Genomic DNA, 72,053 nt, shown 5'->3' with positions numbered 1-72,053 from the left:
TGATTGCTCCTGAGAGAGATGAGTTATCGTTTGTTTTCACTAACCCACATCTGTAGTATATTCAATGCTTACCCATCCTTACTCTGTGGTTTTCTATGGCTTCATGAAATGCTTTAGCCAGACAGGTCAAGGTTTAAAGGTGTTTTTTTTTTTTCTTTTTTTTTGCAATGAAAGTTAATTGTTCATTGAAAGTTAATTGATTTTTCTAGGAATGAGCCTCTAAACATGGCCACAGCTCAGTGATAATGACCAATGAAACATGCCTTTCTGGACCTATGCGAACATGAAACAGATAAAGAGAAGTGAGCATGTGGCATTCATCAGAGGAAGAAGGCAATGTCAATTTTGTGGCTTGCCGAACATGGTTACTTGGAAAATTACTAACTAAACCTTTTTTTAGCCTTTTCACATTTAGTTAAGATTTCATGAAGAGGTGTAAGAGACAAGCTTTTCCAGACCCAGCCATGAGTACTCTGATTTACTCAGAAGAACCACGAACTTTGAACATCTCAATAATCCAGCATTTCTCAAACTTTTCTGTGCATGTGTATCACTGAGGTATCTTATTAAAGCACATACTCTAATTATTTGGTCTTGGGGGGCACTGAGATTCTGCATTTCTGAGAACCTCCAAGGTGATGCCAATGTGTTCTTGATGCTGGCACCCTATTTTAAGTAGCAAAGGTCTTGTTAGAATCAACCCAACCAGTGGAAGGCAAATGATCACAATTCTTGACTGTGAGTTTCAGACAATGATTGTTTATGTTCAGATGGGATTTTATTACCTTTGGCTTGTATAGTGGAGGGGTGTGTGTTTGTATTTTCTCTTAAAAAACAAAGCTGAAAAGCCAACAGGCACATGGACAGAAAAGAGAAGGGTGTTAGCATAAAATATGATTGCAAACAGGTGGAGATCAATAATCTGCAGCTATTTTGTTTCCTTCCTTTCTTCCCTCCTTCCTTTTTCTTCCTTCCTATCTTTCCTTCTTCCCTCCCTTCCTCGCTCTCACTTTTCTTTCTTTCTCTTTCTTTCTTTCTTTCAACAAGGTTTCACTCTCACCTAGACTGGAGTGCAGTGGCACAATCATCACTCACTATAGCCTTGAACTCCTGAGCTCAAGTGATCCTCTCACCTCAGCCTCCCAAGTGTCTGCCTGCAGGCTTCATGAAATGCTTTATTCAGACAGGTCAGGGTTTAAAGGTGCACCACTACAGGTGTGTACACTATACCCAGCTAATTTTTTATTTTTATTTTTTAAGAGACACAGGTCTCACTTTGTGCCCAGGCTGATCTCAAACTCCGGGCCTCAAGCAATCCTCCCACCTCGGCCTCCCAAAGTGCTGGGATTACAGGCATGAGCCATGGCCCCTAGCCCTATTTCTAATGTATGAATAATGTGTTCTCAAGTTATCTTAAGAACTAAAGTATTTTTTTTTGAAATAAATAAAAAGTAGCTATTCTGACATTAAAATGAATTACTTTTACTTGAATTAATGGTAGGAAAATTTAGGATGACAAATAAGGAACAATCAGAAAAGACAGAGCTATTTCTCTTGAAGATGGGATGCACTCATTCTACAATTTATTGAGCCCTTTGCAATGGGTCCAGGTGCTGTGCTGGGTACTGGAGATACAGAAGCTGTCCCCTCTGTCAAAGTCTCACATTCATTTGGGGGGACGGTGACTCAAAACAATTCTTAAAGTGAATTAAAACTGTGATCTCTGAAGGAGAAATGGAACATTTTGAGAACATCTGAACTGGAGTGTTTGACTCAATTGGGATGTGAAGGAAGGCCTCCCCACGAAAGTGATGTTTGAGGTGAGATCTGAGGGATGCTGGAATCAAGCAGGTGAAGGGGTGTTAGGAGGCACAGAAGGTTAGAAGGAGCTTGGCCGATGTGTGAAGTCACCCATATATCCTATACATAGTCTCTCCTGATCTGAGGCCTGACACGGCCAGTCTTGGCATAATTAATGCTGATGCTGGAGACTACTCAGGCTGGTCTCACCCACAGAGACAGGAACATGCCACATGGTCCTTGTGGGCCTCCGTGCACTGGGAGCTGTTAAACCTACCCTTACTTCCACTCCCCTGAACCTTGTCCTTAAGCTGTAGCCTACGAGACATACTTGCTTTTCAAATTCACTTTTTCTTATAAATAACATTTTATATAGATTGTATTGTGATGATAAAATAATACTCTTGAACACATTCTCTTATGTTAAAAAAAATGAGCTCCCTAGTTTTGGCAGACTTCCAACCAGGTTTGGGAAGCTCTACTCCATGTGGGATGGGCAGGAGTTTGGAGAGTGTGGAATCGGTTAAATCTCTGTGGCCCCTGACAGACTTTGCCCAGGAACACATGTGGTGTTCAGAATAGTGCTGTGTGATGAGCAGCGATCACTGAGGCTCAGAGAAATGAGCTTGCCCAATGTCTTGGTGACTGGCGAATAGGGATAAACCTATCAATCACTGGGTCCTCATTTTTTCAGGTACTTAACATCTCATCATCTCAAGTGTCCTGCTTGGCTTTGCTGTCTGAGAAGCTCCCCCAAGACTGTGCCTTCCGGATTCCCCTTACACCCAGCCTGTGGATTCAGAGGGAGCTTTTTCATGTTTAATGTGTTACTGAAACATCGGCATTCTGTCTAGGTCCCGCTGATCACTGCATGGAAAGCCAATCACTGACCCAACAATTACTGCCAAAGAAGAAGGCTTTAATTGGGTGCTGCAGCTGAGATGGGAGGGCAGTCTCAAGTCATCTCCCTGGGAGAGGAGTCTCAAATCCATCTCCCTGACCAGCTAAAATCAGGGGTTGATACAGCAGGGAAAAAATGTAACTGTGTGAGAAAAACAGGAACTCAGGAAGGATCAGGAAGCAATCACGATGAATGAGGGGCCTGGAGTTTCGTTGTCTGGATGCAATGATCTGGAGAGTTTTTTAGTTGATACTTCTTTTTTTTTTTTGAGAGGCCCAGTGGTCCTTTCCTGGAGGAAGAAACTCTGATAAAACAAATGTAAGTTTCAAGCTGTAATGTCAGAAAGGTCAATTTCTATGTTTATCCAAACAAAAAACACCCAAAACTGTCAACGGGACTATTGGGTTGGTTTCAAAGGCAGATATGACAGCCCCCAGGACTCAGTCTCTTTATTTATTATAAATAATATAAACCTTATTATAGGGGACAGTGGGGAAGGGGAATACTCATGAAGAAGCCAGGTAGTGTTCTTCTCTTCCTTTCTTTTTATCTTTTCTCTTCATCCTTATTCATTGGGTATATTTTCCTGCCCCAGCACAAGTCCCTTAGACGTGGAAATGCCTGAAGCGAGCAGTCTGACCACCAGGGGCAGCATGAGACTATCTCTTTGTCTGAAAACAAACAGGTCCTAGTCAGCGGCCCCTCCTCTCCAAACAGGCTGAGGCTGCACGTTGGAGTCACCTGATGAGCTTTTAGAAAATTGCAGGTGAGTGGGCTCACTTCAATTGCCATCTTCTGTTCTCGGGAGTGGGACATGGACATTGCCATTATTTAAAAGTTCCTCAGGTGAGTCTGGTGCATAGCATTGAAAACCACTCGGAGAAGACTGAATCTGTGAAAACTGTAAAGGCTTTTAGGAATCACCCAGCCCAGCTCAGCTGCTACCATTTGGCAGCTTCAGGAACTGAGGCCCAGAGATAGAAACGGTAGGTTTCGGGGTACTCGGAAGACAGCACCAGAACCCAGGACCCTGACATTCGGCCCAGTTTTTCCTCCGTGGCACGTGGTCGTCCGTGTTTCGACTGGGCCTTGGCATCAGAGGACACCAGGGACCACTCCTCCCCTCGGCTCCGAGCAGAGCGGTGTGATTCCTGGCTCAAGGCGCTCCTCACTGACAGGAGAATTCAGAACTGGCCTGCAGGAATCAACTGGAGAACCTCCCAACCACGTGTGCACGGGGTGCAATGCCTGCGTGTTTCAGGAGACTGGAGGACGGGGAGAGAGAGGTAGCGAGGACAGCCACAGTCCAGTCAAGGAGGGCTTCCTGAAGATGAAGCAGGAGGAGGAAATTTCAGTAGCCCATGAACAGTGGGGCCACATTTCAAACCAGAGGATCCAGATAAGGAATGGGCGTTCCTGGGGCCACGGGTATGAGTGGGTGAAGGTGAGAGCCAGAGAGCAGAGGGAGTTAACACTGTGGAGATGAAGAGTTAACACCTGCGTACGGACCTTGACCACCAGACGGAGGAAACAAGGCCCTTTACGGAATGTTCTAGATCTCAGCCTGGACGCATGAAAAAACACGGGAGGTGTCTGAGAATGGGAGGGGTGCCTGGGAGCTGGGCCTTAGAAAGACGCCCCTTGAAGGTCTGGTGTGGTGGCTCATGCCTGTAATCCCAGCACTTTTGGAGACTGAGGTGGGCAGATCACGAGGTCAGGAGTTCGAGACCAGCCTGACCAACATGGCGAAACCCCATCTCTACTAAAAATACAAAAATTAGCCGAGTGTGGTGGCACATGTCTGTAGTCCTAGCTACTCGGGAGGCTGAGGCAGGAGAATCGCTTGAACCTGGGAGGTGGAGGTTGCAGTGAGCCAAGATCATGCCACTGCACTACAGCCTGGGTGACAGAGTGAGACTCTGTCTCAAAAACGAAAAAGAGAAAAAAAGAAGAAAGACGCCCTTGGGGGTAGCCAGACTGGAGGCCCAGAGGGAGGCAGCTCTGGGGGCTGCTTTAGGATCATGCTTTCCAGATCCTCCCAACACAGAAAAGATATGGCTTTTGGAAGGTGTCCGGAGGTATTTGTGGAGTAGAATGGATGCTGAAGTAGAAGGCAGCCCTTAACAGTGGACTGTGGAGGAGGACAGAGCCATAGGAAAGACTGGGAATAGAAGTTTGGTGAGCTGCAGGGACTCCATAATTTTATATACTAGCAATGAATAACTGAAAATGAATTTTTTTTTTTTTTGAGACAGAGTCTTGTTCTATCACCCAGGCTGGAATGCAATGGCATGATCTTAGCTCACTGCAACCTCTGTGTTCTGGGTTCAAGTGATTCTCCTGCCTCAGCCTCCCAAGTAGCTGCGATTACAGGAGCCCACCATCATGCCTGGCTAATTGTTGTATTTTTGTAGAGACAGGGTTTCATTATGTTGGCCAGGCTGGTCTTGAACTTCTGACCTCAGGTGATCCAGCTGCTTTGGCCTCTCAAAGTGCTAGGATTACAGGTGTGAGCCACTGAACCTGGCCTGAAAATGAAATTTTTAAATGCCATCTATAACAGCACCAAAAACTATGATATATATTCAGGGAAATTTTAATAAAATATGTGCAAACATGTACACCAAAAACTACAAGATAATGTTGAAGGAAAATGGAGATATATACCAGATTTATGGATCAGAAGATTCAGTATCATTAAATGGCATTTCTTCCCAAATTGAGTTATGTGTGCAAACCCAGCAGGCTTATTCTTTTTTAGAAGTTGGCAAGCCGAAATTTGTATCAAAATATGACCTTTGTGCCATAGAATAACCTAAACAATTTTGGAAAAGAACAAAAAGCTGAAGGATATAATTTAATTTTAAGACAATATAAATATATAGCAATTATGTACATTACTGTAGATATAAGTAGAGAAATATAAACCAATGCAACAATAGAGAATCTAGAATTAGACTCATTTATGTATGTCAATTTATTTTTTTCAATTAAAGTGCCAAAGTAATTCAACAGGGAAAATGGTGTTTTCAACAGATGGTATGGCAAAATGGGGTATCAATTTGGGGGGAAATTGAATCTCAACTCTTATTTCACATCATACATGAAAGTTGACTTAAAATGGGTCATAGAATTAAATTTAAGAGCTACGGTTATCAAACTTCTAGAATAAAATATAGGAGAAAATATTGTAGCCTTTGGATAGGCAAATGCTTCTTGTGTAAGAATAAGAAGCATGAACCATATAAAAAAAAAGTTGAGAAGTTAGACTTCATTTAAATTAGAAATTTCTCTTCTCCCAATACTCCATTAAGAAAATGAAATGGCAAGTTATAGCCTGGGAGAAAATATTTGCAATACATACATCTGCATAGAACTTGTACCCAGAATTTATGAAGTTCTCATCCAATTCAGTAAGGAGACAAACTATGCAATATAAAAATGGGCATGGTACAAATTCTGAAATGATCCCCAGTGACCCATGCCCTTGTATAATTATCTCACCTTGAATATGGGAGTTCAGTATTATGGATCTCATTCCTGTGATTAGGTTACATTATATTATGTGAAGGTATATTATATGAAGGTATTTTGGCAGATGTAATTAAGGTTCCTCATCAGTTGACTTTGAGCTAATGATACAGGAACTAGAAATTTAGGCAGATAGATAGGGTAAAGGAGTCCTCAGCAAGGCTTCCCTTTTAACCAAAAGCAGCCCCCAAATAATTTCTAACAAAGAGCCTGAAAATCGAGCTGCAGACATAGATAAGCAAACTGGAAGCTTGCATGGGTGAACACTGGCAGCTATGCCAATAGGAGAGGCTACCTGGAAGCCAGGTATGTTCAACATGGAGGCTCCATCTTCCCTTTTCTTTGTCACCACATGTAAAGAACCAGACAACATGGCACCAGCCAGGTAGAGAACCCATCTGAATAAGAAAAGATTAGGATGGGGTGGCCAGCTTCTTCTTGAGCTATGCAAATGGCTAGTCTAACCAATCTTTCATGCCCTATGTAAATCAGACACCATATTCTGAAACTCATCTATAAAACCCACTGCATTCCACTGTGGAATTGGCATCCCATTTTCCCTGGGATGCCTCTCTGCACAGAGAGTTCTTCTCTTTCATCTATTAAACTTCTGCTCTTAAACTCACTCTGGTGTGTCCACATTCTAGTTTTTCATAGCTGTGAGGCAACAAATCTGTATTTGTCCCAGACAATGATGCAGCTTCACTAATCAAAAGGGAGATTGTCCTGGGTAGGCCTGACCTAATTAGGCAAGCCTTTAAATATGAGGCTCTTGAAGCAGAAGAGAAACTCTACTGTTGGCCTGGAAACAAGCCACTATGAGTTCTATAGCTGCAGAGAAATGAATTCTGCCAACAACCACATGTGCTTGGAAGAAGACCTGAGTCTCAGATCACACTGTAGCCCAGGCTGACACCTTGACTGCAGCCTTGTGAGACTTGGAGCAGAAGACCTAGCTGAGCCATGCCTTGCCCATGGAAACTGAGAGACAATAAATAGATTTTAGCTTTTGGTTTAGGCTAACAAATGTGATATACAGAAAACTATAATAATAAAATGAGCAAAAGATATGCAGATACTTCACAAAACAAGATATCTAGATAGATAATGTAAGGCCGGTTGACTTGCTGGGGGCTCGGACACACCCCCTCCCTCGCGGGGAGCTCGGACACACCCTCTTCCCTCTCTGGGAGCTCGGACACACCTCCCTCCCTCGCGGGGAGCTCGGACACATGCCCTTCCCTCTCCGGGAGCTCGGACACATTCCCTTCCCTCTCTGGGAGCTCGGACACACCCCCTTCCCTCTCCGAGAGCTTGGACACACACACCCCCTCCAGGAGCCTGGAAAAAAAGCCCCGCCAGGACCTACCTGATACTATTTTGTCCTATCTGGGCCCCACTCCCTGCCTGCCATTTTGTCTTCCTGCCTACTATTTTGTCCTATCTGGGCCCCACTCCCTGCCATTTTGTTCCATCCGGGCCCCACTCCCCTCCATTTTGTCCCACTCACCTTGGGCACAACCAACCAAACGCCTCCACTCCCTATAAAACCCCACATCTAAGAGGAGTCCATGCGACTTCTCCGGCCCCTCCTGTCCAGACCGCAGAACCTCACCCGGGAGCCTGAATAAATTCCTTCGCATTGGATTATTTTCATGCTGGCCTCAGTTTCTTCATTTTAAACGCGGCAGGAACCCAAGAACAAACCTTTTAAGTGGTGCCGAAACCCGGGGGGAGTTGTAAGACCCCTCCTGGGGGAAACTGACTCCTCCACTCAACGCTGGACCGGGGAGCAGCGCTTTCACTGCAAGGTAAGACTTCTGTTGCCCACTACCCCTCTTGCTGCTTGCCTCGTCGTGTGGACTCCCTGCTCGCAATTGTGGCCACATCAGGGACTCTTTCTCATTGTTTGCTGTGGGCCCGTGGCCCCGGCCTCATCACAAGGACTTAAGCGTAGAGGAGATGTCCCTACACTCTTGTCTTCTCCCCGTGAGGGGTTTCTTAGGGTCAGGATTTTGAGGGAGACGTCCCCACTTTCCTGAACCCTCTCATTGTCGGTGCTCAGTAAGCGTGGCCTGGGATGCCTAGCTGCTCTTCTGACCACCCCCACAGCAGCGATTGAGGTGTGGGTATTCAGAAGCCCCATTACCCCTGGCTTATACCAAATTCGTTATTTTAAACTAGTCCCTTTGGCATAAAAGGCTCTCGTTTATTTAAGGAACTGTATTTTTGGCTTCTTTCTTTTTCCGTCTCTCTCTCTCTTAACTTTCTCTTCCACCTAAGGTGACGGCCGTACCATGCCCTTAAGATGGCAGCCCCTTCACACTCCTATCTTTCTCTTCCACCTCAGACGGCGGCTGTACCACACCCTTAAGGTGGCACCCGCTTTCTACTTTTAACTCTACTTTCTCCCGCTTTCTACTTTTAAGTCTACTTTCTCCCGCTTTCTACTTTTAACTCTACCATCTCCCGCTTTCTACTTTAACTCTATTTTTCTCTTCTTCCTAATTCTGGTGTGAGTGAGTGAGTGAGTTTATGTGTAGTCCCACGGCCTAACAGCTACGGGGCTTGTGTGGACCTCCACCCGCGGTTCCACGGGTACGTCATAAGGCATAACGGTGATTCACCTCAGAGTTGTCTTACCGGACTTCCATCCAGAGGTGACCAGGCCCGGGGATTATACGGGTACACCTTAGCCAAGATGCCCCCGAAACATCCCTTTGGGGATGTGGCTGGGAAGGCATCAGACTGGTCTCCCATCTGGGGGCACCCACCCTTTGTCTGTCAGTCTTCCCTGTAATACTGTCTTTATTGTGCCTTCCAATTCTCACATAGCTTCAGCTTTGCCTCTCTCCATTCTCTCCCTTTTAATACTCATTGCTGCCTGAAAATTCCTACAACCACCTTCTTCAGCAAAGAGTACTTCTGTTTGTGGTGAGTGTAATACCTACTCCTATCCCTTCCCTTACTTGCTTCTGATTGCCCCCATAAAAGTCAATTATGGGGAACCAGAATTCCCACATAGACCCCAAGTTGCCATTACGATGCCTAGTCCAGAATCTACCCAAACTAGGGCTTTCCATAAAGAAGAAAAAGCTGGTCTCCCTTTCCACTGTAACCTGGCCACAGTATCCTCTAGACAATCAGTCCAAGTGGCCTCCGGAGGGCACACTTGACTTTAATATCTTAACAGACTTAGATAATTATTGCAAGAAGAACAGTAAATGGCCAAAGATTCCATATGGGCTGGCTTTCTGGTATCTTCGTTCCTGTCCCACTCTCTGTTCCTCTTGTACCGCTGCTCAAGTACTCCTAGCCAAAGAAACTTTCTCTCTGCCCTTAGCCCCTCTACCCTCCTCCTCTTCCTTCTCTGACCCCAACGTGCCTAAGGAGCTCTCCTTTCCACTGGCCTGACCCAATCCTCCACTGCCTTATAACAGACCTCAATCCCCTTCAGCTCCTCTACCTCCTACTCCTCCACCTCCTGACGACAACCTAGCCTCTCCCGTTAGTGCACACACGCGGCTCACACAGTGCTCCTAGCGACGAAGCCTCCCTCCTTTGCCCCCTCCGTGAGGTGGCTGGAGCAGAGGGTATTGTCCGAGTGCATGTTCCCTTCTCCCTCTCTGATCTGTCAGCCATTGAGAAATGCCTAGGATCTTTCTCCACCAATCTTACTGCTTACACCAAAGAATTCTGTTACCTTACTCAGGCATATGATTTAACCTGGCATGACACGTTTGTAATCCTATCCTCCACCCTTACCCCAGACGAGCATGACCGGATTTTTACAGGGGCCCGGGAACACACTAATCAGGTACATCTGACTAACAACCAGATGCCAGTAGGTGCGGCAGCGGTCCCCGAGGCCGACCCTAACTGGGATTATCAAGACGGTCGGGATGGCCGCTGCCGCGGAGACCAAATGCTACAGTGCGTCCTGGCGAGCATGCAAAGTGCAGCCCAAAATGTAGTCAATTACGATAGGATAAGGGAAATAACTCATGGACCCGATGAAAACCCAGCCACCTTCCTTGACCGCTTGACTAATGCTATGATCCTCCATACCTGGCTGGATCCAGCCTCCTTAGCAGGAGCTACAGTCCTAGCCACCCACTTTATCTCCCAGTCAGTGGCTGATATAAGGAGGAAGCTTTAAAAAGCTGAGGAAGGCCCCCCAGACTCCCATATGAGACCTGGTAAACATGGCATTTAAGGTCTTTAATGGCCGAGAGGATAAGGCTGAGGCCACCCGACAGGCCCACTTATGGCAGAAGGTAGGCCTCCAAACCCGAGCTCTTATGGCAGCCCTGAGGCCAGCAACCTACCGAACACCCAGTGGAAGAGGTCCATCGAAACCCTTCCAAGATGCTCTAAGAGTTCCGTCCGGACCATGTTTTAAATGTGGTCAAGAGGGACATTGGGCCCGGCAGTGCCTGCCACCCGGGCCCTGTTTCAAATGTGATCAAGAGGGACATTAGGCCCGGCAGTGCCCCTGTCCTCGTCCACCTCCTGGACCTTGCCCAAGCTGCAAACAGACTGGACACTGGAAGGTTGATTGTCCATCCCAGACCAAAGGCCCACTCCCCGCACCTCTATGTGAGGAGCAGGCCGGTCTGCAGAAAGCAATCCCTCCCCTTGAATTTCTTGGCCTTCTGGATGACTGACGCAGCCCGGACTCGAGGACCCCCATCACCCTTGCCGAGCCCAGGGTAACACTGCAGGTAGCGGGTAAGTCCATTTCTTTTTTTAGTGGACACGGGGGCTGCCTACTCTGTATTGCCTTCCTACTCATGGCCTAGTACACCTTCCGAGGTCACGGTCATGGGAATTGAGGGAAGGCCTTCCTGTCCTAACCAAACTCCTCCCCTAGCCTGTGTCCTCGAGGGACACCCCTTCTCTCACTCCTTTTTAATCATACCCTCATGCTCAGTTCCCTTGCTAGGACGAGATATTCTCCAGGCTGTGGGGGCCACTCTCCAACTTACTAATCTCACATACACAAAGTCAAACCCCTCACATACACACCTCCTACTGTCTCTTCTAACTGAGACTAAGCCCTGTCTTAACCCTTGGTCTCAACCCCCTATCCCTCCTGATGTAGTCAATCCCTTAGTGTGGGATGCTTCCAAGCCTATAGTGGCAAGACATCACACACCAGTTAAAATATTTCTCAAGAATCCTACTCACTTCCCCTCACGTCTGCAGTTTCCCATTTCAAAGACCCACCGTCAGGGCCTGAAGCCTATTATCACTCGACTCCTAGCCCAGGGACTCCTTATTCCCACCAGTTCTCCTTGTAACACTCCTATATTGCCAGTCCAAAAGCCATCCGGTGACTATCGCTTGATTCAGGACCTACGCCTTATCAACAAGGCAGTAGTACCCCTCCACCCAGTAGTCCCCAACCCATACACCTTGTTATCCAACATTCCCTCCAATACCTCTCATTTTACAGTTTTGGACCTCAAGGATGCCTTCTTTACAATCCCTCTACACCTTGAATCTTATTTTCTCTTTGCCTTCACCTGGACTGATCCGGACACCAATTTGGCACAACAGCTTACCTGGACAGTCTTGCCCCAAGGATTCAGAGACAGCCCTCATATTTTTGGGCAGGCCTTAGCAGCTGATCTCAGCTCCTGCCCTCTCCAACCCAGTCTCCTCCTGCAATATGTAGACGACCTTTTACTCTGTAGTCCCTCCCTCTCCCTGTCCCGACAGCATACTGCCACTCTCCTTAACTTTTTGGGATCTAAAGGATACCGAGTATCCCCATCCAAGGCGCAGTTGTCAGTCACCTCAATAGTTTACTTAGGCATTCGCCTCACCCCTACAACAAAGAGCCTGACAACAGACTGAAGAAAAACACTCATTTCACTACAGCCTCCAGAGACAGCAGACCAAATTCTTTCCTTTCTAGGGTTTGTGGGATTCTTCTGCCATTGGATACCTAATTTTGCCACTCTAGCTAAACCTCTGTATATAGCAGCTAAAGACACACCTACTGGACCCCTCTCTTACCCTGGAGTAGTAAAACAGGCTTTCAAAGCACTACAAACTGCCTTGTCCATGGCACCTCCACTCCAATTACCCAATCTCAACCACCCCTTCCATTTGTTCACTGACGAAAAACAGGGAATTGCGGTTGGAGTCTTAACCCAGCCCCTAGGCCCTGTGTATCATCCGGTAGCCTATTTATCAAAGCAACTTGACCCCACGGTCAGGGGATGGCAGCCTTGCCTGCGGGCCTTGGGGGTGGCAACAGAACTCACTAAGGGATCCCTAAAACTTACCTTAGGCCAGCTCATCTCGGTGTTTTCTCCCCATCGGCTCACTGACCTTCTCTCCCATAAGTCTCTCGCACACCTAGGACCTTCTCGGTTACAAGAGTTTCACTTACTTTTTATTGAAAAATCCTTCAGTCAGTCTTCATCCCTCTACTCCACTCAACCCTGCTACTTTACTTCCCCTTCCATCCCACTCCCCTTCCCCAGTTCATTCCTGTCCTGAATTAGTAGACATTTGCTAAGCCACGAGAGGGTCTATCTAGCCTTCCACTCTCTAGCCCCGACTTTACCTTGTATGTAGATGGGGGTTCAGTAATAACGGCCGAGGGACAGTGAAAAGCGGCCTATGCTGTAGTCACAGATTCAGCCACCCTTGAGGCACGCCAACTCCCTGATGGGATGACATCCCAAAAGGCAGAGCTCATCGCCTTAACTCTAGCTCTTGCACTAGCAAAAGGGAAACGAGCAAATATCTATACAGACTCCAAGTATGCTTTCCTTATTACCCATTGTCACTCTGCCCTCTGGAAAGAGCGAGGATTCCTTACCATAAAGGGGACCCCCATAGTCAATGCCACCCAAATCTCTAACCTCTTACAAGCTCTGATGCTGCCCAAAGAGGTTGTGGTCATCCACTGCAGAGGGCACTGGGCCCAGCAGGATGCCGTTTCTCAGGGCAATGCAAGGGCAGATGCATTAGCAAAGGCTCTAACTACTACCAGGCCAGCTCCCACTCCAATTCTGTTCCTTACCACAGCTACGTCGCCAATGTACTCACCATCAGAAAGACAGGACCTTATGTTAAGTGGAGGAACCGAGTCTGACCAGGGCTGGATCTTCCTAAATAATAAGATCACCCTCCCACGGGAACAGGCTCCTACAATTATTGCCGAAATACACCAATCCTTACATATAGGGCCCAAGGCATTGTACCGCTTTATACAACCCCTTTTATTCACCACACCTACAACAGACAGTCGAGCAGATACACAAAACATGTGTCACTTGCTCTAAGGTCTCATCTTAGGGAAGCCTAAAGCCGCAGTTTCCCACCCACCAAATGCGCGGTAACCTGCTGGCCCAGGATTGGCAGATTGATTTTACTCACATGCCCTCTCACAAGAAGCTTCGCTACCTCCTAACTTTTGTAGATACCTTTTCAGGTTGGGTTGAAGCCTTCCCTACCTCTCGGGAAACAGCAGACATGGTAGTCTCTATTCTTATTCAAGAGATCAGCCCCCACTTCGGCCTACCTGTCACCATCCAGACAACGGTCCAGCATTCACAGCCCAGGTAGTCCAGCTGGTCGTCAAGTCTCAACATCTCCTGGAAACTACACATCCCCTACCACCCTCAGTCATCGGGTAAGGTCGAACGGGCCCACGGCATCCTCAAGGACCATTTGGCTAAACTGACTATCGAGGTAAAACTCTCTTGGCCCACTCTCCTACCTCTTGCTCTAGCTCGGATCTGAGCCACCCCACGGGAACCAATGGGCCTTAGCCCCTTTGAGATGCTGTACGGTCAGCCCTTCTTGGTTTCCCATAATTTCCCGGTGCAACCACCTCCCCTAGCCACCTACCTTCCCTATCTATCTCTCCTCTGCCACTTACTCAGGGAGCATGCAGATCATGCTCTCCCCATTGTTTCAGGGCCTGGAGACTTGCACCCGGCAGCACCCCTTCAGCCAGGTGACAGTGTTCTCCTTCGGGAGCTTCAGCCAGGATCTCTGCAGCCTAGGTGGTCAGGACCCCACATCGTTATCCTAACCACCTCCACGGCTGCCAAGCTCCTAGGTTACACCCCGTGGTATCATGTGTCCCGCCTTAAGGCGGCACCTCGAGATGACCAATGGAAATCCAAACTCCTGGGTCCCACTCACCTCCGCCTCACTCACAGCCCCTGCCTGTCAATTCCTAATCCTTCAAATCCTCCTCCTAACAATCCTTCTAATATCTCCCCTTAAGGCCAGTCCCTACTATGCCCGGCGGTTCTATTTGCAGGAATCCTGGAAACAAGGCCCCACTACTAAGACCAAATATATTGCTCAAGTAGATTGCCAGCCCATAGATTGCAAATCCCCCATAAAATTTGAGTTCCCAAAATCCAAGGCCAATACTATTAAGAACTGTCAGAATAACTTTGGCCTCTGCTTTCTGTATGACCAAGCCAAGAATATTTGTCATAAGTGGAGCGCTATCTTTGGTGGATGCCCGTACACCTCTTGTGTCATCCATAAAACCCCAAAAAGTGAAGTACTTTCCATTGACAACCAAGGCAAGGTGTCCCTTACTATTCGTGACCCCTGGCACAATTGATGGGAAAAGGGAATTGCAGGTAAAATACATACCAGGTTTACAAATAGCCACCCCAGTGGTACATGGTAAATATATCGAACCTATACCCGCATCATGCCAGTGGAAGTAGACCGACTCAGCTCATTAGGCAACACCATTTTACAAAATGAGGCTGCTTTAACTAACCAACTTGGATCCTCGAGCAATAACCCCCAACCTTTCTCTTGGTTAACACTAGTACAGCAAGGCGTTAATATGTTAAGTTTAACTGAAGCCATAAACTTTACTATTTTTTTGTGTGTGCCTCCCTCAATGAATCCCCCTTAGCTGCAGTTCCCCTCCAGACCGAGTTCAACCTGTCACGATCACCTACGGGACCCGACACCACCCTAACAGGGATCCCGCTGTTCAAAGCACACTCCCAGGATCTCTTTCTCTGCTACAGAACAACTGACAGCCCCAGCTGCAACACAACTGTAAAAGTAAGATCCACCCACTATGCACCTCCGGGAGGATACTTTTGGTGTAATGGGACCCTAACCAAAGTTATAAATGCCTCCCTTCCCTTCCCTTGCGTACCTGTTACCCTGGTCCCACAGTTGAAGGCATACAGACAGGCCGAGTTCCTATCTCTCTTTATGCCTCCTTCCTCTGTTCGCTGAAACAAACGAGCTGTTTTCCTCCCAGTAGTAGTCAGCCTCTCTTTAGCATCATCTCTAGTAGCCGCTGGAATAGGAAGCGGAGCAATGGGCTACAGTGTCACTTCAGCCGCTCAACTGGAAGACAAGCTCCGTGTAGCCATTGAAGCGTCAGCAACTTCTCTAGCCTCCCTCCAGTGACAAATCACGTCACTAGCTCAGGTAACTCTCCAAAACTGACGGGCTCTTGACCTGCTAACAGCGGAAAAAGGAGGTACCTGTAAGAGAGATCCAAGATGGCCAATGACTAGCAGCTTGGGCACGTACCTCCCAGTGAAAGCGCAAAGAACGAGAGGATGTCACACTTTCAGACGAATATTTGTTGCTCACGGACCAGGAGATTCCCAGTGGAGGAGCCCCACGGGTCGCCAGGGCGACTCTTGTGGCCGGCGTGGCGGTTTTGCTGGTGCCTCAGCGCGCCAATTCTAGGTGCAGAGTCCGGAGATTTCCGGGCAGAAAAGCACCATCAATCTTAACACCGCTGTTTTGGCCGGCGCAGTGGATTGCTCAGATTTTGGTGCTGGGAATCAACAAGTTGGACATCAGAGACCTAGTTAGAAAGTCAGCAATTACAAAGATGACAGACGGATAAATATATAATGAAGGGAAGAAACCAGCATAAAAAAGTAGAGAACACTCAAAATCAGAATGCCTCTCCCTCTACAGGGGATTGCAATTCCCCATCAGTAACGGAACAAGGCTTAATAGATTACACGTGTGTTCCAATAACAGAAGCAGGCTTCAAAACGTGGGTGATAAGAAACTTCTGTGAATTAAAAGAACTTGTTTTAACCCAATGCAAAGAAACTAAGAACCTTGAAAAAAGGTTTGACGAAATGTTAACAAGAATGGACAAGATAGAGAAGAATATAAGTGAATTGATAGAGCTGAAAAACACAACACGAGAACTTCACGAAGCATGCACAAGTTTAAAGAGTCAAATTGATCAAGCAGAAGAAAGGATATCAGAAGTTGAGGACCAGCTCAGTGAAATGAAACGAGAAGACAAGAATGGAGAAAAAAGGATGAAAAGGAACGAGCAAAGTCTCCAGGAAATATGGGACTATGTGAAAAGACCTAATCTACGTTTGATAGGTGTACCTGAATGTGATGAAGAGAATGAATCCAAGTTGGAAAATACTCTTCAGGATATGATTCAGGAAAACTTTCCCAACCTGGCAAGGAAGGGTAATATTCAACTCCAGGTAATACAGAGAACACCACAGAGATATTCTACAAGAAGACCAACCCCAAGACACATAATCGCCAGATTTATTAGGGTTGAAATGAAGGAGAAAATACTAAGGGCAGCCAGAGAGAAAGATCAGGTTACCCATAAAGGGAAATCTATCAGACTTACAGCAGATCTCTCAGCAGAAACCCTACAAGCCAGAAAAGAGTGGGGATCAATATTTAACATCCTTAAAGAAAAGAACTTTCAACCCAGAATTTCCTATCCAGCCAAACTAAGCTTTATGAGCGAAGGAAAAATTAAATCTTTTGCGAACAAACAAGTACTTAGAGAGTTCATCACCACCAGGCCTGCTTTACAAGAGCTTCTGAAAGAAGCACTATACATATAAAGGAACAACCAATATCAGCCTTTCCAAAAACATATCAAAAAGCAAGAACATTAACATAATGAAAAATTTACATCAACTAATGGGCAAAACAGCCAGCTAGCATCAAACGCCAGTATTAAACTTATATATATTTTAATTGGATAAAAAGCCAAAACCCATCGGTATGCTGCATCCAGACCCATCTTACATGCAACAATACACAAAGACTCAGAGAGAAGGAGGAAGATTTACCAACCAAACAGAGAGTAAAAATAAACTAATAAACAAAAAGCAGGAGATGCAATTCTTGCCTCTGATAAAGTAGACTTTAAAGCAACAAAGATCAAAAGAGGCAAAGAAGGATATTACATAATGGTAAAAGGATCAATGTAACAAGAAGAGCTGATTCTATAGATCAACGAGATAGAAACTTAACAAGGACATCCAGGACTTGAACTCAGACCTGGAACAAGTAAACTTAATAAACATTTATAGAACTCTCCACTTCAAATACACAAAACATACATTACCATCTCACACCTATTAGAAAAGTGACTACATAATTGGAAGTAAATCACTCCTGAGTAATCGCATAGCATTTCATAGGTTTAAATGAAATATTGGTTGGCTGTATGTTTGTTATCTTCTTCCCTTATTCCTTCCTGATTACATCATTAAGTATAATTATCATTATAAAAGAGGTTTTTAATAACCATTACTAAATTGCGTTTTAGCCTGGGCAAGAAAGCAATACTCCCATTCTCTCTCCCTTCACTCTTTCTTTTCCCTTTTCCTCCTCCCCATTCTCTCTCTCTCTTTCTCTTCCTTTTTCCACCTCCCCATTTTCTCTCTCTTTCTCTTTTTTCTTCCTCCTTAAAAAAAATAAATAAATAAAAATCCGTGGAAAAAAAAAAAAAAAAAAAAAAGGAGGTACCTGTATGTTTCTCTAGGAACAATGCTGCTACTACATCAGTGAATCAGGCCTAGTAGAGGAGAACATCAACACTCTCCACTGCCTCCAGGAGGACCTCTGTAAAAAGCAAAAAACAGGAGCCTTGTCCCTAAGCTGGTGGCATCCTATGCTTACCTGGCTAACCCCCATCATCACTCCTATCATTGTAATCTGTTTGCTTTTACTAATGGCCCCTTTTCTTCTCAGGTTCCTACAAGCTCCTATGCGAGAAATTGGATGAGTGGCTGTTAACCAAATGCTGCTTCATCCCTTCGTCCGTGTCTCGGTCGAGGCACCAGCCAACTGACCTGTCCCCTTTACTTTGCCCCATTCAGCAGGAAGTAGTCAGAAAGAGTGGTGCCCTCTATCTATCATCAAAAGGTCGGAATGTAAGGCTGGTTGCCTCGCCAGGGGCTCGGACACACCCCCTCCCTCGCGGGGAGCTCGGACACACCCCCTTCCCTCTCCGGGAGCTCGGACACACCCCCCCCGGGAGCCTGGAATAAAAGCCCCGCCAGGACCTACCTGATACTATTTTGTCCTATCTGGGCCCCACTCCCTGCCTGCCATTTTTTCTTCCTGCCTACTATTTTGTCCTATCTGGGCCTCGCTCCCTGCCATTTTGTTCCATCCGGGCCCCACTCCCCTCCATTTTGTCCCACTCACCTTGGGCACAACCAATCAAACGCCTCCACTCCCTATAAAACCCCACGTCTAAGAGGAGTCCACGCGACTTCTCCGGCCCCTCCTGTCCGGACCGCAGAACCTCACCCGGGAGCCTGAATAAATTCCTTCGCATTTCATTATTTTCGTGCTGGCCTGTTTCTTCATTTTAAACACGGCAGGAACCCAAGAACAAACCTTACAGATAAGAAGTTCAATATCATTCATCAGAGAATGCAAATTGAAACCAAAATGAACATACTCCATATACAAACACAAAATAGAATGGCTGAAGTTAGGGGGAAAAATCCTGACAATACCAAGTGTGGTGGCACCTGGAATTCTCATAGACTGGTATTGAAATGTAAAGTGGTACCACCACTTTGAAAAACAGTTTGGATGTTTCTCATAAAATTAAACCTATCATATGGCTCAGTTATTCCACTTGTAGATATTTAGCCAAGAGAAATGGTAACATACATCCACACAAAGACTCACAGATGAAATGTTCACTGCACTTTTCATAATAGCCAAAAAGTAGAAACCACACAATTGTACACCAATAGGCAAATGAATACACAAACTGTGCTGTATCCATACAAGGGAATACTACTCAGCCATGGGAAACCTTTTGAGGGTAATGGGAATTTACATAATATGATGGCTGTGGCGTTGACTACACAGGTGTATACATTTGTCAAACTCATCCAACTTCAGATTTTAAGTGGGTGCATTTTATACCCAAATTATACCTCTGTCAAGCTGATTTTTTTAAATTGCATTTTAGGTTTTGGGGTACATGTGAAGAACATGCAAAATTGTTGCATAGGTACACACATGGCAGTGTGATGTGCTGCCTTCCTCCCCATCACCTATATCTGGCATTTCTCCCCATGCTATCTCTCCCCAACGAGCTGATTTTTTAAAAGTTCACCATCCCAGCATGATTTGCTCAAAAATGATCCCACAGAGAGGGAAAAACTAATGATGCAGGTGGATAGAGGTCAATTGCAGGAGGGATGGCCTTGAGTAGGAAGTAGGCTATGGTCCAGTGCTTAAGAGGAAGAGTCGGCTATTAATAAAATCTGGGGTAGTTTACATGATTTCCCAGTTAAATAGGGAGCAATGTAACAGCTGAGAGTAAGAAGAGGCAGGGCTGTTGGAAGTATAAGAGATAAAAAGGTGTAAAAGTCATTTCAGAGAGTGGAGAGGAAAAATGGTCCCCAGATCTGCCACCCATATCTTCCTACTCCCTGACACTTCCCATTCACCTTGGAACTCTATCTCATATTCCCTTTCCTCATCACTGTTTTATTTGAGCAGCGTGAAGAGGCAGCAGTGTCTGCTTAGAACCTTACACTTGTTACCATCATTAGACACACCAGGCCACATGACCTGAGACTCTGCAGGGTGGGGCTCCACTTTGTCCCTGCACAGTGCTCCTGGTTCCCTGAGAAGCTTCTGCTTCACTTCTCAGGTCTGCCACTCGCAAAGCTCTGGGGCTCTGAGAAAGCAATGGGCTCCCAGAAAGCAGCCTAATATTTGGGGGTCCTGGCAAGCAGGCAGGGGCTTGGGAAATTCATGAGAGATTTGCATAAGTGGAGTGATGAGGATCACGGGGGGCCTGGAAGTGCAAGGGCCCCTCATGACCAGGTCTAAGAGGAGGAAATTGGCCTGAGGCCTGCAGAGAGAAGTCTTGGTGCTCAGATTCGGCTCTTGCTCTGCTCCTCTGGTTCTTCAACAGTGGCTCTGCAGAGAAGTCAGCTCTGATGCCAGCACTGCTTCCTAGCTCTTAGAAGTGCTCAGAGCATAGTCCTCCTATGCCCTAAATCTCTGCCTTTACCTGCCCCTGTCCCCCACTCCAATCCAGCAGCTCCTGCACTAGAATCTTCCTGTGGCTCAGCCTGTGGACTTGGATTTTCCCAGGGCTACCAAGCGTATGTGTAGCCAGGGCATCCAACAGGCTGACTCAAGCAGAATACCCAGCCTGGTATCCCTGTCAGAAGAATGCTAGCTCCAGCCTCATCCATTGGGATCAACTCCTCCACCAAGGGGACTTTATGGACATCTGTCACTTCTTCAACTTTGATTCCTGTTGTTCCTCACCCTTAAGAGATTCTTACTTGGGTCTTGCCAGGACAGATATATACCAACTGCCATTCCCTGGTGTCTGCATGGACACTCAACCTGACAGAGACAACTCTGAGATTTGTGGTTTTCACACAGTATTCGCCACTAAGGAAAGTCACCTCAACTTAGAGCCTAAGAAAGAAATGTCTGCTTGTTTCTAGTAGCCGTTTAGATAGTTATGGAGCTAGAATGTTACTAAAAATCTAATGCTTTTATTTTTTATTTTTTTAAAATTGGCCAATCCTGGGCCTGAGAGTCTGGCCATAGGAGACCCCATCAGCCTGTTATGCCTCCAGGTAGAAAGAAAGTAATCAAAGGATTTGTGCAAGTCTGCATTCCTAGGCAAGTTTGTATAACTGATTGCCAAACTGGGGAGGAAGGCTGTGGAAGAGGCCATGAAGGCCCGCTCGCTAGCCCCAGGCTGTTGGCCAGAGATGCACTCCCGCTCCTGCCGGTGACCCAGCAGTTGACGGTTAACTGGTATGGCAACATTATATGGCTCTACCAATGAAGAAGTGAAGGCACAGCTTTCTCTTCACCCCGAGGTATTAGATGAATTTGTATCTGAAAGTGTTAGTGCAGAGAGTAGACAAATGGCTAAAAAGGAAGAACAACAAATCAGAAGACCTGCCAATGCCCCAGGCCGTCGAGCCCCAGGCCATTGTGCAGCGGGCCCCAGCCCCCAGTCGAATGCAGATGCTGCAGGGGAACCCACTGCTGCTGTTCCATGGCCTGCAGCAGCTGCTGGCCAGGGACACTGTGCAGGTGGAGCTCATTCCGGAGAAGAAGGGCCTCTTCCTGATGCATGTGGTGTATGAGGTTTCCAGCCAGCGCTTCAAGTCCTCCATGTACAGATGGTATAGCAACTTCGTGGTCTTCCAGGAGATGCTCCTGCACAAGTTCCCCTACCAGATGGTGCCTGCCCTGCCACCCAAGAGGATGCTGGGAGCTGACAGGGAGTTCATCAAGGCCAGGAGGAGAGCTCTGAAGTGCTTTGTCAACCTGGTGGCACGGCACCCCATATTCTCCGAGGATGTGGTTCTCAAGCTCTTCCTGTCCTTCAGTGGCTTAGATGTGCAGAACAAGTTAAAGGAATCAGCACAGTGTTTTGGGGACGAATTTATGAACTGTAAGCTGGCTACCAGGGCCAAGGACTTCCTCCCAGCTGACATCCAAGCTCAGTTTGCCATCAGCCGGGAGCTGATCTGGAACATCTACAACAGCTTTCACAAGCTTTGGGACAGGGCTAAGCGGATCGCGTTGAGGGCCATCAACAAGGTGGCAGATCTTCTCATATTCGGGAGGGAGCTAAGTGCCATAGGGTCTGACATGACCCTGTCGCCCTCCTGGGCCACTCTGAACACCAGCACGCAGGGGTCCCTGAAGCAGGCTCTGAAAGGCCTGTCTGTGGAATTCACGCTGCTCGCCGACAAGGCTGCACAACAGGGTAAGCAGGAGGAGAATGACGTGGTAGAGAAGCTGAACCTCTTCTTGGATCTGCTGCAGTCGTATAAGGACCTGTGTGAGTGGCACGAGAAGGGTATGCTGAACAAGCACCAGCAGGCCTTGCACAAACATAGCCTTATGAAGAGGCAGATGATGAGCGCCACCATGCAGAACCACGAGACGGAGTCCGTGGAGCAGCCGGAGTCCCGCGTTGTGGGAGAATGTGATTCAGACCATGGGGCTGCGGAACTACTTCTCCCTGTACTGCCTGCACCAGGAGACACAGCTCATCCACGTCTACCTACCCCTCACCTCCCACATCCTCTGTGCCTTTGTGAACTCCCAGATTCAAGGGCACAAGGAGATGAGCAAGGTGTGGAATGACCTGAGACCCAAGCTCAGCTGCCTCTTTGTGGGACCACACAGTGCCCTGACCCCACCGCGTAACCTGCCGGAGGACGGCCTGTGTCCTCACTAGCATGAGGCTAAGGTGGTGCTCCCTGCAGCCACACTAAAATCTCTTTCCAAGAGAAGATCCAAGATGGCCGGTTAGGAGCAGCTCAGGATTACAGCTCCCAGTGAAAGCGCAGAGGGTGAGTGGATGCCGCATTTCCGGACGGATTTTTACTGCCCACAGACCAGGAGATTCCCAGGCGGAGGAGTCCCATGGGTCACCAGTGTGGCTGTTTTGGCCGGCGCGGCTGTTTTGCCTGCATCCCGGCACAGCAGTTCCTAGTGCAGAGTAAACAGGACTGTATCCCCATTTAGCCAGCAAGGGGAGCTGAAACAGGGAGCCAGGCCAGGAGATTACTGGGCAAAAAAGCGCCACGAATCTCAGAGCTGCACGGGAAATCATACAGATCCCAGTGCCTATTCAACAGGCAACCAGGACACCTGGGAGAGAGCTGACCATTCAACTAAAAAACAAAAGGCTCTGAGGCAGAGAGCCAGGTGATCAGGCCCGGCTGGTCCCACCCCCACAAAAACAAAAACAGAAACAAAAAAACGGCAATTGGAAACGCTCTGGGTTGAGAGTTTCACAGCAAGCACAGCTGAACCCGGGACGGTCCAGCTCTGTGGGGGAGGGGCGTCCACCATTACCGAGGCACTCCACCAATACGGAGTCAGTCTGCCATTGCTAAAGCAGCCTGCCGTTGCCGAGGCAACCCGCCATTACAGAGAGAGTCCGTCATTACAGAGGCGGGCCACCATTGCCGAGGCAGTTCTAACTATACCCATATAAATAGGACTGCAGGGAAGTTCACACGGCAGCTGGGCAGAGCCCACAGCAGCTCAGCAAAGCCTCTGCAGGCTGAGAGTGACCAGGCTGCCTCCTTGTGGGCAGGGCAGCCCTGAAGAAAAAAAAAAAAAAAAAGGCAGCAGCACAGTGGAAACTCATAAAGCCCTAACTCCCTGGGACAGAACACCTGGGAAAAAAAAGGGGGTTATGAGTTCTGCTGCTGCAGACTTAAACTTACCTGCCCAGCAGCTCTGAATGAACAACGGAGCTCACAGATCAGCACTTAAACTACTATAAAGGACGGACGGTTTCCTCAAGCAGCTCCCTGACCCCCATATATCCAAAGAGTCACCTCATAAAGGAGAGCTCAGACTGACATTTGGCAGGCATCCTTCTGGGACAAAGCAGAAGAAGAAACTGGTAGCAACCTTTACTGTTCAGCAGCTGCTGCAAGTGATCCCCAGGCAAGCAGGGCCTGGAGTGGACCTTAGCAGTCCTACAGCAGAGAGGCCAGACAGTTAAAAGGAAAACTAAGAAACAGAAATAACTTCATCATCAACAAACAGGACGTCCACTCAGAGACCCAATCAGAAAGTCAACAACTACAAAGCCAACAGGTGGATAAATCCATAAAGATGGGAAGAAACCAGTGCAAAAAGGATGAAAAGACCCGAAACCAGAACACCTCTCCTCCTACAAGGGATCACAACTCCTCACCAGCAAGGGAACAAGACTGGATGGAGAATGAGTGTGATGAAATGACAGAATCAGCCTTCAGAAAGTGGGTAATAAAAAACTTTCGTGAGCTAAAAGAACATGTTCTAACCCAATGCAAAGAAACTAAGAACCTTGAAAAAAGATTTGACGAAATGCTAACAAGAATGGACAACTTAGAGAGGAATATAAGTGAATCGATGGAGCTGGAAAACACAACACGAGAACTTCGCGAAGCATGCACAAGTTTCAACAGCCGAATTGACCAAGCAGAAGAAAGGATATCAGAGGTCGAAGATCAACTCAATGAAATAAAACGAGAAGGCAAGATTAGAGAAAACAGGGTAAAAAGGAATGAACAAAGTCAACAAGAAATATGGGACTATGTGAAAAGACCTAATCTACGTTTGATAGGTGTACCTGAATGTGACAAAGAGAATGAATCCAAGCTGGAAAATACTCTTCAGGATATTATTCGGGAAAACTTCCCCAACCTAGCAAGGCAGGCCAATATTCAAGTCCAGGAAATACAGAGAACACCACAAAGATATTCCTCAAGAAGAGCAACCCCAAGGCACATAATCATCAGATTGACCAGGGTTGAAATGAAGGAGAAAATGCTAAGGGCAGCCAGAGAGAAAGGTCGGGTTACCCACAAAGGGAAGCCCATCAGACTCACAGCAGATCTCTCAGCAGAAACCCTACAAGCCAGAAGAGAGTGGGGGCCAATATTCAACATCCTTAAAGAAAAGAGCTTTCAACCCAGAATTTCATATCCGGCCAAACTAAGCTTCGTAAGTGAAGGAAAAATAAAATCCTTTGTGAACAAGCAAGTACTCAGAGATTTCATCACCACCAGACCTGCTTTACAAGAGCTCCTGAAAGAGGCACTACACATAGAAAAGAACAACCAGTACCAGCCACTCCAAAAACATACCAAATGGTAAAGAGCATCAACACAAAGAAAAATCTGCATCAACTAATGGGCAAAACAGCCGGCTAGCATCAAAATGGCAGTATCAAATTCACACATAACAATATTAACACTAAATGTAAATGGACTAAATGCCCCAATCAAAAGACACAGACTGGCAAGTTGGATAAAAAGCCAAAACCCGTCAGTGTGCTGTATCCAGGAAACCCATCTCACATGCAAGGATACATAAAGGCTCAAAATAAAGGGATGGAGGAAGATTTACCAAGCAAATGGAGAAAAAAAAAAGCAGGAGTTGCAATACTCATCTCTGATAAAATCGACTTTAAAGCAACAAAGATCAAAAGAGACAAAGAAGGACATTACATAATGGTAAAAGGATCAATGCAACAAGAAGAGCTAACGGTCCTAAATATATATGCACCTAATACAGGAGCACCCAGATACATAATGCAAGTTCTTAATGACTTACAAAGAGACTTAGACTCCCACACAATAATAGTGGGAGACTTTAACAGACCATTGTCAATATTAGACAGATCGACGAGACAGAAAATTAACAAGGATATCCAGGACTTGAACTCAGACCTGGACCAAGCAAACTCAATAGACATTTACAGAACTCTCCACCCCAAATCCACAGAATATACATTCTTCTCAGCACCACATCACACCTACTCTAAAATTGACCACATAATTGGAAGTAAATCACTCCTCAGCAAACGCAAAAGTACGGAAACCATAACAAACAGTCTCTCAGACCACAGTGCAATCAAGTTAGAACTCAGAATCCAGAAACCAACCCAGAACCGCACAGCTTCATGGATACTGAACAACTTTCTCTTGAATGTTGACTGGATAAACAATGAAATGAAGGCAGAAATAAAGATGTTCTTCAAAACCAACGAGAACGAAGACACCACATACCAGAATCGCTGGGACACATTTAAAGCAGTCTCTAGAGGAAAATACATAGCAATAAGTGCCCACATGAGAAGCAAGGAGAGATCTAAAATTGACACCCTTTTGTCAAAATTGAAAGAGCTAGAGGAGCAAGATCAAAAAAAACTCAAAACCTAGCAGAAGACAAGAAATAACTAAGGTAAGAGCAGAACTGAAGGAGATAGAGACACGAAAAATCCTTCAAAAAATCAATAAATCCAGGAGCTGGTTTTTTTGAAAAGATCAACAAAATAGACAGACCACTAGCCAGATTAATAAAAAAGAAAAGAGAATAACCAAATACATGCAATAAAAAATGATAAAGGGGATATCACCACAGATTCCACAGAAATTCAAACCATCATCAGAGATTATTACAAACAACTCTATGCACATAAACTAGAAAACCTGGAAGAAATGGACACATTCCTGGACAGTTGCCTCCTCCCAAGCCTAAACCAGGAAGAAGTCGAAACCCTGAATAGACCAATAACAAGGTCTGAAGTCGAGGCAGCAATTAAGAGCCTACCACCCAAAAAATGCCCAGGTCCAGATGGGTTCACAGCCTAATTCCACCAGACATACAAAGAGGAACTGGTACCATTCCTTCTGAAACTATTCCAAATAATCCAAAAAGAGGGAATTCTTCCCAAATCATTTTATGAGACCAACATCATCCTGATACCAAAACCCGGCAGAGACTCAACAAGAAAAGAAAACTACAGACCAATATCCATGATGAACATAGATGTAAAAATCTTCAATAAAATACTGGCAAGCTGATTACAACACCACATCAAAAAGCTTATCCACCATGATCTAGTAGGATTCATCCCGGGGATGCAAGGCTGGTTCAACATACGCAAGTCTATAAATGTAATTCACCACATAAACAGAACCAAAGACAAAAACCACATGATTATCTCAATTGATGCAGAGAAGGCCTTCAACAAAATTCAACAGCCCTTTATGCTAAAAACCCTCAATAAACTAGGTATTGATAGAACGTATCTCAAAATAATAAAAGCTATTTACGACAAACCCACAGCCAATATCATACTGAATGGGCAAAAACTGGAAGCATTCCCTTTGAAATCTGGCACTAGACAAGGATGCCCTCTCTCACCACTCCTATTCAATATAGTACTGGAAGTTCTAGCCAGAGCAATCAGGCAACAAAAAGAAATAAAGGGGTATTCAATTAGGAAAGGAGGAAGTCAAATTGTCTCTATTTGCAGACGATGTGACTGTATATTTAGAAGACCCCATCATCTCAGCCCAAAATCTCCTGAAACTGATAAGCAACTTCAGCAAAGTCTCAGGATACAAAATCAATGTGCAAAAATCACAAGCATTCCTATACACCAATAACAGACTTAAAGAGAGCCAAATCAAGAACGAACTGCCATTCACAATTGCTACAAAGAGAATAAAATACCTAGGAATACAACTAACAAGGAACGTAAAGGACTTCTTCAAGGAGAACTACAAATCACTGCTCAACGAAATAAGAGAAGACACAAACAGATGGAGAAACATTCCATGTTCATGGTTAAGAAGAATCAATATCGTGAAAATGGCCATACTGCCCAAAGTAATTTACAGATTCAACGCTATCCCCATCAAGCTACCAATGACCTTCTTCACAGAACTGGAAAAAACCACCTTAAACTTCATATGGAACCAAAAGAGAGCCCACATAGCCAAGTCAATTCTAAGCAAAAAGAACAAAGCGGGAGGCATCACACTACCGGACATCAAACTATACTACAAGGCTACAGTAATCAAAACAGCATGGTACTGGTACCAAAACAGAGATATAGACCAATGGAACAGAACAGAGGCCTCGGAGGCAACACAACATATCTACAACCATCCGATCTTTGACAAACCTGACAAAAACAAACAATAGGGAAAGGATTCCCTGTTTAATAAAGTGGTGTTGGAAAACTGGCTAGCCATATGCAGAAAACAGAAACTGGACCCCTTCCTGACACCTTACACTAAAATTAACTCCAGATGGATTAAAGACTTAAACATAAGACCTAACACCATAAAAACCCTAGAAGAAAACCTAGGCAAAACTATTCAGGACATAGGCGTAGGCAAGGACTTCATGACCAAAACACCAAAAGCATTGGCAACAAAAGCCAAAATAGACAAATGGGACCTAATCAAACTCCAGAGCTTCTGCAAGGCAAAAGAAACAGTCATTAGAGTGAATCGGCAACCAACAGAATGGGAAAAAATTTTTGCAGCTTACCCATCTGACAAAGGGCTGATATCCAGAATTTACAAAGAACTAAAACAGATTTACAAGAAAAAAACAAACAAGCCCATTCAAAAGTGGGCGAGGGATATGAACAGATACTTTACAAAAGAAGACATACATGAGGCCAACAAACATATGAAAAAATGCTCATCATCACTGGTCATTAGAGAAATGCCAATCAAACCTACATTGAGATACCATCTCACGCCAGTTAGAATGGCGATCATTAAAAAATCTGGAGACAACAGATGCTGGAGAGGATGTGGAGAAATAGGAACACTTTTACACTGTTGGTGGGAGTTTAAATTAGTTCAACCATTGTGGAACACAGTGTGATGATTCCTCAAGGACCTAGAAATAGAAATTCCATTTGACCCAGCAATCCCATTACTGGGTATATATCCAAAGGATTATAAATCGTTCTACTATAAGGACACATGCACACGAATGTTCATTGCAGCACAGTTTACAATAGCAAAGACCTGGAACCAACCCAAATGCCCATCGATGATAGACTGGACAGGGAAAATGTGGCACATATACACCATGGAATATTATGCAGCCATCAAAAACAATGAGTTCGCATCCTTTGTAGGGACATGGATGAACCTGGAAACCATTATTCTCAGCAAACTGACACAAGAACACAAAATCAAACACTGCATGTTCTCACTCATAGGCGGGTGTTGAACAATGAGAACACACGGACACAGGGAGGGGAGCACTATACACTGGGGTCTGTTGGAGGGAAATGGGAGAGGGATGGCGGGGGGTGGGGAGTTGGGGAGAGATAGCATGGGGAGAAATGCCACATATAGGTGAAGGGGAGGAAGGCAGCAAATCACACTGCCACATATGCACCTATGCAACAATCTTGCATGTTCTTCACATGTACCCCAAAACCTAAAATGCAATTTAAGAAAACCTCTTTCCAAAAAAAAAAAAAAAAACTAATACTTTTAAATAACATTTTTCTAATATTTTTAAGCTCCCTAAATAATTACTGTGGTTCACAAAGAAACCTGCAAACCACAGGATCATGATCACAAGGTAGGGAGAGACTGGAGCCCCGCTGACCTCTCTGCTCTGTGGCCTTGGATGGGGTGGCAGGAGCGGTGAGGTTTAAAGGAGTTACCTTGCTCAACCGACTCTTCCACTCAAATGCCATCTCTGCTTGGTGCTCATTGTATAGAGGTGGTGCATGGAACCAGGTGGAACACACAGCAGCTCTGCTGGACTGGTACATCCCAGGAGAAATGGGACCTACAGTGAATCTCCCCAAGTTTCACCCAAAGTCCCCTCACCCCCTCAGGTGAGAAGCAGCCAGGTGACACGTTTCTAGCCTTATGTTAGTGGTGTATCTTCTTCCTCATGCAGATAGGACAGGGAAGAGCCACATAGAGCACAGTCGTTATGGGTCCCCTAACGCTGCTCACCCAGAATAACATGGTGCTAATACACCCTTCTTCAGAATACCATCACTCCCAAAGAGCACATTAAATATGTGAATTAGTATCAGGGGAATCATTCATTGCCAAACCCCAGGGAATGTGCATATTTAGCCGATCCCTGGGAACTGGGCGGGGGGGTAGTCAGTACTGATATCCAGACCTCAGGTGCCTTCTTTGATGGTCAGAGATGGGGCTTTCCCACCATAACCTTGCAGCACGCTGGGGTCCTGGATCCTTCCAGCAGTATAAGGTGGAGGAGGAGAAGGTATGAAATAGTAATTTGCAGTAGTGGGAGAGTGAATGGGCCAGACAGCACCAAGGCCTCACTGGACTGACTTGAGGTTCAAGGCCATGAATTTGGCCATCGCAGTGGGTTGTTTTTTTTTCTAGCCAGTCAGCCATGCTTCTGAAGGTGGGAGTAGTAGCAAAGAGTTGATCTTGATCTTGGCTGGGCTTGCCATTTGTTGAGTAAGCCCAAAGAAGGGAGATTTGGGTGTATGGGAGAGATTGATGATAACAAAGAGCCATGGAACTGAAACAGCATGCCATATGAAAAGACGTGAGGATAAACTCAGGCTCGATTCCACCGCCTGTGAGTTGTGTGATGTTAGAAAAATTCCCTAAGTTCTCCAACTCTCTCTTTTCTCATTTTGCAAAGTGGGCATCAAAGCACCCTTCCCATGGGGTAATTATAAGCATAAAGGATGAAGTTTGGAGGGCACATGCTTCCAGTCCGTAAAGTGCCCTGGAAAAGGTGGGTGCGACTTGGGGGTTTGAGTGTGGCATTATAGGCAGTTTGTGTGCACACGAATGTTGACCGGAGCATCCCCAGGCAGCACTGAGCTGAGGTCTGAGCTCCTGCGGTCACTCCACTTTCCCTGGCTCCTCCCCTCCTGCAAAGCCACCTGGAGCCACCCTCTCCCTGGGAGGCCCTCACGGGTATCTCAGATGTTTTCACAAGATATCTGCTCTTGCACAGCTTGGCTGCTGCTGCAACGGACTCCCCTGGTAGTTTTCTGCTCTTCTAGTCGAAAGGCCAGCGATCAGCGCCTGGCCTTGTGGCCTCCCAGGATGAAGCGGGGATGAAGTTTCTCCCAGGCGCCTCCTCAGACTCCCATCAACAGGTTCAAAAATGTCTAGCCAAACCCCTCAGGCTCTGCGCAGAGACGTCTGCAGGGCTGCCCGCTGTCCTCCAGGCCCACCCCTCTCTCCGTGCCTTTGAATTGCAGGGTGGGCGTCATGATTTTGCCTGTGGCCAACCAAGCCTCAGCTTCCTGTCAACTCCTCCCTTATACCTAAGGTGCAGAGTTCTGTGGAAAAAAAACATCAAAAATGACCCTTTTCTGCCCCTGTGCAGTGACAGGCTCCAAGCCCACCCCCGTACCACCTGGTGCTCTCTCCAAGGTCCTTGGCTGGCTCTTCTCACCTGTACAGCAGCTATTTATTGCCTCAGACCTCCAGCCCTACCCCTTTCCCCCTTCCCCTGCCCAAGGTGGATCCTTGTACGCCAACTCCGGACTTCTCAGAGATGTGTGTCCACTAACTATCCCTTCCCTCATTCGGGTTGCACCTCTCTATGTGGGTTCCTTCCCACAGTGTCTCAACAAACTCAAGACACTTCCATCAGTGTCTCAATAAGCTCAAGTCTTGTCCACCTTAAAAATCAAAATCAAACCTTGGCCTTCTCATTTTACCCAGCAGAGCAGTCTTCCTGTTCCTGGGGAGATGAGACAGACTCACCCACACAGCACCTGGAGTTGGGCCTCTGATTTTGTGCCGATGCCTCCTAAGTCACTGACTCCTTCCCACATCTCTTCCAAACCACCATCCCACAGTCTGGCTGCCTGCTGGATGTGATCATCCAGATGTCTCACGGGCACATCAAAATCTGGTTTCAAAACCAGGTTTCGGCAAGGCGTGGTAGCTCATGCCTGTAATCCCAGCACTTTGGAAGGCTAAGGCAGGCAGATCACGAGGTCAGGAGATGGACACCATCCTGGCCAATGTGGTGAAATCCTGTCCCCACTAAAAATACAAAAAATTAGCTGGGTGTGGTGGCGCATGCCTGTAGTCCCAGCTACTTGGGAGGCTGAGGCAGGAGAATCATTTGAACCCAGGAGGTGGAGGTTGTGGTGAGCCAAGATCTCACCACTGCACTCCAGCCTGGCCACAGTGAGACTCAAGTCTCAAAAAAACAAAAACATAGATTTCTCCCCTTCCCTCACACTAAAGTCCCCCACCACCTCTCCCCAGTGTGACCCTCTCGCTGGTGTACGCCATCATCCTCACCATTGCCAAGACCCCCAGCTCTTCTCTGGACTATTTCATGAGCTGCCATCCCACTCTTATTGCTGCTGAGGTCCCCTCTCACCTGATCTGATGGTCGCAGCGTCCTCATGCCATCCATCCTCTGCCAGGTGCATGCTCAGTCCCATCCCGCAGGGCAGAGGAAACAGACAGCTCTCCAAATCCCATCAGGCCTCTCCCTGCTCAGAAGACATCAATGGCCCTTCAGCCACATGAAGATAAAGTGCAGGTTGCCACCTGTCCACACCTGCAGTCTGTGCTTCAGGGGCTGTGAACGCCATTCAGCTTCTGGAAGGTACTGTGCCCCGCTTGCAGAACCGCTTGCTCTGCCTAACACTCTGACCTCCGCTCCTCCCCTGCCCCTTCCTGTGTCCCTGAGCTTAGACCTCACTTTTGCACTAGGACTCCTCCTCAGGGCTTCCACGCCCCATTCACATCACCAGTTACAGCATCATTCCCATGTTAACCACCAGTTCACCTGCCAGTCTCCCCTACAGCCTTCGAGCTGCATCAGCGAAGACAGCATCTCTGTTTTGTGTAATTTTGACTCTCTGGTCAGTGCCAACAATTTGTGGAGTACCTGGGTGGAAGAGTGTGTGGATAGTCAGAGCTCAGGCTAGTCTGATCCCCAGCAGGGACCCAATTTGCTTTCTCTAAGATACCCCTAGTCCTTGAACAAATGTTCTGGTTTCCAATCAAGTGTGGCCTCCCAGCTCACCAGACACCTGTGCCAAGGTGGGGTTCAGCTTTTCTTCCCACAGAGTGGAAGAAACTGCCTTTGATACAGTAATAAACTTCCTCCCTTTGTGGTCATTCTCTTCCTTTTGTCCAAAACGAAGTTCCTTCAGACACGGCCCAATTTCAGCACCTCTCATTCCCCCAAGCACCTTTTTCCATCAATTATACCCTCAGCCTCTTTTCCTTCTCCATTTCTGCCCTGCTTGAAAACACATCCTGCATCCCCCTCTGAAAAAAACTCCTAGGTGACCCTTTCATGCCCCCAAGTTATTGCCTCATTCCTTCATTTTTTTAAAGTAGAGATGAGGACCGGGTGTAGTGGCTCACGCCTGTAATCCAAGCACTTTGGAGGCCAAGGCAGGCAGATCACCTGAGGTCGGGAGTTCAAGACCTGCCTGACCAACATGGTGAAACCCCGTCTTTAAAAAAAAAAACAAAAAACGTAGAGATGAGGTCTCATTATGTTGCTTAGGCTGGTTCCCAACTCCTGAGCTCAAGCGATCCTCACTCCTCAGCCTCCCAAAGCGCTGGGATTATAGGCGTGAACCAACATGCCCAGCCCCTCCATTCATTCTTGACCAGAGGTCTCAAGATGAGTGGCCTACATCTGCCACATCCGTTGCTTTGCTGCCCACTTGATCTGTACACCTGGCTGCAGCCCCACACTGCCAGGGACTGCCTGTTCCTTCCCCTCACGCTGCAGGGTGGCTCCTAAAGGGGAGCATGGGTGCATGGGTCATAGGACGGTACAGTTGTAGATTCAAATTCCAACTGCACATATGTCTGGCTGAGCCACCTGGTGCCAGTCACTTTCTGTTTATGAGCCTTGGTTTCCTCATCTATTAACTTGGGCAGATAGTAGTTCCTCGCACAGAGTTGCATAGAATTAATGAAATAATGTACTCATGTGCACACTATGTGTTCCCCATAGTCAACCTAGCCATCCTGACACCATTCTGCTCCTTTTTTTTTTTGTTTGTTTTTTGAGATGGAATCTCACTCTGTCACCCAGGCTGGAGTGCAGTGGCGCAATCTTGGCTCCCAGCAACCTCTGCCTCCTGGGTTCAAGTGATTCACCTGCCTCAGCCTCCCGAGTAGCTGGGACTACAGGTACATGCCACCACACCTGGCTAATTTTTTGTTTTTAGTAGAGATGGGGTTTCACCATGTGGGCCAGGCTGGTCTCGAACTCCTGACCTTAGGTGATCCGCCTGCCTCAGCCTCCCAAAGTGCTGGGATTACAGGAGTGAGTCACTGCACCCAGCCCATTCTGCTTCTTAAAGCCCTCTCCCTACCGGAACTTCAGAAATGCTGCACTACCTCAATGCAGCTTACAGCCTCTCTTTTGTCCCTCTTAATAGCACCGAGGCCAGCTAACATCCATAGAACCCTTACTGTGAACCAAGCAGTGTCCCCTCATTTTACTTTTTCAATTTATGTAGCTTTTGCTATAGATATTATAATAGTACCCACTTAACAGATGGAGGTATTAAGGCACAGGGAAGGTAATAATGACCCGGGAACACACAAGCAACAAGGGGCAGAACAAATCCCAGCAGTCTGGCTCAAGCCCCCATGCTGTCTCCAGTCCTGTGAGTGATCCAGGCAGGGTCTTTGGCTTCTCTTTCCTCCTCAAGCAACTCTCTCTTTCCCTTATCATTTATTCACACCACTTGGTGTGTTTATTTATAAATCTCAGTGCCCGACTCACTTCGCCTTTCTGAGTTTGCCCTAAACTCCCCAGACTTGCTGGCCACTTCCTCCTGATGCCCGCCTTCATCTCAGGACCAGAGAACCCAAACTTACCTCAAGTTTCTTCCTCTGTCTTTGAACAACATGATTCTGCAGCTCTGTCAGTGAATTTCACTCAGCACTATAAGGCAGTTTCTTGTGAGCTTGCCTGTGTCCTGTATCAGATCACAAACCACCAGAACACAAAACTGTCCTTGTGTGCCAATCTCTGCCTCGGGCATCGTAAAGGCAGATGAAACTCTCTGCCATATTCCCTTCCCATTTCTCTGTTTCTGCTCAGTGAGCTATTAATATGTATACTTTCTTCCTGCCTCTGAAATTCTTCCCTTGCCTCACACTGCCTGACCTCCATCTCTCACATCCCACTGCTCTGGTCAGGGCTGACTTCCAACTGTCTCTCAGATTCCTCACAGTCCCCTCATTCCAACTGCCAACTGTCATCCTGGCAACTGTCATCCTGGCTCCAGCCCTTCACTGCTTCACTATCATGATGGCCGCCCTACCTTACCCTTATTTTTTAATTTTTGTGGATACAATATGGGTGTCACCCCATGTATGTATTTACGGGATCATAAGATGTTTTGATTCAGGCATACAGTGCATAATAATTATATCAAGGAGAATGGGGCATCCATCCCCACAAGCATTTATCCTTTGTGTTACAAACAGTCTAATTATGCTCTTTCAGTTATTTTTAAATGTACAATTGAATTATTATTGGCTCTAGTCACCCTGTTGTGCTATCGAATACAAGGTCTTATTCATTCTTTTAAACTATTTTTTTGTACCCATTAACCATCCCTACCTACCCTTTGCATCCTCACTATCCTTCCTAGCCTTTGGTAATTATCCTTCTGCTTTCTATTTCCATGAGTTCAATTGTTTTTTATTTTTAGATCTTCACAAATAAGTAAGAACATGTGATGTGTGGTTTTCTGTGCCTGGCTTATTTCACTTAACATAATGATCTCCAATTCCATCCATGTTGTTGCAAATGACTGGATCTCATTCTTTTTTATGGCAAAATAGTACTCCATTGTATCTGGGTACCATATTTTCTTTATCCATTCATCTGTTGATGGACACTTAGGTTCCTTCCAAATCTTGGCTGCTGTGAACAGTGTGACAACAAATATGAGAGTGCAGATATCTCTTCAATATACTGATTTTCTTTCTTTGGGGTACATACCCAGCAGTGCGACTGCTGAATCATATGGTATCTCTACTTTTAGTTTTTTGAGGAACCTCCAAACTGTTCTCCATAGTGGTTGTACTAATTTACATTCCCACCAACAGTATACAAGGGTTCCCTTTTTTCCACATCCTCGCCAGCACTTGTTATAGTCTGTCTTTTGCATAAAAGCCATTTTAACTGGGGTGAGATAATATCTCATTGTAGTCTTGATTTGCATTTCTCTGGTGATCAGTGATGTTGAGCACCTTTTCATATGCCTGTTTACCATTTGTTTGTCTTTTTTTGAGAAATGTTTGTTCACATCTTTTGCCCATTTTTGATCAGCTTTTTTTTTTTTCTGAGACAGAGTCTCACTCTGTCACCCAGGCTGGAGTGCAATGGTGTGATCTTGGCTCACTGCAACTTCTGCCTCCTGGTTTCAAGCTATTCTCCTGCCTCAGCTTCCTGAGTAGCTGGGATTACAGGCGCGTGCCACCACACCCAGGTAATTTTTGTGTTTTTAGTATAGACGGAGTTTCACCATGTTGGTCAGGCTGGTCTCGAACTTCTGACCTCGTGATCCACCCGCCTTGGCCTCCCAAAGTGCTGGGATTACAGGCATGAGCCACCATGCCCAGCCTATTATATTTTTTTCTACAGAGTTGTTTGAGCTTCTTATATATTCTGGTTATTAATCCCTTGTCAGATGGGTAGTTTGCAAATATTCTCTCCCAATGTGTGGGTTGTCTCTTCACTTTGCTGATTATTTCCTTTGCTGTGCAGGAGCTTTTTAACTTGATGTGATCCCATTTGTCTGTTTTTGCTTTGGTTGCCTGTGCTTGTGGGGTATTGCTCAAGAAATTTTTGCCCAGACCAATGTCCTAGAGATTTTCTCCAATGTTTTCTTGTAGTAGTTTCATAGTTTCAGGTCTTAGTAGCTTAAGTCTGTAATTCATTTTGATTTGATTTTGTATGTGGCAGGAGATATGGGTCTAGTTTCATTCTTCTGCCTATGGATATCCAGCTTTCCCAGCATCATTTATTGAAAAGAGTGTCTTTTCCCCATGTATGTTCTCAGCACCTTCGTCAAAAATGAGTTCACCATATGTGTGTGGATTTGTTTCGGGGTTCTCTATTTTATTGGTCTTTGCATCTGTTTTTATGTCAGTACCATGTTGCTTTGGTTACTATAGCTCTGCAGTATAATATGAAGTTAGGTAATGTGATTTCTCACTCACCCACTCACTCACCCACCCATCCACTCACTCACTCACTCACCCACCCACCCACTCTCACACACCTACTCACCCACTCATCCACCTGCTCACTCACACACCCACTCACCTCCTCACTCACTCACCCACTCACTCACTCACCCACCCACCTCCTCACTCACTCACCCACTCACTCACTTACCCACTCATTCACTCACTCACACACTCACTCAGCCACTTACCCATTCACCCACTTACCTCCTCATTCACTCACACACTCACGTACTCACTCTCACTAGCCCACCCATTCACACATTCACTCACTCTCTTACTCACCCTCTCAGTCACCCACTCATTCACCCACTCATCACACACCTACTCACCCACTCACACACTCTCACTCATCCACTCACACACACCTCCTCACCCACTCATCACACACCTACTCACCCACTCACTCACTCGTCCACTCACACACTCACTCACCTCCTCACCCACTCATCACACACCTACTCACCCACTCACACCCTCACTCACTCATCCACCCACTCACCCACTTACCTACCCACTCACTCACTCACTCACTCACTCACCCACTTACCCATTCACCCACTTACCTACTCATTCACTCACTCACACACTCACCTACTCATCCCCTCACTCGCCCACCCATTCACACATTCACTCACTCTATCACCCACCCACCCACCCACTCATCCTTAGTCACCCACTCATTCACTCATTCACCACTCACCCACTTATTCACTGACTCACCCACTCATTAGCTCATTCACCCACTCACCCACTTATTCACTGACTCTCCCACTCATTCACTTATTCACTCACTCACCCACTTATTCACTCACTCACCCACTCATTCGCTCATGTGCTCCACTCTAGCCACATTGTTCTCCTTGTTGTTCCTACAACTTTCTAGCAAACTCCTGCCTTAGGGCCTTTGCTCTGGCTGTGCTTTCTGCCTGGAATATTCTCTTTTACTTACTAAGTCTTTGCTCAAATGTCATCATCTCAATTAAGTCTACCTTGATTGTACTATTTAATTCTGCAAACCGCCTCCACTTCCAGGCCCACGTGCACTAACTTTGACTTACTTCTTCTTCCCTTCATAACACTTACCTCTTCTAATATTAAGTGATTTATGATATTTTGTTTGTTGTGTGTTTCTGCCCACTAGAATTTAAGTACAAAAAAAGACAGGAATATTCTTCTTTTAATTCCCTGATATTTTTCTGGTAGCTGTGCTCTTGACACACAACAGACATTATAAATATTAGTTAAATGAATGAATGAATGAATGATTGAATGTGTTCCTATTTTTTCCTTGACTGATTTATGACCCTGAACAAGAAATTTCTCTTCTTTGGGCCTATTTCTTCACTATTAAAGGATGAGATTGGTTCTTTCTAGTCTGTTCAGGGTTGCACAGCATCCTGCAATATCTTCCAGGATTATGGACAAAACAAACTCAATCCAAGTTTTCTGCCATTCAAATTGCATTTAGGGGACAAAAATCATGGAAAATGAATTTCTTGCTATAGGAAATCATTGACCTGGTCATTTACTACATTTTTCCCTAATGTCCATCTTTGCACACCTTTGGAACTAGATATCTAAGTAAAGGAGCCTGGGGCCTCATTAAGAAGCCCCTCTGAAATGCATATGTAGAGTATGATGCTCTTTGTGAAAAAAAAATATTGAGACAGTCTCACTCTCTTGCCCAGGCTGTAGTACAGTGGTGCAATTGTGGTTCACTGCAGCCACAGCCTCCTGGGCTCAAGCAATCCTCCTTCCTCAGCCTCTCAAGTAGCTGGGACTACAGGCATGTGCCACCACGCCCAGCCCATTTTTGTATTTTTTGTAGAGACGGCGTTTAACCATGTTGCCCATACTCCTTTGTGAAAATTAAAACACAGAAAGCCATACTATATACTGCTGTTGGCTTCTCAAAGGCATACTATATACTTCTGTTCGCTTCTCATCTATATAGACAAGTATAATATCCATGGCAGTCAATCACCAATTCCATTAATGTGATTTCCCCTGAGGATAATGGTGCAGGCAGGGATACCTAAGATTGTGGGCTATAGCTATATCGGTGCTTTATTTATGAGAGAAAGATAAACTTCTGAAGCAAATATTTCAAAATGTTAATGTTTGTTAAATCCAATGGACAACTTCAGTATTTTTTCCTAGTTCTCTATTTGACATAGTTTATAATGGAAAGAAAATGGTTTTTAAGCAACTTCAATAAAAAGGGAGCCTACATTGGGCACGTACCACCATGCCTGGTGAGGCTGGGGGATCGCTTGAGCCCAGGAGTTCTGGTCTGTAGTGCACTATACTGATCGGGTGTCTGCACTATGTTCAGCATCAATATGGTAACCTGAGGGGATCGGGGGACCACCAGGTTGCCTAAGGAAGGGTGAACCAGTCCAAGTTGGAAATGGAGCAGGTCAAAACTCCTGTGCTGATCAGTAGTGGGATTGTGCCTGTGAATAGCCACTGCACTCCAGCCTGGGCAATGTGGAGGTGGCCCTGGGACATCAGTCCTTGGCCAGTGACTTTTCCTTATCTGGTTAGAAAATAGGGATGGTGTTTAGTGGAGATTCGTTTATCTTTACCTTTGAGCACAGATTCTAATCTGACTGATAACAGCAAAAGGTTATATAAAGGTATGAGGGTATTTCTGTTCCTTCTTTATTTTGAAATTCTGGCTCTGCGCTGCTGACCAACAGCCTCAGATAGATTCCCACAGATAGATGCTCTCATTTCGCAGGATCCAAATCCCATCCCAGGCCTCAACCCTTCACATCCTGATAGTCACAGGAGTACCCATGACTCTTTCACTATGTAAGACCTTTAATGTATATTTGAAGATACAGTTAAGAAAACAAATCTGAGTGCAAAATAAAGCGTGTCTTTGGGGAACAACAAAATGGACCTATATAATCAACCTCTCAGTTTAAAAATAAATGTTGTCTCCTACATGCCAGTCACTGCTCTGTATACAGGTGTGAACAAAATGGACAAGTCCCAGCTCTCATGGAAGTTACATGTGTGGGTGCTGGAGTAGTGTGAACAATGAGAACACAAATGACATGTCCATTCCTAAGTGGGCAGAGTTCTAGAAACTACGAAAAATTGAGATGACCTGCCTATGTGCTGGCTTCTCCCTCCTTCCAGAAGTAAGCTTTGATGAAAAAATAACACAAACTAAAAATGTTATGAATGTCCAACACACCCATTCCTTCCTTTGAAGGCTAAGATGAATTGGATCAAATCTTGAGAAAAGTCATTGTAACTTCCACCTCCTTGGGAACAGCTCAGTCCCCTGAAGACCCTCTTGTCTTCAGACCTTGCCTTACCCAAAGCCTCTCCCAAAGAGTATCTGAGTTACAAAGAAAAACGACCAAGGCAGGTGGACTACAAAGTCAGGAGATCGAGACCATCCTGGCTAACATGGTGAAACCCTGTCTCTACTAAAAATACAAAAAATTAGCCAGGCGTGGTGGTATGCACCTGTAGTCCCAGCTACTCGAGAGGCTGAGGCAGGAGAATGACTTGAACCCAAGTGGTGGAGATTGCAGTGAGCTGAGAACGTGCCATTGTACTCCAGCCTGGGTGACAGAGTGAGACTCTGTCTCAAAAAAAAATAAATAAATAAAAAAGAAAAAGAAAAAGAAAGAAAGAAAAGAGAAAGGAAAAACGAGTTTTGCTTCAGCCCCTGCCATGGCCTAGCAGTATATTTTACTACTTTTTGTCTCTCTAGATTTGCCTATTCTGAACTCTTTGTATAAATGGAATCCTACGATATGTAGCCTTTTGTGTCTGACTTCTTTTACTTAGTATAATGTTTTCAAGGTTTATTCCTGTTGTAGCATATTTCATTTTTATTGCTAAATAATATTTCATTGTATAGATATACCACATTTTGTTTATCCACTCATTCATTGATGGACACTTAGGTTGTTCTAACTTTTGATTATTATGAACAGTGCTGCTATAAATAAGCATGTGCAAATTTTTCTGTGGACATATGTTTTTAATTATCTAGGAGTAAAGTTGCTGGATCATATAGCAACTCAATATTTAGCTTTCCGAGACACTGCCAGTCTGTTTTCCAAATGGTTGCCCCATTTTACTATCTGATCAGTAATGTATAAGGGTTCCCATTTCTTCACATCATCACCAACATTTGTTATGAGCATCTGCTCTTTTTTCCTCCAAATCATCTTTTTTTTCTCAGATCCCTCACTTTTTGCTCTGGCTCATCAAATACCTCTAAATGTTGTTGAAATGTCAAGATTAGGCCGGGCACGGTGGCTCAAGCCTGTAATCCCAGCACTTTGGGAGGCCGAGGCGGGTGGATCACGAGGTCAAGAGATCGAGACCATCCTGGTCAACATGGTGAAACCCCGTCTCTACTAATACAAAAAATTAGCTGGGCATGGTGGCGTGTGTCTGTAATCCCAGCTACTCAGGAGGCTGAGGCAGGAGAATTGCCTGAACCCAGGAGGCGGAGGTTGCGGTGAGCCGAGATCGCGCCATTGCACTCCAGCCTGGGTATCAAGAGCGAAACTCCGTCTCAAAAAAAAAAAAAAAAAAAAAAAAAGAAATGTCAAGATTAATTTGAATCAAAGCTTGGGTACTCCCGTGGGAACCCCACAAGGTTCCTGCTTTTTTATTTGCTCTTCTCACACCCACCAAAAAACTCATTGCTCACTTTCCATATCAGGTGTTCTTCATCAGATTTCAAGCACTGTTAGAGACTGTTTCTGAGAGAGACCCACCATCTGTCTTTTGGAAGTCAAGCTTATATTTTCTGAACAAAAGAAAATCCAGCTTTAAGCTTCTCTAGCTCTGGTTAGCTTCATTCAGGACTATTTCTCCTCTGACTGTTTTACAAAAGACCTTGTCAAATACTGAGCTATTTCCAATCTCTTTCTCCTAGCATCTTCTCTCTCTTTTCCTGTGTTTTTAATCTGCAGATTTTCTACTTGCATTTGGTTGATTCTTCAAGCCTCGTGATTGCATCTTTACACCTAGTCACTTCCTCGGAGACTTTATTTTCCACCCTGGTACTTCCAAATAAGGTCTTTATGGCTCTAACTTATCTTCATACTGCTATTATTAAAACTTCTTTGATTTATTTAAAAATATCTCGAAACTGTTCCTCAGTGACTAGATACCATTTTATCTTGAAGACAAGAGGCTTCCCCAGAAGAAAATAACACCCTGCACTGCAGGTTTTCTGATCATTTTAAGAAAAACAATCCTAAGATCTTCAGACAGGGTGTTCAGGATGATGGAGACTGTACCCACGCCCAGTATAAAGGATGAAGGGGAAGGAATATTAACCAAAGCAGCCTTGACACCAGGACCCAGTCTGTTAAGAAGAACATTTTTTAAAGTCCCCGAGTTCACATGGGAGCCACACTCAACATGCTTTATAGGTGTTGAAACAATCTCAGAGGGGCTGACTGACAGGGTCTGACTCTAAAGGTCTTTCTGTTGCACCTTGTTTCTTCCCCAAGTGAGATCATGGGAAGCTGAGCTCTAAGCTGTGGGGTTTCCTCAATCATCCTGAAATACCAACCACATATATGCATGTATGCATATATAATGGTGTAGGATATATATTGCATGATGAAAAGATGACTTAAAAAAAAAAAAAGCTAAAGTCCCTGAATAAATCTTACAGCTCCCAGCAGCATCTGGACAGAGAATTCCAGAGTCTTCAACAGCCAGCAGGAGTGACACCGGCTGAGAGAGCACATCCCTTGGTCCCCAAGATTTCCCATCCAGTGGGAAGGTGGGGAGTCCCCAGCAGAGCTAGAGCCAAGCTGTCTAACGTGTGGGGCTCTTGCTGGGGGTGACTGGCACATTCTCTCTTTCCCTGCCTGTCTCACTTACCTGAAGGGCTTCTCTGCCTTGCCCCGCCCCACCCCACCCCATATTTAACTTTTCACTCTCCCTTCATTCCTCTGAGTTCTGGCTCCTTACCTCATTTCTTGCATATCTACAGGGGGGCTCCATCTCTCCTCCCCACCCTCAGCATGTCCTTAGTAATAATAATAAAATAGCTCACCTGCTGTGAGACGAAGACTTGTGAGTGCTTTACACAGATGAACTCACTTAACCTCTGAAACAACCCCATCCTATACGCATTCGTATCATCCTTATGAAGCAGAATTGAGGTCCCCAGAGATTAGGCATTGGCCAAGGGTCACACAATTATCAGAGCTGGGGCATGAACCCACACACACTGTCTGGCTCCAGGGTCTGGTCCCTTAATCATTGTCTGCTGGGCTTCTTTTACCACCTTTGGATTTGATTGAAGCAGCTGAATCTTTGTATAGATTACAAGAGTCTTAAAGCAAGCTTCACGTTTTCTCTGGATCCCATGATTTCTGCATCTTCATGGCCATGCTTACAACCATGTTGCTTTTAGTTTACATTTCATCTTCCGTGAAAAAATTAGTGTTTGTGAAGTGCTCAACACAGAGCTTGGCCCACAGTAAGTGCTCAATAAAAGGAGCTGCTATACACTATTACTAATAACTATTATTAATCCTCCTCCTCTTCATCATTGTGAAAACAAGGCTCACAAAGTGCACGTATAAGAAAAGGTGTCAAAACCCGAACCCTGGACTATTAGCTACATATTCTACTATCTTTCAACTAAACTGTACGCTTCTTACTGGGTAAATGTAGTCAAGTAAAACATGGTCTTCTACTAGTGTAATACGTTCATTTCAAGATGCCCTCAAATCCATGATCTGTCTGACCCGGTACAGAGAACAAGCCCTCTCTGCGTTGCATCTGGGAAGGGGCCTCCCCTGCCGCTCTGCGGGGCTCGCTGGATCTTGTTCTCCTCTCGGGGTTGGAGGATCCCAACCCTGAGTAGCCGCGGGACGAAACTCGGTCCAGGGATCCCGCGAGGTCCCTGGGAGGCGCCTCAAAAGCCAGCCTGGAGCCCCGCAGTGGGGCGGGGGAGAATTCTGGGCCCGAGCTTGGGTCCTGGTCCTCCCTGCATCACCTAATATCACCACCCCTCTCCTCAGGTCCCCCGCCGAAGGCATCAAGCCAGGCCCCTCGTCGCTGCCTCCCCCCCGCCCTCCTGTCCCTCCTCCTTTCCTTGCCTTCGCGGGGGACGAAGTGGCCAGCGATGTCCCGAAAGCGGGGCGTCGGTGCCTCCCCCTCAGCGCCCCTACTCGGCTCATGGGGACCCTGCAGCCCAGGGCCGCAGCCAGGGGCTCCCCACACCACGCCTCCAAAGAGCCCGGCGTCGAAAGCCGCCCGTCCCGGTCAGCGCGGCCACGCGGGCCGGGAGACGGGTCCCAGCGCCTCCCCAGGCCGGGGACGGCGGCCGCCCCCACACCTCACCTGCGGACACCTCGGCAAAACCCCAAGCCCGCAGCGAGGGGACTTTGGAAGTCAGATTACCTGGATACTGGTTTTCTCCGCCTTCATTTCCCTTCGTTTTCCCGAGTTCCACCAAGGGGAATTGAGGCGCAGCGCTTTCAGCGGCGCAACTAGGTTAACTGGGGAGCTCCGGGGACCCGGCCGCGACTGGGACCTTGCCCCGGGAAGAGCAGGGCCCTGCGGTCAGCGCGGACCGGTTACCGCGGAGCGGTTACCAGGCAGGACCTCAAACGGAGGGGAAGAGCGTCTTCCTCCGACCCGGAAACCCCTCCCCTCCACAGGGACCGCCCCCGCTCCAGCCCCGCCCCGCTCTCGCCAGTTCCCAGCTCCAGGCGGCGCTACAGTGGCCTCCAAAGCGCACCGGCAGACACGTAAAGGTTCTGCCCACACCACACCCTAAAGGTGGGCTCTTCTGGGGTCTGTCTGACCCTGGGAGGATGTGACCGGAAGAAGATTTGATTGAAGCAGCAGAATATTCATAAGGACTACAAGGGTCTTAAACTTTTCTCTGGATTCTATGATCGCTGCATCTTCATGGCCATGTTTATAACCCATGCTGCTTTTAGTTTCCATTAAATCTCAGCATTTGCTAAGTTCCTACTGGAACTTTCTAGTCTTGAGGCAGACTCCTTAGGAGGAGTTAAGAGAATAGCAAGGGTAAGCAGTGCCCCTATGTGGCTAAAATGGTGGTAGGAGAACCAACGAAAACACAAAGGCAAATCGCCGGATTTGAGGTTTGGCCTCGCTTTTACAAGTTTCTCCTGCACCTTCCGCCCCGGAAAGTCTGGCTTTGATTTTGTTTTGGACGCGTCAATTTATACTTGCTTCTTATCTGTATTCTCTCGCTTCATGTTGGAGCCCCAGCTGTGCTCAGATTTGAGTCTGTCCTAGCCATAGAATACCAGTTCCCTCAAGCAGAGAGGTGGAGTCAAGGACCAACAGGATATCAGAGTTCAGGGCTTTCCGATGAATTCAAGGAGATTCTTCTTTAATCCATTCTCCATAGGAAACATGGACTCCCGGGAGAGGTTGGTGTGGGCTGTCTGGGAAAGGAAGTTTGGCAGTGTATGTTGGCGGGTGGTGTTCTGCTCTGGCTATCTTAACATCAAGGGGTAGGGAGGTTCTGTCCTCAGACCCAGCTGAGTTCCCATCATGCCCCCACCATGCCACCCATCAGTGAGTACAACCTGTAGAAATGGCCGGGCGCTGTGGCTCACGCCTGTAATCCCAACACTTTGGGAGGCCGAGGCGGGCGGATCACGAGATCAAGAGATCGAGACCATCCTGGTCAACATGGTGAAACCCCGTCTCTACTAAAAACACAAAAATTAGCTGGGCATGGTGGTGCCCGCCTGTAGTCTCAGCTACTCGGGAGACTGAGGCAGGAGAATTGCTTGAACCTGGGAGGTGGAGGTTGCGGTGAACCAAGACCGCTCCATTGCACTCCAGCCTGAGCAACATGAGGGAAACTCAGTCTCAAAAAAGAAAAGAAAGAAAGAAATGCCCTGGAGGCTGAAGTCCTCCTAAGTGCTGGGCTTTCAGCTTCTATTCCCAGAACATCAGATTGACTTAGTTTTGGAATAACTTGAGATTGCAGAGACTGAGCATAATGCTTCTGGTGATACTGCTGGGTAACCTGAAATGGGCTGCCCTCAGGGAGGGTTATTGGGCAAAGTAAGGGTAAGGATGGAAGTCTGCCTGTTTAGCCGAGCCCAATTTATTTTTATTTATTTGTTTAGAGACAAAATCTCACTCTGTCACCCAGGCTGTAGTGCAGTGGCATGAACTCAGCTCACTGCAACCTCCACCCACCAGGCTCAAGTGTTCTCATGTCTGTCTCTCGAGTAGCTGGAACTACAGGCACACACCACCACGCTCAGCTAGTTTTTGTATTTTTAGGAGAGACGGGGTTTCGCCATGTTGGACAGGCTGGTCTGGAACTCCTGGACTCAAGTGATCCACCAGCCTCAGCCTCCCAATGTGCTGGGCTTGCAGGCGTGAGCTACCGCGCCCAGCTAAGAAATTAAGTACATTTTTCTTCTATTTACATTTTGTAAGGGGCAGAGCCAGGATTAGGACCCAGATGTCTAACTCTGGAGTCTAAAAACTTTCCATGACATCAAGTTGCCTCACCTGAGCCCAATTTAAACTCAGGTGATCCCAGGTACACGGGACTCCAACAGGAGTCATTGCTGTTTTCTTGCTGTTGGACTCCGTCTCAAAAGAAAAAACCAAATGATATAACAAACTATGTGTATGTATATATAGATATTAGGTTGGTACAAAAGTAATTGTGGTTTTTGCATTGTTGGAAGTCGCCATTTGATATTTGAATAAAAGATAAGGGAAGAAAAGATAGAGTTAAGAACATAATTTTTAAATTATTTGCATTTAAGAATGTAAATAACTGTGGTTATGTTATACATCATTTTAATGGGCACTTTATGTTTTTTTGCTAATGACTTACTGCTGTTTATGTTTATTTTAGATTATGAAAATGATGTTAGACAAAAAGCAAATTCAAGTGATTTTCTTATTAGCGTTCAAAATGGCTTGTAAAGCAGGGGAGACAACTCGCAACATCAGCAATGCATTTGGCCCGGGACCTGCTAACAAACATAAGTGCAGTGGTGTCAAGACGTTTTGCAAAGGAGACGAGAGGCTTGAAGATGAGGAGCGTAGTGGCCGACCATCGGAAGTTGCCAGTGACCAACTGAGAGCAATCACTGAGGCCGATCCTCTTACAGCTACACGAGAAGCTGCCGAAAAATTCAGCGTTGTCCATTCTACTGTCATTCAGCATTCACAGCAAACTGGAAAGATGAGAAAGCTCGGTGAGTGGGCGCCTCATGAGCTGAGCGAAAAGTTTTTAAAAAATCATTGTTTTGAAGTGTCGTCTTCTCTGATTCTATGAAACAGCAATGAACCATTTCTCAATTGGATTGTGATGTGTGACGAAAAGTGGATTTTATATCACAACCGGCAATCACCAGCTCAGTGATTGGACCAAGAAGAAGCTCCAAAGCACTTCCCAAAGCCAAACTTGCACAAAAAAAAAAAAAAAAAAAAAAAAGGTCCTGGTCACTGTGTGGTGGGCTGCTGCTGGTCTGATCCACTACAGCTTTCTGAATCCCAGCGAAACCATTACCTCTGAGAAGTATGCTCTCCAAATCGATGAGATGCATGGAAAACTGCAACGCCTGCAGCCGGCATTGGTCAACAGAAAGAGCCTAATTCCTCTCCACAACAACGCCCAACCACACATCACACAACCAACACTTCAGAAGTTGAAGGAATTGGGCTACAACGTTTTGCCTTATCCGCCATATTCACCTGACCTCTCACCAATCAACTACCACTTCTCCAAGCATCTCAGCAACTTTTTGAAAGGAAAACGCTTCCACAACCAGCGAGATGCAAAAAAATGCTTCCCAAGAGTTCAAATCTTGAAGTATGGGTTTTTACACTACAGGAATAAACAAACTTATTTCTCATTGGCAAAAATGTGTTGATTGTAATGGTTCCTATTTTGACGAATGAAGATGTGTTTGAGCCTAGTTATAATGATTTAAAATTCATGGTCTGAAACTGCAAATACCTTTGCACCAACCATATATATATATATATATACACACACACATATATATATACATATATATACATATATATATGTATATATATATAGTCTTTCTAATAAAATATTTTTCCTGGTCTTTCTCCAGTGCCTAGAAGAGTTCCTGGCACATAGTAGGTGCTCAGTAAAACTTGCTGAACTAATGAGTGGGCTCTATGAATCTTTTCAATGTTCTGAAAGCTAGCATTTTATAGATAAGGAAACTGAAACATCAAAAACTTAACTTCCCTAAGTCCTACAGCTAATTTCTTTATCTGTAAAATAGGCATATGAATATTGCCTTCTCATTATTACAGGGAGTAAATAAATTACCATATAACACCTTAGGGAGTGTGTCTGGCTCAGTGTTCATGCTCACAATTAACTAACTGTCCATGGGCCAGCTACAGTGGCTCATGCCTATAATCCCAGTACTTTGGGAGGCAGAAGCAGGTGGATCACCTGAGGTCTAGAGTTCAAAACCAGCCTGGCCAACATGGTGAAACCACGTTTCTACTAAAAAAAATACACAAATTAGCCGAGTGTGGTGGTGGGTGCCTGTAATCCCAGCTACTCGGGAGGCTGAGGCAGGAGAATCGCTTGAACCCGGGAGGCAGAGGTTGCAGTGAGCCAAGATTGTGCCATTGCACTCCAGCTTGGGAGACAAATGTGCTGGGATTACAGGTGTAAGCCACTGTGCCTGGCCCTAAAAATTCCTTTCCATTGATGCCTCTATTCAAGCTACCATCCCATTTCTCTCCTTTTACCATCTTTTAAAACTCCTTTTCAAAAAAGTCGGTCTGAAAACTAATCTATACTGTTAGAAGTAAATAAATCAGTTATTCATCAAGGTATGTGCACTTTGAAATGTACACATATATATATTACTTTAGTGAAAAGTTAAGAGAATAGCTTAACTAACCTCCTCCTCTCCAGTTTTCCTTCCCTTCTCTCCCATTCAATCATCTCCTTCTCTCCAGTTTTCCTTCCCTTCTCTCCCATTCAATCATTATTCTCCCTTGGAAATTGGCTTCCATGCCCAGTGTCAAAGTGTGGCCCCTGCCACATCTCAGCTTCCTCACTATACTCTGTCACCATGCTGTCCTGAACTTGTCCTGTCTCCAGTGTGCACTTGATGCTTCGAGTTCTTCACCCACTTTATGGGTCTTACTTTTCATAGGGCTATCTACCCCTGGGCTGCCTTTCCTTGCTATCTCTGCCTACTAATGTTCTGCCCCCTTATCAAGATCTCACTCAATTCTGCCCCTTGTCAAGATCTAACACCTCCTCCTGGAAGTCTTCTCTGGTTTCCCCAATTCTACATCATCATTGCTCACTTAGCACTTCAGGGTAGTGCCTCTTGTGGTCCAGGGACTGTCTGAGGTACTGGAGTACATTCAGGCCTGCATTAGTTATTGGTAATATTAAGTTTTGCTATTTGCATCACAAGAAATATAGACTCATTTAAGATTTACTTCAAATACTTGAGGTTGTATAAAAGTAATGTCTTACCACCTTTCCATCTGACAATTTACCTTCTGGGGATAGAAAATAGTAATGGATTTTTGACCATTGTTTCTAAGCAAAGCATGCTAGAGCTCATGTCACCCTTTTCTAGTAAGAACTGCGAGTTTGCACTGAAGAATTATAATCAAAATGCATAAAGCTTCCTCCTCTACCCCCACTTAAAGTTCTTTTGTCTAGCGGTCCTGCTGGCTCATCTGAAAGCTCCCTAATTTAGGGACAGATCTTTTTTCCCTTAAAAGGTTTGCCTGGGTTTAACTCCTCCCCTTCTCCCACTTTCTGCAAAGTCAATGGATTTAGCCTTGAGAAGATTCTAAGTATAGCTCTGCCCTCTGTCCTAGGGCAAGTGATGAAAGTCTCCAGCTCCCAGTCTGACTCGCTAGAGTGAACAGCCTCTGTAGCAGTTGGGTTATAGACTGTGCCCCCTCCCCTGTTTTTCTACCAACAGTACGAATGAGCAACACCAGACTGGACCTCAAGATTATTTTTCCAGTTGGAATTTCTCTCCTTTGACAGAGAAGCAAAAGCAACTACAGTAAAACCTAGGCGTGATTATCTCCGTTGGGCACTGCACGAGTGCTCCTCATTCAACACGGTGCCGTTTGCATTACAGACACTTTATTATTCTGATCATTTTTATATGTTTATTTTTATTTTGTTTATTGGAAAGATTGACAATGTGTATATTTCTTACAACTTCCCGGCAGATGGCAGTGAAATGTCTTGTTTTAAGACGTTTACTATATTTTGTTCGGTGTCCATTTACCAAGGAAAAATGAGTCGATATTCAAAATCTACTAACATCATCTGAAAATAACTTCTACTTATAAACAAGAAATCACTTTATCTAATTGGTAGATAAGTATTTAAAATTTTTTTTAAAATCTCTATTGTTATTAGAGCTCTGGCTACTTAATATTTCATACTGTATTTCACATCAGCTGCTGTGTTTGCTGCACCCAAAAGCTACTGTTGTTTCCTGACTTTTTAATAATCACCATTCTGACTGACATGAGATAGTATCTCGTTGTGGTTTTGATTTGCATTTCTCTGACGATCAGCGATGTTGAGCTTTTTTCATTTGTTGGCTGCGTAAATGTCTTTTTTTTAAGAAGTGTCTGTTCATATCATTTGCCTTCTTTTTGATGGGGTTGCTTTTTTTATTGGAAATATAATATAACTACTCTTTTTGCATCAATCAAATGTTGGAATATATTGTAAAGGCATTTATGAAACATAAAATTTTTTAATCGTTGTTGAATATAGGATGGGAAACTTGAGTAGATGCCATCTTGCTACTAAAACTTAGAGATAGTATGCAATGCATGTTGATGGTATGAATAAAAATGTAGATTGTAAAATGTAAGTCAGAAGTATACTGAAAATACTTCTTTAAAATGCATTGTTCAGCACAAATTAGCAGTGAAGATAAAATTAATGTTATATGCAAAATTAGAAACCCAAAGTCAATGTATATCATTCCCTTGAAAGCATATTATGGGTTTAGAAAATCTTTCATGAAAAATTAACTTATGATATTCACACAAAGGTATTATTGCTGCTAAACAAATTGCAGAGTTTCTCAACATTGATCCCAATTTCTCCAATATAAGAATACCAGAAAGAAGAGGAAGATTAATTTCTTTCTTTCTTTTATTTATTTATTTTTCAAGACGAAGTCTCACTCTGTCACCCAGGCTGGAGTGTAGTGGCACAATATCAACCCACTGCAATTTCTGCCTCCAGATTCAAGCGATTCTCCCGCCTCAGCCTCTCGAGTAGCTGGGATTACGGGAGTGCGCCACCATATCTGGCTAATTTTTGTATTTTTAGTAGAGATGGGGTTTCACCATGTTGGCCAGGCTGGCCTTGAACTCCTGACCTCAGGTAATCTGCCTGTCTCAGCCTCCCAAAGTGCTGGGATTACAGGTGTGAACCACTGTACCTGGCCAGGAAGATTAATTTTAAATGTCACTTCTACAATCAATCCACCTATAATCCCAAATTTATTTCTATTTTTCTCTACATTGGTTACAGTCATATTTTCTTTAAAGGAAAGATTTATATTGAGGAGGGAATAGTATGGTCTTTTCTGTGTCTTAGATTAGTACTTCTCAAATGTTCCTGTGCATGCAGAACACGGGGGATCTTATTAAAATGCAAATTTGGATTCAGTAACTCTAGGTTGGGATCTGAAATTCTGCATTCCTAACAAGCCCCGATGATGCTCTGGTGCTGGATACATGGAGTAGCAGGGTTCTAGATCTCACATGTGATTTGAAGAATTACTGTGAATATGAAGTACCAAGGCTGGGTAAAAAATGTAAAATTGAAATTGACTGACAAGCACATTAAAGACTTTTATAGATCATTCATCAACGTATGAAGCCCTAAAAACGTGAAGTTGTCTTTTAAAATCTAATGTTCTTATGGCTGGGTATAGTGGCTCAAGCCTGTAATCCCAGCATGTTGGGAGGCTGAGGAGGGCGGATCAAGAGGTCAGGAGATTGGGATCATCCTGGCTAAGATTGTGAAACCTCATCTCTACTGAAAATACAAAAATCAGCCAGGTATGGTGGCAGGTGCCTGTAGTCCCAGGTACTTGGAGGCTGAGGCAGGAGAATTGCTTGAACCTGGGAGGCCGAGGTTGCAGTGAGCCAAAATTGCACCACTGCACTCCAGCCTGGGCAACACTGCAAGACTCCATCTCAAAAAACAAAAAACAAACTAATGTTTTTTCACTAAAATATTGCAAAGTCTTTGTTACAATAACTTACTAGATCCATTTCCAAATAACTTTGTGCCTTTCAAGATACAACTAGTTTTGCCAATAGCAATATCAATGGAGAATGTGGCTTATCAAAATTAAATACATTAAGCTGGGTACAGTGGCATGTTCCTATAGTCCCAGTTACTGGGGAGGCTGAAGTGGGAGAATCACTTGAGACCAGAAGTGCATATCCAGTCAGGCAACAGAGAGAGATGCCATCTCTATATACAAATAAACAAACAATTGAAATATGTTAAAACCAATGTAGGCCAGGTGTGGTGGACTTATGCCTGTAATCCCAGCAGTTTGGGAGACTGAGGCGAGCAGATTTCTTGAGTCCAGGAGTTCAAGACCAGCTTGAGCAAACGTGTCACTACAAAAAACCCTGTCTCTAAAAAATAAATAAAAAGCTTGTCGTGATGGTGCACACCTGTAGTCCCAGCTACCAGGGATGCTGAGGTGGCTGAGGTGGGAGGATCTTTTGAGCCTGGAAGGCCAAGCCTGTAGTAAGCCATGATTGCGCTACTGCACTGCAGCCTGGGGACAGAGCAAGACCCTGTCACTAAAACAAAACAAAACAACCAATCTGCTGATCATTTCTATAAAATATGAGCTATAAAACAAGTAAGCATTAAAACTGTCAAAAAGAATTCTACTTCCACAAAGACAAGATGTCTTTTTTACAATGAATTATTAGGTCCAAGTGACTTTGAGTTCTTAATATTATAATTAATCATTTAACTTTTTCAATATTTTATAATGAATTATTTGCTTGCATAATTTACATGGAATTACCGCCATTAGTCATTGTTATTAATGAGAAATAAATAATATAAACAAACAAATAATATGTTTTTGTTGTTGTTGTTGTTTTGAGACAGAGTCTTGCTCTGTCGCCCAGGCTGGAGTGCAATGGTGCGATTTTGGCTTACTGCAATCTCCGTCTTCCCGGTTCAAGTGATTCTCCTGTCTCAGCCTCCGGAGTAGTTGGGATTACAGGTGCATGCCTCCATGCCCAGGTAACTTTTGCATTTTTTTAGTAGAGACAAGGTTTCACAGTGTTGGCCAGGCTGGTCTCGAACTCTTGACCTCAGGTGATTCACCTGCCTCAGCCTCCCCAAGTGCGGGGATTATAAGCGTGAGCCACTGCACCCAGCCATAATATAACTTTTTTAACTTGAGGAAGGGATTGATTTTTCAAATTTGTACAAAATGCCATATGGGCTGATGGTAGCCCCGGTTTGGGTAGTATACTAAATAGAGAAGAAAATCACCCACGGAACCCATCTGCCTGGTCTCAAGCTCTCGATATCCGAAACTGCTTATGTGGTCCAAATAATCCAAATATAGTCTGACCAGGAGAGGATTTTAATGGGCTACCAGATAGATTGTTATAAGGATACCGTGATACCAAGAAAAGCAGGATTCTTGGCCATGGATCTGTCTCCTGGGTACCCAGGAAGACCAATTACCAAGTCTTCATAGAAAAAATAGGAATATGGTGGCCCTAAGGCTGGAGGGCCTAAGGCAGCTCCAGCTATTATATTAACATCAAGTTTCTTTATCCCCTCCCCAATAGTCTGCACTCCAGCCATTCAAATAACCCATTCTCTTTTTCCTCCTTCCCTTGTCCCTTCTTTTCCTGCCTCTGCTACTGATCTCTGTGTAGCTCAATTAATGATAAAATCTGACTGGACTAATAAGGTCCCTCTTGTTCCTGCTTGACTAAACTCTCTTAACCCAAGACTTATGTTCAAGGACCCCTTGGGAAAAAATCTTCTAACCAGGGGACAGTGGATAGGGACCCCTCACTTACAGGATTGGGGTTAGGAACTTACTGTGTAGCAAAACTTTCGAAAACAGTTCTTTGTTTAAAAACACTTGGCCGGGCACAGTGGCTCAAGCCTGTAATCCCAGCACTTTGGGAGGCTGAGGCGGGTGGAACACGAGGTCAAGAGATCAAGACCATCCTGGTCAACATTGTGAAACCCCGTCTCTACTAATACAAAAAAATTAGCCGGGCATGGTGGCGCGTGCCTGTAATCCCAGCTACTCAGGAAGCTGAGGCAGGAGAATCGCCTGAACCCAGGAGGCGGAGGTTGCGGTGAGCCGAGATCGTGCCATTGCACTCCAGCCTGGGTAACGAGAGTGAAACTCCGTCTCAAAAAAAAAAAAAAAAAAAAAAAACCTCTTGATGTAAATTATCTTTATAAACAGCATTCATTTTCCTGACTATAAGTATCTGCTTGTTTTAGAAAATATAGAAAAAGGTAAAGAAGAAAAATAAAATAATCACTGTCCATTTTTGTTGTATTTTCTTCTAGTTAAATATGTTTGTGGCTGGGTGCGTGGTGGCTCACGCCTGCAATTCCAGAACATTGGGAGGCCAGGGCAGGCAGATTGCTTAGTCCTGGAGTTCGAGACCAGCCCAGACAACATGGTGAAACCCTATCTCTACAAAAAATACAAAAATTAGCTGAGTGTGGTGGTGCATGCCTGTAGTCTCAGCTACTTGGGAGGCTGAAGTGGGAGGGTCACTTGAGCCTGGGGAGCAACCCAGGCTGCAGTGAGCCACGATTGTACCACTGTACTTCAGCCTGGGCGACCAGAGCAAGAACCTGTCTCAAAAAATATCTATATCTATCTCTCTCTAAATATAATGTACATACATATATATGTTTGTGTGTGTATACCTGCGTGCATATTTAAAACATATATAACATTGGAGATTATGCTACACATATTCTTTTTTCGTTTATTTTGTGAGGTTTTTTTCTAAGTAATAAAAAAATTTTCACAAACACCTTTGCTAATTAGATCCCTCCTCTTCCGACAAGAGATGTGTTATTATCGGCAACTTCAGTGTTGTAGGACAGGTGTGCATTTAACCAGAAATCATCTGTATGAAAATATCGGAGGGGTACCTGTGGGAACGACTCACCGCATTGTGCCTGGGGTTTTTCACCCCCAGATCTGACAGAAAAAAATAGCTGGTTTCTGTCTCCAGGTCAGCTCTGGCAGTCGGGAATCCATCCACTGAACACAGACACCAAGAGGGGAAAGACCTGGCACAGGGATGTGGCGCACTGCTTCCGGAAAGGAGCTGGTGGTAAAGGGTTACAGGATTAGAGAGCTGAGCTGGAGGGCCGCACCTGGAGGCAGTCCTGCACGCCGGATTTACAACAGAAGCCTGGGAGTCGTATAAATGAGTAATGCTTCATGATGCTCTTTTCCGAGCGAGCTGCAAAAATTGGCAGGGGCCCTTCAGTGTGCTGTCGATGTGTCTGGAATTCAAATAATTTGATTCTGAGATACAGTGACAATGGGAAGCAAGGCATTACCTTGCGAGAATGATGGCAGAGACAGCTGCTGCACCAGCATCCATGGAAGAGGTTGCTCGAACAACGCTTCTCCCCTTGCCGTCCCCCTGAAATCTCTATTACGCCTCGCTGCTACTGCCCTTACTCAAGGGCATTATTAAAAAGTAATGTAGCTGGTGATTCTTCCTTTCTTTTGCCCTAGTCCAGGCAGTGAAGAATGGGGAAAGTGAAATAAAAACCTTGACGGAAACTGATATGTCCCTTTAAAAAAATGATGCTGACATTAGACACAGCTCAGGAGAGCACAATTTGAATATCGGGTGGCATCGCAACGCACAGCATCACTTGCTTTCTTTGCTTTTACATTTGTCTCTGTTGGCTGAACACGTTAATATTTTTCCAAGGTGTAATAGCTGGGAGGGTTCCATCAGGAATAACAAGAGATCTGGTGAGCACTGTTATCTTCCGAATCGCAAGGCATTTTGCTTGCATTGGTTGTCATTTCCATTTGAGGAACTGATAAGCAGATTCTGACTTCATTTGCCCAAATGTAGACCTCTTGTTGGTAGAGCGTTTCGCTTTTATGAAGCATATTATTATTATTATTATTATTATTTTGAGATGGAGTCTCACTCTGTTGCCCAGGCTGGAGTGCAATGTCACGATCTTGGCTCACTGCAATCTCCGCCTCCCGGTTCAAGGGATTCTCCTGCTTCAGCCTGGGACTACAGGCACCCACCATCATGCCTGGCTAATTTTCGTATTTTTAGTAGAGACAGTGGTTTGCCATGTTGGAACCAGGCTGGTCTTGAACCCCTGACCTCAGGTGATCTGCCCACCCTGGCCTCCTAAGTACTGGGATTACAGATGTGAGCCACCGTGCCTGGCCAGCACTTTATTTTTTTAAGCCTTTTTTTTCCCCCCAGGCCATAGCAACCTGGGGAAGAGCTTCTGACAAGGACTGTGAGCTCTCAGTTGTGATTTCAGATGTGCTGTTGTGGCTTTGCTGTCTCTGGATCTCCTTTTTTCTATCTAGAAAAGGAAAATGTTGGGCTGTCCCCTCCAATTCCCTGATTCTGTTATCTGATTTGATAATTTATTACTAATGGTAGCATTGGCAAAATTCCCAGGAATTTTGACTCCACCTTTCCTACAAAAATTACAGTCCTTTAAAATAAATTTGGCAGGCAACATTTTTACGTTTTCTTAACCTCATACTTAGTTCTCAAAATGTGAACATGTAAATGATAATTGCAACCAATTACGTAGCATTTACTGTGTAACAGGTATGGTTCTAATGCTTTGTTATTCTCACAAAAACCCTGTGAGATATGTAAATAGATAAAAATTATTATTCTAGCTTTACAATTGCTAAGAAATAATGTATCATATGTCCTGTTTCTGCTGCAGAAGTACCTTGGACAGACAGTCAAAAAGGGGTAATGAATGGATGAAAGAATCATCCAGATTTTCTCCTAGATTCATGAAATCCGGGTAAAACCTCAGACAAAAAGTCAATGTCTGAGGAGCACAGATAAATTCAGCAGTGGTGCCTGTTCACTTTCATGAAGCCTGTACAGGAATGTGGTGACAGGTTCACACTGACATGTTTGGATGAACTTGAAGGTGTCTTTCTTGTTACAGAGTTAGGACTGCAACCGGCCTGCATATAGTACATGATTCTTTCCTAATTAGCAATTGCTTCTTTTGCAGCTGTTGCTCCTGGAGCCAGAGCAACCCACTGGTGCACAGGGGAATCCTGTTGTGCCTGGAAAGGGTTACAGTAAGCCTAAATCATTGACACCCTTGGCAAGGCTGTTGGGGCCCAGCAGCTTCCCTGCCGTACTGCTGCATTCCATTCTGTATGTGCCAAGTTACAGGAACGAGTGGGAAACACCAGTAGAGAATGTGTATTCTCTCTTTTCTTTCTTTCTTTCTTTTTTCTTTCTCTTTCTTTCTTTTTTTTTTAGAGACGGACTATCCCTCTGTCACCCAGCTGGAATGCAATGGCACAATCTCAGCTCACTGCAACCTCTGCCTGTCAGGTTCAAGCGATTCTCCTGCCTCAGCCTCCTGAGTAGCTGGGATTACAGGTGTGCACTGCCATGCCCGGCTAATTTTTGTATTTTTAGTAGAGACAGGGTTTCACCATGTTGGTCAGGCTGGTCACAAACTCCAGACCTCTTGATCCACCCTCCTCGGTCTCTCAAAGTGCTGGGATTACAGGTGTGAGCCACCATACCCGGCCATATTCTCTCTTCTGTATTTGCTCTTACTGAGAATGAGAATTCAACCAAAATGTCCATTTCACTTCAAGGTCAGGAATTCCTCATAGAACAAAAAAGAGAAAATCACATATAAAACAGCATAGTCACTCAAAAGAATCCATAGTGATGCGTATTCCAATGCTGAAGAGTTTCTTCAAGAAAATAAAATCATCCCACCCTTATCTCCAGCTCTTGACAATCACTGATTTGTTTCTTGTCACTGTAGTTTTCCCTTTTCTGGAATTTCATATGAATGGAATCATGCAGTGTGTAGTGTGCCTGGCTGGCTGCTCTCACTTAGTGCAATGCTTTTGAGACCCATTCATGTTGCATTTGTCAGTAAAATTCATGTTGTATTTTGCCATAAAAAGGAAAAAAACAGGTGTAGTCTTCCATTTGCATATCTTCTTTAGTAAAGCATCTATTCAAGTCACTTTCCCATTTTAATTGATTTGTTTTCTATTATGGAGATGTAATAATTCTTTACATATTCAGCATACAAGTACAAGTCTTTTATGAGACACATGTTTTGCAAGTATTTTCTTCCAGTCTATACCTTGCCATTTCTTTTCCTGAATGGTATCTTTGCAAGATTTTGGTAAAGTTCATAATTGTGTTTGCCTCTTCCTATTGAGACAGAGGAAATCACTGGCTTAATGTAAATTTTTATAAATAATTTATTGGATTGGGCATGGTGATTCCCAGGCTATGCATTTATTATACATTCAGAACCTGTATAAGTGGTATCTTGAGGTTTTGCATTCTCAGGGAAAAGTTATGTTTTCTCTCATCCAGAATCTAGACAGAGATTGCAAACTTCCTTGACATCTCTCTGTGCCTGTGGGTAGATTTTTTCCCCAGTCTACCCCTTCACTGTGGATGTAGCTCTTTGCTAGCTCTGCCTTATGTAGGATTCCCACTTCCAACCACCCATTCACAACAATCCTCAATGTATCTCCCTGCATGGAGCCAGATGGTGGTGGCCAGTAACTCCCCAGGGCATCTCAAGGCCAGCTTTATGCAATGTTTCTCACCTCGATTTATTTCTGGACCTGATGTTTTCTACACCTGTTTTTCCTGCAGCTCAATTTTGCATTTAGATATCTTTGGATATGTTTTATTCATCATTAATAGGTGTTGTTATCTTAGGCCTCCATCTTGTCCAAACTAAATATTCTCCAGTGTAGGTTTTACTTCAACTTTCTGCACAGCCAGGTCTGACTTGTTTCACCTTCCCCTGTTCGGCGATACTGGGTGTGTGCCTTCCTGTTCACCTGGGTTTCATTATAAGCCACAGTGAGTAGAACCAGATGATTCACATTAGTTCTAATGATCCCAGCTGCCCAGCAGTTAAGACCAACTATCTTTTCTCTCTCTTTTTTCGAGGCAGAGTCTTGCTCTGTCACCCTAGGCTGGGTGCAATGGCATGATCTGAGCTCCCTGCAACCTCCACCTCCCAGGTTAAAATGAATCTTCTGCCTCAGCCTCCGGAGTAGCTGGGATTACAGGCACCTACCACCTCGCTCGGCTAGTTTTTGTATTTTTAATAGCGATGCGGTTTCACTATGTTGGTCAGGCTGGTCTTGAACTCCTGACCTTGAGTGATCTGCCTGCCTTCACCCAAACTGTTGGGATTACAGGCATGAGCCACTGTGCCCAGCCATGTTTTCTCTTTAATCACAGGGTAATACAGGAAAAATTTTGTCTATATTCAAACGAAATTTGTATTTTCCCAGTAAACCATTTCCACTGATTACACTAAGTAAAACCTTAAAGAACACAGCAAATTGTGTTGCAATAAACAACTAAGACAATATTGCTTCAACAAAAATCACGCTCAAGATGGTTAAAAAAGTCCCTATTATTAGTAGCAATAATAAAAACTTTTTTTTTTAGTGCCAACGAAGTCATTTTAGCTACCTTTGAAATATATCTGGAACCAGTTGATATAGTTGGATCTGTTTCCTCACTCAAACCTCTTGTTCGATCGTAAACCCCACTGTTGGAGGTCAGGCCTGCTGGGAGGTGATTGGATCATGGGGGTGCTTCCTTCATGAATGGTGTAGCACCACCCATTTGGTGCTGATCTCGTGATAGAATTCTCATGAGATCTGGTTGTTTAAAGCGTGTAGCACCTCCCCTCCACCTTCCTCCTGTGCTGGCCATGTGAAATGCCTTGCTCTCCTTTTAACCCCCACCATGAGTAAAAGCTCCCTGAGGCCTCCCTAGAAGCAGATGCCACAATGCTTCCTGTACAGCCTGCATTACTGTGAGCCAATTAAGCCTCTTTTCTTTATAAATTACTCAGTCTCAAGTATTTCCTTATAGCAATGCAAGAATGGCCGAATACACTTGCCTACTTTTCTCTATACCCATTTTAACACCCTAATCTAAGCCACCATCATCTCTCATCTGGATTATGCAATAGCCTCCCAGTTCATCTCTCTAGGGTCCTCCATGCACATAACAGTTAAAGTAATCTTTCAATACACTAATCGGAGTATGTATGTCACTCTCCTGCTTAAAAGATTCCAAAGTCTTGCCACTGAAGTTAGAATAAAATCTGAGCTCAGTCTTGTAAGACTCTATATGATTTGGCCTCATGTATCACCTTTCCTCCAGCTGCTTTGGACTTCTTGATGTTCTTTGAGCTCATCAAGTGGGTTCTTGGATTAAGACTTTCACTTGCCTGTTCCCTCTGTTTCTGAATGTCTATATGACTGAATCTTTCCTGACATTCAGTCCTAGCTCAAAGCCACTGCCTCACAAAGGCTTTCCCTGACCACTCTCTCCCCCCTCCAAAATGATGACATCTCTGCATCTCCTGACATTCTAACACAGTGCTCTATTTTATCTTCATTCATTGGTCACTATCTGAAATAAACTTGTTCATTTATTTGTGGGCGCATTTTGTTTCCTCCCACTACAATGTATGTGCTCTGGTAACAGGGACCTTGCTGTCTTGCTCACCACTGTATTTCTATCATCAAGAACAGTGCCTGCCTGGCCTCTAGGAGATGCTCGATACATATTTACTGAATGAATGCATGCATGCCAGCAACTGTTCTCATTGCTTTATGTAGGTTACCCATAACTTTTACAATGATATGCTAATGTAAGTATATTATCCCCATTTACAGATGAGAAGACTGGCTAGAACCAAAGATGACTCTTACATTTACACTCCCTCCCATTTTGTCAGGCAACATTAAATGAAATGAAAACATGTACTGTTGGCAAATGCTTTGAACATTTTGCTTACATTGGCTATATTAATATATTTTTTTGACACAGGGTCTTGCTATGTCATCCAGGCTGGAATGCAGTGTCACAATCTCTGCTCACTGCAGCCCTGACCTCCCAGGCTTAAACGATCTTCCCACCTCAGCCTCCCCTCCCCTCAGTCCCTCAAGTAGCTGGGACCACAGGTGTGTGCCACCAGGCCTGGGTAATTTTATTGTTTTACTTTTCATAGAGACAGGGATCTCACTGTGTTTCCCAGGCTCATCTTGAACCCTTGGGCTCAAGTGATCCTCCTGCCTCAGCCTCCCAAAGTGCCGGGATTACAGGCAAGAGCCATTGCACCTTGCCTAGGATTTGAATTCTGTCTCTTTTTCCTTAAAATAAGTGGGAAAGTAATTTCTAATAGTCTGAAAAAAAAATAAATGTTATTTGGTTATGTAAAATTAAGTTTTTGGAGATAAACAAATTAACAAAGCTAGAGGCAATATAGTCTAGAATGAGATAACCTAGATTAATTAAATTCTCAGCTTTATTCCAAGCCTCAGTTTCCTCTTCTGTAAAATTAAGATAGAAATATTTGCTATGTAGGGTTGTTGTAAAGACCATAAAATACTTAGGATAGGGCATCTGCCTGGAAAACGCTCAATGAAAGTCATGTTTAATAACATCGACGGTGATAATGCTGCCAAGAATCAGAATTTTATTGCTAGAAAACTCTAAGAGACAAGTTATTCACCGAGTGAGAAGTTGGGCTGGGTAATTTCAGAAACTTTTTCAGCTTTCAACTAAGATTGTATTATTCTGATCGTGCTTTTCAAGCTCTATGGAGTTTTTATCTTTTCAATCCACCATGGATTGACACTTTCATGCAATTTAATAAAAAGTGGATGACTGGGAAAATAAAAATTTAAAAATGCACAAAAAAAAAAAGCCCCAGTTTTTAAATCTAGGTTCAACAGGCGTAAAATTGCTCCTTTGAATTGCTGTAAAAGTTTCTAAATGTATTCCAATATACCATATCTCCTGAAAAAAAAAGTTGCTAACTGTCTTTTAATTATAGCTTGTTGCATAACAAATTGTCCCAAAACTCAATGGCTTAAAACAATGATTATTTATCTTGCATCACTTCTGTAGGTCAGAAATTGAGGGGCAGCTTGGTTGACTGATTCCAGCTTGGGGGTTTCTCAAGAGGTTATATTCAAGATATAAGCTGGGACTGCAGTCGTCTGAGGCTTTGACCTGGCCAGAGGCTCTGCTTTCAAGGTGGCTCATTTACAAGATGGGCAAATGAGTGCTGGCTGGCGGCAGGAGGCCTCAGTTCCCATTCACCACATGGAGCTCCCAGTAGAGCTGACTGAACAGCTTCAAGTCATGACAGTTCGTTTGTTTGTTTTTCTCTCGAGAACAAGTGATCCAAGAGACAGCAAGGATGGAAGCAACAAGGTCTTTTAGGATCTAGCCTCAGAAGTCACATTCTATCATTTCTGCAATATCCTATTGGTTAGGCAAGTTAGCCCTATTCCATGTGAATGGAGACAACACAGGAGGTGAAGCCAGGGAGGAAGAATCGCTGGGGTCACCTGAGAGAGTGGCTACCACAAATGCTTCCTCCCAAATTCCATACTTACCTGTCCATAAACCAAAGTCTGAGTACCAGATTCCTAGAGATCATCTACTGTAAGCTCCTCAGTTTGTAAACGAGGAAACTGAGATCTACCTAAAGACATGCCACTAATTATCGGCAGAATCGGGTTTCTTGATTTCACTGTTTTTTCTGGCACATCACATAGGCTATTTTACCTGCTATGTATCTATTTTGCCTGGGATGTAATTAAAGGGGGCATTTGCCTTGAGCTGCTCATTAAGTAATTAGAATGAAGCGGGTGGCGTGGGGAGGCTGACATGGAGATGCTGCTGTGGGTTTGCTGAGGCTCATGACAAAGCCATCTTTAAAGTGGTCATCAAATAGGATAATTCAGTGAGCCCAGTTCAAAAGCATCACAATGTGACAATGGAAATTGACTTGATTTAGCTTCAAAGATTCTATTAACTCGGAGAAATGATGATTTTCCGGGAGAATTAATACATGGCCACTGGTAGAGAATGGAAGTGGCTTCGGTGCTTTGAAACATCTTTTAACTCAGTTCTTAGATGTACATACAAAACATCATAGCTTAGATTCCTGCCCCCTATAATACACACATTTCAGGGCCAGATGATTACATCTTGATCCTAATTACAGAGGAAATGCAGAATTTTTAGTCATTTCATTTTATAAGGTTGAGAAATAACCTGCTTCAGAAATAAGGAATCCTTCTAAACACATTCTTCACATTATGGGGGTGGCTGTGGAGAGGGGAATTGCTTGAGGTACATTCTTTACTTCTAAGGTCAAAACTACATTAAAGTTGTGACAAATGAGCAGTAGTACATTACTGAATTCTAAACTATCTTTTTCTTCTCTTTATTGCCCTTGTTCTTCTCCTAATTAAACCAGTAGCCCAAAACAAGAAAAAGCCAAGATTTGTGAGTTTTAAAAAATACTTTTTTATTTGGAAATAGTTTCAAACTTACAGAAAAGTTGCAAGAATAAAAACAGTGTACCAGGCATGTACACTGGATTTACCTAGATTCTCCTGTTGTTAATATGTTAATCTCATTTGCTTTATCATTTCTCCTCTCTCTCCTCTCTCTCTCTCCCTCTCTTCACACCTTCTCTCTCACTCACACACACACACACACACACTTTTTTACTCAACTATTTAAATTATATATATAATAGCTCTTTGATGCAGGAGTTTTTCTCTACCTCTTCGTCAGACTTGGGATAGGCATGCCCTCTTCACTTGGCTTGCTGTGCTCAAGCTCTTCTGGGAGGGAGTGCTTGGGTGAACGAGTGCAGGATCCGACTGGCCTTTGCTTTGGGCACCAGAAGAGGCAGCTTCTCTGCAGGCCCTGCAGCGGTGCCCACGTGGGGGTGCCTGTGACCCCAAAAGCCCCAGAGGGTGTGTTACAATACTCTCTTAGCTCTGCCGTCTGTAGACAGTGGTGTGTTATCAGCTCAGTGGGCCCCTTGCCTCATGGCATGAGGCAGCTGCCCTCCATCAGTGAGGGCAAAGGGCCAGTGTAACAGCCTTTTTTGGGTACCCATATTCAGTGGATCCCAAGCTCTTGTTCAGCATCCAAGAAGAATGAGGTCACACGGACACTTAAAGGCTGGTGAAGGTGAAGAATTTTATTTATCGATGGAGATGGCTCTCAGTGGAGAGGGGAGCTGGAGAGGGGATGGGATGGGCAGATAATCTTCCCTGAAATCTGGCCTTCTCCAGCCAGCTCTTCTCTGAAGTTAAGCCATCTCTCTTCTTAAGTCCAGCCATCCCTCTGAAGTCAAGTCGCCTCTCTTCAGTCAAGCTGCTTCTCTCCTCTACCCACTGAGTCTGGGGTCTATATAGGCACAGGATGGTGGGGGTGCGGTGGGCCACGGGTAGTTTTTAAAAAGGCAACATTGGATTGGTAAAAAGACATTATTCAGAAAGAACCAATCGGGAGAGAGTGGGCAAACAGGGATAGAAGTTCTCACTTTGGGCTGAGAGTTTCAGCGCTTTTGGCTAGAAGACGGTGTTTTGCCAGGGACCCACCCCTGTCTGCCTAGAATTTCTCTGCCTCCTACCTCTATCACTTCACTCCTAAATATTTCAGTGTGCATTTCCTAATAATAGGGACATTCTCCTACATAAACACAGCACAATTAGCAATTTCAGTAACATTTACATCTGCACCTAATACTTTTTAACTAATCTATCCATTCATATTCTGACTTTATCACTTGACCCAATGATGTCCTATGTAGAAGTTTTTCCCTCCAGCACTGGATCGAGTACAGGGTCAAGTGTTGGATTTGGTTGTCAGGTCTCCTTAGCCTTCTTTAACCTGAAACATTCTCACAGCCTTCTTCATTATTCATGACATGAACATTTTCAAAGACTAGAGTCCATACTGCGCACCGCCCCCCCCATTTTAAAACTAGAATGTTCATCATTTTGGGTTTGTCTAATGATTTGTCTCATAATTATACATGTTATATATTTTCAGCAGAACTACTAAAAAGAGTAATCCTGTGTCCTTTTCAGAATATCACATCCGGAGGCCTGCGATGCTCCTCTGCCCCACACGGATCACCTGGTCAAGGTGCTATCCAATTTCTCTACTGCATAATTACCGTTTTTTGTTCTTGTAACTACTGAGCAATATGTGGGAAGGTACTTGAAGACGATCCAAATATCCATATCCTGCTTTTCATCTCTCTATTGGAATTTAGCTTCTATTGATAATGCTTGCCTGACTCTATCTTAACTGACACAGTTGCCAAAAGATGATTTTCCAGCTTCCATGCTGTCTTCCCATTTACCAGTTGGCATTCAAGATTCTGCTGTAAACATGAGTCCTTCCTTCTCCCTCATTTACATATCACTGGTATGATCATGAATTCCACCCCCTGCTATGCTTAAAACTCATTACTATCCTTAATTCATTACTGTAATCCTTAATTGTTTTGATAATCAAATTGTCTTAGAGTTGGCTGAGAGCCCCTTTAAGCTGGCTCCTTTGTCTTTATGACATGTTTAGATCATTTTTTTCATTTCATTTATTTATTTATTTATTACTGTTTCCTTACTTTCTGGCATAACAAGATGTTTCAGGCTTATCTTGTATCTCCCTTGCCCCTTCCCTACAAATTCCTGGGTTTTACTCCCTACTTTGATTTTGATTTACCATTTAATCTTAAAATTATAGAAAACTTCATCTCCCCTATTTATTTACTTACTAGCCCTTCCTCTTAGCTTCTCATGCCATAAATATTTGTTCCTTCTTTTCCACACATGTAATAGTGGCCTAAATGTTAAAGAACTTATAGCTAGTTTGAGAAAAGGCCTTCTTCTCAAATCAACTTTTAAAGTAGAGTACAGGCTGGGTGTGGTAGCTCATGCCTATAATCCCAGCACTTTGGGAGGCTGAGGTGGGTGGATCACCTGAGGTCAGGAGTTCAAGACCAGCCTAGTGAAACTCTGTCTTTACAAAAAATATAAAATTAGCTGAGCGTGGTGGTGCGTGCCTGTTATCCCAGCTACTCAGGAGGCTGAGGCAGAAGAATCACTTGAACCCAGGAAGTAGAAGTTGCAATGAGCCAAGATCGTGCCACTGCACTCCAGGCTGGGCCACAGAGTGAGACTCCATTGAGAGAGAGAGAGAGAGAGAGAGAGAGAGAGAGAGAAGAAAGAAAAAAAATGAAAGAAAAAGAAAGGAGGGAGGAAGGAAGGAAAAGAAAGGAAAGGAAAGAAAAAGAAAGAAGAAAGAAAGAAAGAAAAGTAGAGAATGATGTTTAAAATAAAACAAAGAAAATATAACAATCAGGCTGACGGTGATGGCTTATGTCTGCAATCCAAATACTTTGGGAGGCAGGAGGATTGCTTGAGCCCAGGAGTTTGAGAACAGCCTGGGCAACATAGCAAGATCCTGTCTCTTAAAAAAAAAGAGAGAGAAAAAAAAAGAGAGATTGAGGAAGGAAGGAAGGAAGGGAGGGAGGGAGGCAGACAAGGAGGGAGGGAGGAAAGGAGGGCGGGAGGGAGGGAGGGAGGGAAGGTAAGGAAGGGAAGGAAGGAAGAAAATACATTGAGCACTATGTTCCAGGTAGGTGCTACAGTCTGGAAACACAAGGGTAAACCAGAGACAGTGACCCTGATTTTGCGGAACTCAGGTTGAGGGTTTAGCAGCAATGTCTTATTGAAGTCAGGGGACAACAAAGGAAGAGGAGTTGCTGATGAATGTGTAGATTCCTGGGTCCTATCCAAGAGATCCTGATTCTGTAGATTTGCGGTTCGGTCCAGGAGCCAGCATATTAATAGTTTCTCTTATTAATTCAGAGATTTCTAAGCACTGAAGTTTGAGAATTATTGGATGAGTGGCTATAAATTAAAGAGGTTGAGGGGGTTGAAGGGGCTACCTGGAAGAGGAGGGGCTTGAGCTGAGGGTCCAAGGTCAATTAACAGGTCAGCCATGTCCACAGGGCCCAGATCTTTTGGAAACTGGGAATTAAGGGCACCCTACCAGAAAATGACAGCATCAAAATTTAAACCCTTCACTGGCTCAGCCCAGCCCCTCTCCAGCCAATGTCCGTACACAAGCTAGGCTCACTGAAGTACTAACACTGCAAGGTCAAAGTCCCCGAGTCTTTGCTCTTCCAGGTCCAAGGCCATTTCAAATGTCACTTCCTTTTTACTCCAGACACATACGCTTGGGCCGATTTAATTGTCCCCTTATCTGCATTTCCAGAGCACGTTTTACATTTCTTTATTGCGGTGCTAATCCTGTGTCATTGTGTTTTGTTTACATTTCTGCCTAAACTCAAATAACCCCAAATACTCTGGGATGGAAGGTGTTCATTCTCCCTCTTTTGCAGATGGGGAAACCTGCTGTTCATGAGGTGAGCCTTCGAGAGAGAGCAGCAGGGCACAGGGTGAAGCGCCTCGGTTAAAGCGACTTCTGTCACTTCTCAGCCGCAGGACCTTAGGAAATTACTTATCCATGAGCACTTCATTTTCCTTAGCAGCACAATGCAGGTGATAAGAAACAGAAACTGCCACTGAGCCAGGTTATGTGGCCTCAAGGGGTTAATATATGTAAAACTCCTAGAAGAGTGCCTGGCAAACGTAAGTGCTATGTAAATGGTTATTAAGCAATTAAAGTCATGTCACTGCAATTCAATTCCAAGTCTTCAGATGATAAAGCTCCTAGATGCTTGTTCTATTTTAACTTTGTAGAACTCCAGGATTTCCTGAAAAGTAGTGGTTCTATCAGAAGCAGCAATGAAAGGAAGCTGGTTTGGGGCAAAAGACATTCAGGAGATGAGAGGAAGTGGCTGGGCGCGGTGGCTGACACTTGTAATTCCAGCACTTCGGGAGGCCCAGGTGGGCAGATCACCCAAGGTTGAGAGTTTGAGACCAGTTTGACCAACATGGAGAAACCCTGTCTCTACTAAAATACAAAATTAGCCGGGCATGGTGGTGCATGCCTGTAATCTCAGCTACTCGGGAGGCTGAGGCAGGAGAATCGCTTGAACATGGGAGGCAGAAGTTGCAGTGAGCCAAGATCATGCCATTGCACTCCAGCCTGGGCAACAAGAGCAAAACTCCATCTCAAAAACAAACAACAACAAAAAAGACATGAGAGGAAGCAAAATGTTCCAGCAAACTGCTTTAAAGAAGGCATAGACCAGGAAAGAGAGAAGGTGTCAGTTCTGACCCTGGGTCTAGAACACACACTGGTAACACATTCATGCAAGAACCACCAGGGTAGACCTCGGGAGCTTGGCCCCTCTGGGCCCCTTTACATGTCTTTCCTCTTACGTCAGTTGTGGGTTACATATTTGGGCCACTGGGATGATGCAGTACAAAGACTGTCTGTACATCCACAATTCTGCAAGATGGTGCCATTGACAAATAGAAAAGGTCAATTATTGCGCTTTGTTGAGCATGACAAAAATATTGGCTGATTTCTATAATCTTAATGTGTATTGTGCTACAATGGGAATTAAGTATAAAGTTTACATTTCCAAAGCAATGATCATTTGTAGTTTTACTTAATACTGCTTATAGGATAACTGCATAGATAAAATCTGTTACCATTATTATTACTGTAAATATGGTTTAAAATGGTGAATTAAATTGTGATTGATTTGGGAGATGATGTGCAAAACAAATGAGTGATGAATATATGTGAAAGTTTTCAGTTTAGGGACCAAGGGTAGATGGCATCTACATGTGTATGAGTTTCAGTGATTAACCTTTGTATCAAATATTAATAACTTGGAATGCTTGATCTTCCAAACTGGGACATGTTTTAGAATAGCCATTCTCAAACTTAAGCATGAGTCAGAATCATCTTTCAGCCTTATTAAAACACAGGTGAGGTATGATGGCTCATGCCTGTAATCCAATACTTTGGGAGGCCAAGACAGGTGGATCATTTGAGTCCGGGAGTTCAAGACCAGCCTGAGCAACATGGGGAAACCCAATTTCTACCAAAAATACAAAAAATTAGCCGGGTGTGGTGGTGTGAGCCTGTAGTCCTCAGCTACTACGGAGGCTGAGGTAGGAGGGTTGCTTGAGCCCAAGAAGTCAAGGCCACAGCAAGTCATGATCATGACACTGCACTCCAGCCTGGGTGACAGAGAAATACCTTGTCTCAAAACAAATACCCCACAAATTGTTGAACCCCATCATCCCCAGATTTTCTGATTTAGGGTGTCTGGAGGGGGAGCCCATGAGTCTGTTTCTTCATAATAATAAGTTCCCAGGTGGTGTTGATTCTGCTGGTCCCCAGAAAGTTTGAGAACAACTGAGTTAGAACAAATATCCCCTCGCTGGTAGCACCCCCTGAGCTGGAATGCAATGTAACTGGATTTGTTTTAAATAAGCCACCTTAAGCAGTCAAATTTCCCAACCACTTTTAGCATTTTACAGACCAAGAGAGCCATCACTTCATTATTTCTCCTCTAGAAGAAAAAAAAATCATTTGTCTCTCTGTCCTGGGATTTAAAAATTAAAAATAAAAAAGATCACAAACCTTAGGAAGATCTTAAAGGAATCTTATAGTTAACTGTAGCCTTCACTGCGTGTTTCTTACGTTTTAATAACTAAACGCATTTAGACTTCTTGCATCTAGCAGTACTCTAAGGAAATCATAGAAAAACATCTTCGTCTAGGTTTGTCCTTCATTGGGACCCTCCTGGGCTAGAGCACTTTGAGGTGATGGCCAGCAGGTGGCGCTCTGCGTCAGTTCATAGGGGCGGCCTGACTCGGGTCAAGGCAAATACACAAACCAAGGTGCCTGCTCTAAATCCTCAAAGTAAAGGTCCTCTTAACCACTTGTCATAAAACACCCTGAGACACCCGTCTTGGAAAATCGAAGTGTCAAGCTCAGCATCTTTGCCACATTTCAAACTAGGTAATTACCTTCTCTCCCAAAGGGAATCTGCTTTATGTATTTGTGTCCTTTCTAGGTTACAAGTTTCCCAAAGGCAATGATCTTGCCTTCCACTCCCTCCATACAATGTTGAAGTGAAATGCATATTTTACAATAACAATTTAATTATTCTACATCCCTCTGAGCTACATGATGACCTGTTATATAATTGCCAGTAATATAGAAATGTGCCTGCCTCATACAAACCCTTGCAACACATAGTTTTTATTTGACCTAAGAGTAAATTGTGTATTTGCTTCTCTTTTACAACAGAAAACGTGGACCATTTCCCCGCCATCCCAAATTATAAGTCGTAAGCAAATAAACAACACTGCATTTCAGTCTGTCATTTTTATTAAGTCTGCAGAGCTGTTTTTTTTTTTTTCCTACACACGACAAATACTTTGATATAATCTAGGATAATAAAATAGTTGAACAACTTTTTTTTTTAAGATTTATATCTGTATAGAAACAATCTGTGGAACTCCCCACCTCAAAATGAAGGTGTCTAAAAACAGTGATTCATCCGCATTGCTTTAGATCATTGTTTGGTTAAAAGTTGTGGTTTCCATTCTCAACCAAAATGTGTCTCCACGCGGTTTTCCTCAGGTCCAAAGCTTAAGGCCTTGGAAAGGTGGCCCAGAAAAAAAGAATGGCCGCTCTCCAGTCTGTCCTTCTCTAGTGTGGAGGACGGTGATTGAAACAGGGGTGTTACACAAGCCGGGAAGGAAAGAAATCAATTGCACGTCTCTAGTCTGCAAGCATCAAAGTCACAAGTCTTTACACAACAACTCCCTATCTGTAGATATGAAACCATCATGACAGCACAGCGCCTGCTTGCGCCTAAATGCTCCTTTCTTCTGCTAATCATGTCAGTTACTATGGCTGGGCTGTGGCCGTAAGTTCTCCCTAAGGGCTGGTCCTTCTGTCACCTTGAAGTGTCAGCCCTTGCATTATGCCACTTGGATGCTATGTCTTGGTACCCAGTAAGGGTCTACCATCCCCTAAGAAATCCCTCACCCCCCCCTCAAACCCCCAAGGTGCCTATGAGTGAAGACGCCATGGAGACAGTGTCTCCGGTGAACACCTCCCCAAAGATGCCCGGGGGGACTCACGCCTATATCATCCCATTGATCTTAGTCCACTCATAGATGTCCTGTTCGCACACTATGTCGGAGTTGATGAGGAGGTATCTGTCACCTACACAGAAGTGCTTCTGACAGGCGGCACATTTGAAACATTCCAGGTGATATACTTTGTCTTTCACCCGCATCGTCATCTCATAGGCACGGATCCGCTTGTCACAGGATGCACAGAGACCGTCTTGCCCAAAAAGCCTGGGGCAAAAGAAAAAAAAGCTAAGAAGGCAGTGAAAGGGACAATCCTGGAAGGCAGGGCTTGGGGATGAGCCCCAGAAAGGAGGCCAGACTTTCAGGATGTCAGGAAGCCCGGAAAGGTCGGATCCAGAAGGAAGGTCGGCTAGTGCAGTCTTTCCCAGCAGGCAGAGGAAACCCAGATGAAACTGGCATTTGGATCTGGCAAAACTCCTCCCTTTTTTGAGCCCTCTCCTGGTCAGCAGCAACCGTTCCCCATTCCACTAGGCTGCCCCCTGGCTCCTCCTCTGTGGGGGAGACTCTCAGATGATGTGATCTACGATAAGGAGTTAGGCAAGTATTACCTGTCTCCTCCCAGGGGAACCCTCATTTCAGAAGAGCAGCTGGAGTGAGACCCGAGGGGCCCCTTTGAGAGGATACTGACCAGGACAGCAATAAAATGGGCATTCTTCTGAGGCTCCCAAACTCTATCATGTCAACAGCTGCTGATGCTACTCATGGGGAGAG

The 72,053-nt window shown here is 44.8% G+C and overlaps 2 protein-coding genes, 1 long non-coding RNA gene and 1 pseudogene across 3 annotated transcripts in view; 2 read left to right on the top strand and 2 right to left on the bottom strand.

The window, feature by feature from the left end:
• Window positions 1-21,376: 21,376 nt before the first annotated feature.
• Window positions 21,377-22,748, top strand: LOC105717263 (sorting nexin-8-like). Its single transcript, XM_064365603.1, is given in 2 exon segments — window positions 21,377-22,485; window positions 22,487-22,748. Coding segments are annotated over 2 exon segments (1,371 nt in total).
• Window positions 22,749-30,267: 7,519 nt separating this feature from the next.
• LOC135270101 (uncharacterized) lies at window positions 30,268-44,700 on the bottom strand. Its single transcript, XR_010338326.1, has 3 exons — window positions 44,476-44,700; window positions 32,195-32,309; window positions 30,268-31,133 (listed from the first exon to the last, which is right to left on the bottom strand). It is a non-coding gene; the product is annotated as an uncharacterized LOC135270101 (long non-coding RNA).
• A 2,245-nt stretch (window positions 44,701-46,945) lies between these two features.
• Window positions 46,946-47,994, top strand: LOC135270237 (histone-lysine N-methyltransferase SETMAR-like; annotated as a pseudogene).
• Window positions 47,995-70,548: 22,554 nt separating this feature from the next.
• The window catches only part of LMO2 (LIM domain only 2), a 24,330-nt gene continuing 22,825 nt past the window's right edge, over window positions 70,549-72,053 (bottom strand). Inside the window, exon 4 of the mRNA XM_064365041.1 lies at window positions 70,549-71,549. Within this exon, the coding sequence (XP_064221111.1) occupies window positions 71,330-71,549 (220 nt within the window). The 3' untranslated portion in view covers window positions 70,549-71,329. The remainder of the gene's footprint in view (window positions 71,550-72,053) is intronic.

The sequence above is a fragment of the Aotus nancymaae genome, unplaced genomic scaffold (assembly GCF_030222135.1).
Source record: "Aotus nancymaae isolate 86718 unplaced genomic scaffold, 86718_ANA_hifiasm-v0.15.2.pri h1tg000059l, whole genome shotgun sequence".
Taxonomy (NCBI): Eukaryota; Metazoa; Chordata; class Mammalia; order Primates; family Aotidae; genus Aotus; species Aotus nancymaae.
Note: the sequence above shows the minus strand (reverse complement) of the source record. Positions and strands in the feature narration are given on the sequence as shown.